Source organism: Ornithorhynchus anatinus, chromosome 3, assembly GCF_004115215.2.
Source record: "Ornithorhynchus anatinus isolate Pmale09 chromosome 3, mOrnAna1.pri.v4, whole genome shotgun sequence".
NCBI lineage: Eukaryota > Metazoa > Chordata > Mammalia > Monotremata > Ornithorhynchidae > Ornithorhynchus > Ornithorhynchus anatinus.
Genome location: NC_041730.1, coordinates 55302790 through 55374878, shown reverse-complemented (window position 1 = coordinate 55374878; position 72089 = coordinate 55302790). Strand labels below are relative to the sequence as shown.

At 39.8% G+C, this 72089-nt stretch overlaps 1 protein-coding gene and 1 non-coding gene across 3 annotated transcripts; both read right to left on the bottom strand.

The window, feature by feature from the left end:
• Window positions 1-21739: 21739 nt before the first annotated feature.
• LOC114810984 lies at window positions 21740-21846 on the bottom strand. Its single transcript, XR_003758670.1, has one exon. It is a non-coding gene; the product is annotated as a U6 spliceosomal RNA (small nuclear RNA).
• A 9693-nt stretch (window positions 21847-31539) lies between these two features.
• SYT4 (synaptotagmin 4) lies at window positions 31540-43330 on the bottom strand. Of its 2 annotated transcripts, none has more exons than XM_029061672.2 (4): window positions 43044-43330; window positions 39300-40114; window positions 37271-37388; window positions 31540-34294 (listed from the first exon to the last, which is right to left on the bottom strand). In XM_029061672.2, exons 1-4 carry the CDS (start codon window positions 43075-43077, stop codon window positions 33987-33989), a joined length of 1275 nt encoding a protein of 424 aa, XP_028917505.1. In that variant the 5' UTR covers window positions 43078-43330; the 3' UTR covers window positions 31540-33986. The 2 variants fall into 2 exon arrangements, with proteins under 2 accessions (XP_028917505.1, XP_028917504.1); XM_029061671.2 differs by having other exon boundaries at window positions 37271-37391; window positions 43044-43329.
• Window positions 43331-72089: the final 28759 nt, after the last annotated feature.

The following is a 72089-nucleotide window of genomic DNA, read 5'->3' as shown; positions in this document are numbered from 1 at the left end:
TGAGGAGTGGTCTACTGGATAAGAAAGGGCCAGAAGAAGGATGAGGACAAGGTTGGTTGGAGATGAAATAGAGAATAGATTGGAGAAGCAACGTGGCTCAGTGGAAAGAGCACGGGCTTTGGAGTCAGGGCTCATGAGTTCGAATCCCAGCTCTGCCACTTGTCGGCTGTGTGACTGTGGGCAAGTCACTTAACTTCTCTGTGCCTCAGTTCCCTCATCTGTAAAATAGGGATGAAGACTGTGAGCCCCACGTGGGACAACCTGATTCCCCTATGTCTACCCCAGCGCTTAGAACAGTGCTCGGCACATAGTAAGCGCTTAACAAATACCAACATTATTATTATTATTATAGATAAGATTAAGGTAAACTCAGTAGATTAGCATTAGAAGAGCTAAGTGTCCAGGCTGGGTTGTATTTTAAGATCTGTGAAGTACGGTAGACTAGAGAAAGCTGAATAAGCACATTAAAGCCAGTGGTAAGGAGTTTCTGTTTAATATAGAGGTGAATGGACAATCACTGGAGGTTTTGGAAGAGTGAGGAGACATGGACTAAACTTATTTTTAGAAATTAATCAGGACAATAAGGTGAAATGTGAGCTGGATAAGGGAGAGACAGGAGACAGGGAGGTCAGCAAGGAGACTGATGCCGTAGTGAAGGTGAGATATGGTAAGTGCTGGGATCAAGACCTGATAACAGAGAAGAAAGGTCTGTTCTAGTATTATTGCTAAGGCAGAACCTGAAGGATTTAGTGACATATTGAATATTGGCAGATTTAATTTTAATTTTTTTGTGATTTTCATTAACCTGTCACTCATCTTTGGAATCTCAATTCTAGGAGTTCCAACCTGTGTCCTGGCTACTTGGGAATTTGTCCAGCCTACAGCATGGAAATATCTTGTCAGTAGTCCAGTGTCTGTGGGAAAAATCACCATCTTGGACCCCTCCTGACAAAGCCCCCTTTGAAGACTCTGCAAGTCCTTATCACTTGAAGAAAGAAGGCCCTACCAGAGAGACCTTCAGGAATCTAAGTACATACAATCAAATAAATGTTTTGGGAAGAGTGAATATAAGTCTGGATGTGAGTTTCTTCAGAAAAAAAAATGTATCCACCCTCTAGAACAAGACATCTGTTAGAAATAGAAGCATACAGCTGAAGAAAAAAGAGGTTTCAGACTAAATGCTCCATAAAAGTTGCCTCTGTGCTGCCTCATGATTTGTAAACAGTGGGTAAAGGGCAAATGATGATTAAAGTGACAAATTGAATGTAAAGGCTGTGGGCCAAGGGCTTCAGCATCTTTTTTACAGTCTATATAGGCCTCCAAAACAGTGAGCAGGAGTGGGGAACACAAGAGGAGAATTAGTACACCATAGGAGGATATGCTTGTAAGGAAATAAACTCTTGTTCCTGAGAGTCCCTCAGATACCCAACCCCTGCACATTTGAACAGTCTTGTTGCCTCACAGTTGCTTTGAGCCTGTGAAGAGGTTCAGGTCAATTCTTATTTTATGTGAATGAGTTTAATTATATCCTATCCAGAAGGCTATCTAATTATCTGCTGAATGACCACAGAGTTCCCTGCTTCAGATGTGATAATTTGGTCCTCATCCCAGCACTGGATAGTGTTGAGTCCTGGGGGCAAAAATGATCCTTTAGTTTTGAGGTGATTTAGTGGTCATTTCAGTGCCATATGTTTCTTTGCTGTGCAAAACAGTAAATTCTTGATAATAAATTCCTAATAATAAATAAAACATGAAGAGTGAAAATATATTCAACTTAAATCTTGCTCTCTTGCACTCATTCTGTCTTGCTTTCTCTGTATCCCTTTAAATACAATTCAATAATTATAATTTGGGGTATGTGGAATCTCACAAGGTATGAACTAAGTGCTGGTAGAGATACAAGATAAACAGGTTGGAGACAGTCCCTGACTCACCTGGGGCTCATGATCTCAGTTTCTTTTAACTGTTTATGCTACATTTATGTTCTATGGCTGTCATAGAAGGTGCAGAATCTTTAGACACTATTCATTCATTTGATAGTATTTATTGAGTGTTTACTATGTGCAGAGCACTGTACTAGACACTTGGAGTACACAATTCGGCAACAGATAGAGACAATCTCTGCCCAATAATGGGCTCACAGTCTAAACAGGGGAAACAGACAGCAAAGCAAAAGAGAACAGAACAAAACAGCATTGTCATCATCACAGGTGGACCATCATGAGTTTGAGGCACTGCACTGAGGTAAGGGGTCAGGGATGGTTGAAGTGTCCACTGCATGTGGATTGAGCGGTGCAGGAGTGGGACAGATAACAAACTCCCGCCCCCACTAGCACACCTTTAGTTAATAGCAAAATGTCTTTGCATCTCATGGATTAGGGAGCTGCCTCAGGTCTCAAAGGAGGCCTTAAAACCAGTCCCAAACTCCTTCTATGTTGTGGACTCCTCGTCAGCCACATGGTATTAGTTGGCCATCACTCCTGGCAGCTACTATAGGAATTTGAATTCTCTAAGAAGTTTAATCAGACTACTCCAGGATGCTATGGCCAGCTGGGTCAGCATAGAAGGTACCTCCTTGGGCTCTTTCTCCATCACTAATCAAGTAAAAAATGGAGTTGGGCAGTAGGTCCAGTCTTATTCATCCTATTATATTCAGTCAAGCCTGGAGAGGCAACAAGGGATCTGCAATATAATGTCAGAACATAATCCAAGTCCTCCGAGAAATTCATCCAACTCAACAAACCATGAGCATTATCAATAGCCCTTGAAACAGCCATATGATGCCTTGGATGGATTAATGATTGGCCTCTAGAAGCACATACACAAAGAAGTATTTACATGATATGACTCATTTTGAAGAACCAAAGTAATTAAATCTGAAGAGGAAAAAAAATGGATACAGACGAGTTGGCAAGTCCTGTCCACGATTAAATAAAAAAGGGCCGATTTTGAACCTTCAGTCTTCCTATAGTTGTCCTACATATCACACTTCTTTGATTCACAGATTTTTCATATTTGCAGATTCTTTGATTTGACTGACAGATTCTGTTGCAGTTTGTAATTTTGCCTCAACACCTTTTACCTCTCAGTAATGTCTCGATCTGCCATTGCTACTGGCCAGGCTGCTTTGCTAGCTGCTGTTTTATTCCAATAGTCTTCTACTGTGGTGTCAGTGGAATGTGTACTTTAGCCTTCAACAGAGATCTGAAACTTAATATATGTGTGTATAATATACTCTGTAGATATCTTGTATACATGCTATAATTTCTTGGTTATATGCATTTTTATGGCCTCCCTATCCCTTCTTTAGTTTGTCAATCTACCAATGGTATTTATTGAATGCTTACTGTGTGCAGAGCACTGAATTATGTGAATATCACTTCCCGTTGAACAGCTTGGATTTCCTATTGTTATTAATTTTCCTCACATGTCCTGCCAAGTGGTAAGCACTGTTTCAGTGTTAGTGAGCCCAGCAGCGTGGCTCAGTGGAAAAAGTCCGGGCTTGGAAGTTAGAGGTCATGGGTTCTAATCCCACCTCCACAACTTGTCAGCTGTGTGACCTTGGGCAAGTCAATTAACTTCTCTGTGCCTCGGTTGCCTCATCTGTAAAATGGGGATGAAGACTGTGAGCCCTACATGGGACAACCTGATTACCTTGTATCTACCCCAGCACTTGGAACAGTGCTTAGCACATAGTAAGGGCTTAATACCAATATTATTATCATTATTGTTATTATTTCATTCCCAGACTTCTTTATTGGTGATCCTGCCTCCTATTTTATACTAAGATTATTTCAACAGGGATTTTGATGAAACTCTGGAGAACAATACTTCCAAATAATTCTTTGGTTCATCTACAAAGATAAATGAGATTATTTTAATTAGAAAAATTTTTTTTTGCAAACATCTATCTGGAGTTTGAGAAAATTCCTGAGTAAGTTTAGTGATAATTAGATTATGTTGACCAAGAGAGAGACAAGGAGTTAGGTAAAACAGCAAGAAATTCCTGTCAATTTGGAAGCTTGGGGGAGTTGATACATTCACCCAGCACTGATATTTCCACAGTTTTGTGGCACAATGAATTACTGCATGTATGACTAAGAAGGAACTTAGGTCCCCTGAGACTATGATGAACACAGACTAGAAATAGAATTTATCTTTGTACAATTTACAACTTCTTCAATAAAAGCCATGCAAAAGGAAGTTTGAAAAATGTTTTCTGTTCATTTCAAGCCAAGCAGTAAGTGTCAATGTACCTTGGACTACCTCAGCACTTATGCATACACATAGAGCACCTATGTACAGCTATATATTTTCAATGTACATTAAATTAATTCTTGTGATTTATTCTCTTACTACTATTACTACTACTCCCCAGCTTCGCACTGATGATCTCACTTTGCTTTCCCTGCCCCCCACATTATTATAGGAGGTATCACTTAGCATAACCTTGCTAACTAAAAGTAACTAAGATCCTGTTGGAGAGCTAATAGATTCAGACTCTGTTGGGTGAAAAAAAAAAGACCGTGAATTTGAAAACTGTCTTTTACCCAGGACTTAAGTTCAATCACACATAATTCTTTGTCATAGGCATCCCAAGTGCCTCCTGAATTCCAACACCCTGAAAAGATCATGACAATATGAAGAAAATTCAGCTAAATGTGTTTCAGCCTAGTAACCAGTCATTTTACCTGTGAAGGCAAAAAAAAGAGACAGTGCCTAGAGGGAAAGAGCAAGTGGGATGGATCTTGAGATTAATAAGAAGGCTTCCAAAGAATACAAGTTCCTGATTTGGGATCTTTGATATTATCTTTTTTCATGACTGATTGAATACATCTACTACTGTCATTGGAAAGCTTCAAGTCTCAGCCCAAAAGGCTGGTGGTGAATCGGTGACTTCATCCCATAGCTGGAAATATTTGGAGGCTAAAAGGGTAGGACTCACAGAGTTGGCACATATAATCTGATTATTTTATATTGAAAAGTCAATATTTCCTATTGACTCCCTTTAGATCTTCAGGACAGAGTTTCAAAATTCTTATTCAGACTTCCATTTCATAGTCACTAGGGTTTCAACATTCTGACAAGTGCCATCGTTCTATAGCTTCTCTTGATGAACACTGTAATTTAACTATCACAAGTGAAATGACATTCCCTCTCACTGTCCTGGGCCATTTCCAGGTTTTGCACTTGCATGTCCTTCCTGTCATTTTAGTGAGACAGAATTCAATATTGATTCACCAAAGAATTCCAGTTGTCTCTTTTCCTGGACTATTAGCCACTTCCATTCTAAAGAGGAAAGACAGAAAAGACTTGCTAACCCAACTATTCCATCTCTTTCCTGGATTGTTTTCCTGAGTCAGTTTTCACGTGTTTCTTTCAGCTCAATTTGAAATGACCCCAGTGATGGAACATTCACTATTTCCATTAGAAGGCTATTTACCACCATACTCTGGCCTCCTTGTCCCAGTCAATTTTTTATCCAATCGAGTATTTCATCAAGAGGCTGTCCTTGCCAGCCTTATATATTAGTCTTTTATGTGCTACTGTATCAAATGCCTTCTTAAAGTCCAAGTAAATTATATCCACTGTTTCACCCTATCCACTTGCATTGTTCCTTCCTCCACGAAATAAATCAACTTTTTAAGGATGACCTCCCTTTTTAGAGGAATTTTTTGCTGGCTGTTTTCGGTTTCATTGGGCTCTCCTTTTTTCTAATAATTATAGCTTGCAATTATAACATATTTCTCACCCCAGAGCATCAGTTCAGCCTCGCAGTACCCCAAAGATTGATTTATCATCTTAATGGAATATGTGATTGAGACCCAAATGAACATAGAATGGAACTTGTATTGTCAAATGAATAGAAATTTATGAAAATCTTCCGGGACTATGGGCGATCTTCATTATCGGTTAACAAGGAAACCAAGTCCTAGGAATTTTCCCAATCTTTTAAGTGTGATGACTTTTAGTGATTTGAAAATTGCTTCCAAAACCAGGAATAGGATTGGAAACTAAGGGATCTTGTAGGAAGCAGTGTAGCCTAGGGGAAAGAGCACAGACCTGGGACTCAGAGGACCTGGGTTCTAATCTGGTTCCACAGTGAACCTGCTTTGTGACCTTGAGCAAATCATTTCACTTCTATAGGCCTCAGTTCCCTCATCTGCAAAATGGGGATTCAATACCTGTTCTCATTCATTCATTCAGTCGTATTTATTGAGCACTTACCAAGTGCACAGCACTGTACTAAGTGTTTGAGAGAGTACAATAAAAAAGAAACAGACACATTCCCTGACCTCATGGAGCTTACAGTCTAGAGGGGTGGGGATAGACATAAATATGAATACATTACAGATATGTATATAAACACTGTGGGGCTAGGAGAGGGAATGAATAAAAGGAGCAAGGCAGGGCAGTGCAAAAGAAAGTGGGAAAAGAAGAAAGGAGGGTGAGTCAGGGAAGGCTTCTTGAAGAAGACATTCATTCATTCATTCAATAGTATTTATTGAGTGCTTACTATGTGCAGAGCACTGTACTAAGTGCTTGAATGTACAATTTGGCAAGAGATAGAGACAATCCCTGCCCATTGACGGGCTTACAGTCTAACTGGGGAAGACAAACAAAAACATTAGCAATAAAAAGAATCAAGAGGATGTACATCTCATTAACAAAAATAAATAGTGTAATAAAAATATATACAAATGAGTGGATGAGCACAGTGCTGAGGGGAGGGAAAGGGAGGGGGGAGGAGCAGAGGGAAAAGGGGGGGAAAGGGGGCTTAGCTGAGGGGAAGTGGGGGTGACATAGAGGCAGCAGAGGGAGCAGAGGGAAAAGGGGAAGCTAAGTCTTGGAAGGTCTCTTGGAGGAGGTGAGCTCTCAGTAGGGCTTTGAAGAGGGGAAGAGAATTAGTTTGGTGGAGGTGAGGAGGGAGGGCATTCCAGGACAGCGGGAGGAAATGGGCCAGGGGTCGACGGCGGGATAGGTGAGAACGGGGGACGGTGAGGAGGTGGGAAGCAGAGGACCAGAGCCTAAGGAGTGGGCAGTAGAACGAGAGAAGGGAGGAGAGGTAGGAGAGGGCAAGGTGATGGAGAGCCTTGAAGCCTAGAGTGAGAAGTTTTTGTTTCATGCGGAGTTTAATAGGCAACCACTGGAGGTTTTTAAGAAGGGGAGTGACATGCCCAGAGCATTTCTGCAGGAAGATGAGCTGGGCAGTGGAATGAAGAATAAACTGGAGCGGGAGAGACAGGAGGAAGGGAGATCAGAGAGAAGGTTGACACAATAATCTAGCCGGGACACCATGAGAGCCTGTACCAGTAAGATAGCCATTTGGATGGAGAGGAAAGGGCGGATCTTGGCGATATTATAAAGGTGAGACTGGCAGGTCTTGGTGACTGATTGGATGTGCAGGGTGAATGAGAGTGCCGAGTCAAGGATGACATCAAGGTTGCGGGCTTGAGAGATGGGAAGGATGTTCGTACCATCCAAGGTGATAGGGAAGTCAGGAAAAGGACAGGGTTTGGGCGGGAAGATAAGGAGCTCAGTTTTGGACATGTTGAGTTTTAGGTGGTGGGCAGACATCCAGGTAGAGACGTCCTGGAGGCAGGAGGAGCTACAAGCCTGAAGGGAGGGGGAGAGGATGGGGCAGAGGTGTAGATTTGTTTGTCATCTGCATAGAGATGATAGTTGAAGCCGTGAGAGCGAATGAGTTCACCAAGGGAGTGATTATAGATGGAGAACAGAAGAGGGCCAAGAACTGACCCTTGAGGAACTCTTACAGTTAGAGGATAGGAGGGGGAGGAGGAGCCTGTGAAGGAGACCGAGAATGAACGGCCAGAAAGATATCAGGAGAACCAGGAGAGGACGGAGTCCATGAAGCAAAGGTGAGATAAGGTGTGGAGGATAAAGGGATGGTCTACAGTGTGAAAGGCAGCTGAGAGGTCAAGGAGGATTAGGATAGAGTAGGAGCCATTGGATTTGGCAAGAAGGAGGTCATTGGTGACCTTTGAGAGAGCAGTCTCGGTAGAGTGGAGGGGATGGAAGCCAGATTGGAGGGGGTCCAGGAGAGAACTGGAGTTAAGGAATTCTAGGCAGCAGGTGTAGACATCTCGTTCTAGGAACTTGGAAAGGAAGGGTAGTAGGGAGATAGGGCAATAACTGGAAGGGGAAGTGGGATTGAGAGAGGGTTTTTTTTTTTAGGATGGGGGAGACATGGGCATGTTTGAAGGCAGAGGGGAAGAAGCCATTGGAAAGTGAGCAGTTAAAGATAGAAGTTAAGGAGGGGAGGAGGAAAGGGGGGATGGTTTTTATAAGGTTCATTCATTCATTCAATAGTATTTATTAAGCACTTACTGTGTGCAGAGCACTGTACTAAGCTCTTGGAATGAACAAGTCGGCAACAGATAGAGACAGTCCCTGCCGTTTGACGGGCTTACAGTCTAATCAGGGGAGACGGACAGACAAGAACAATGGCAATAAATAGAGTCAAGGGGAAGAACATCTCGTAAAAACAATGGCAACTAAATAGAATCAAGGCGATGTACATTTCATTAACAAAATAAATAGGATAATGAAAATATATACAGTTGAGCAGATGAGTACAGTGCTGAGGGGATGGGAAGGGAGAGGGGGAGGAGCAGAGGGAAATGGGGGGAAAAGAGGGTTAAGCTGCGGAGAGGTGAAGGGGGGGTGGTGGAGGGAGTAGAGGGAGAAGAGGAGCTCAGTCTGAGAAGGCCTCTTGGAGGAAGTGAGTTTTAAGTAGGGTTTTGAAGAGGGGAAGAGAATCAGTTTGGCGGAGGTGAGGAGGGAAGGCGTTCCAGGACCGCGGGAGGACGTGGCCCAGGGGTCGACAGAGGGATAGGCGAGACCGAGGGACGGTGAGGAGGTGGGCGGCGGAGGAGCGGAGCGTGCGGGGTGGGCGGTGGAAAGAGAGAAGGGAGGAGAGGTGGGAAGGGGCAAGGTGATGGAGAGCCTTGAAGCCTAGAGTGAGGAGTTTTTGTTTGGAGCGGAGGTTGATAGGCAACCACTGGAGGTGTTTAAGAAGGGGAGTGACATGCCCAGATCATTTCTGCAGGAAGATGAGCTGGGCAGCGGAGTGAAGAATAGACTGGAGCGGGGCGAGAGAGGAGGAAGGGAGATCAGAGAGAAGGCTGACACAGTAGTCTAGCCGGGATATAACGAGAGCCCGTAGCAGTAAGGTAGCCGTTTGGGTGGAGAGGAAAGGGCGGATCTTGGCGATATTGTAAAGGTGAAACCGGCAGGTCTCGGTAACGGATAGGATGTGTGGGGTGAATGAGAGAGACGAGTCAAGGATGACACCGAGATTGCGGTCCTGAGAGACGGGAAGGATGGTCGTGCCATCCACGGTGATAGGGAAGTCTGGGAGAGGACCGGGTTTGGGAGGGAAGATGAGGAGCTCAGTCTTGCTCATGTTGAGTTTTAGGTGGCGGGCCGACATCCAGGGGGAGACATCCTGGAGGCAGGAGGAGATGCGAGCCTGGCACTTGCGAGGAGGGAGGAAATTTCCTCTGAGGATACTGCAGGGAAAGATGGGAAAGTAGGGGAGAGGGTTGGGAGGTGGGGGGAGGCAGAAGGGAGAGGGGTGACTTTGGGGACTTCAGGCCTGATTGTGTTTAGGCTTTGAATGTGTGAAGAACAATTGTCTGTTAGATTTGAGGAGGGAAGGCATTCCAGACCAGAGGTAGGATGGGGATGACAGATTGGCAGCAAGATAGATGAGACTGAGATACAGTGAGAACGTTAGCACTAGAGGAGGGAAGCATGCAGGCTGGGTTGTAACAGGACAGTGCGAAGTGAGGTAGGAGGGAGCAAAGTAATTGAGTGCTTTGAAGTCAGTGGAGAGGAGTTTTTGTTTGAAGTGGAGATGGATAGGCAACTACTGGAGTTATTTGAGGAATGGGGAATGTTCTTAATGTTTTTGAAAAATGATCTGGGCAAGAGAGTGAAATATGCACTGGAGTGTGGAGAGACAGGAGGCTGGGAGGTCAACAAGGAGGCTGATATAGTAATCAAGGTAGGATAAGATAGTGAATAGATTAATGTGGTAGCAGTTTGGATGGGGAGGAAAGGGTAGATTTTAGGGATGTCGTGAAGAAGGGATTGACAGGATTTAGTGAGCAATTAGAAGTGTTTAATGGGGGAGGGGTCTAAATCCACATCTAGGTCTTTAACAGTTCTCTCTCTGAAGTGATTTGGTTGTGGTTCTAGGGGTGAAGAGAGAGAGGAGGACTAGATGGCTTCTCTAAAGCCCTTCTGGTCCTAGATGCTCTCCTTCTGAAGAGATGTAAAGTAGAAAACCCTCAAGCAACAGCTTATTATGATTCAAGTGTCTTTATTCCCACTTCTTCTTTGAGGTTCCAACAAAAGTCCACAGGAGCAGGTACTGAATCTGAGTTGTCTCCACAGCCGGGTTTTTAACCCTCTGTCATTTACATACCTCTACCCCTGAGCATCACCCCTCCCTCCACAGATGTCCCTCCCTCAGATAACCACAGTCTGAATGGACTGAGTCCAACCAGATTATCTTGTATCTACCCTATCGCTTAGTACAGTGTCTGACACATAGTAAGTGCTTAACAAATAAAAACCTCTCACTGATTTCTGCACTGATGGTTCATATCTGGGGCTAGGCAATGCCACTGTCCACATCAGAACCTGTTTTTCTCCATGGGACAAACTAGCATTTACCAAATTGGGCTCACTGTGACCAAGAGCCCAGGGGCCATGGGAGGAGGCAAGGCACCAGGGTCAGATCTGTGGCCAACTCCAGAGTGTAGGGGGAGAGAGCCTGGGTCCTGGATCCTGGGGACTTGAGTCTCAGGGAGAGGGCTAGGGGATTGAGGAAAGGGGAGTAGTGAGGGGGCATTGGTGGCATGGCAGAGGCAAACAAGTTTCCAGATTGACCCAGGAGTCACATTGCTTCACGGCTGAGTATTATGAAGTGGGAGGGCTGAAGGGGACCTGTAACCAGAGGCCTGATCTCTTAGGATATGGAGCAGGGAATGTCAGCCCATGGCAGTGGCAGACAAAGCTCTCTTAACCTCTCTGTGCCTCAGTTACCTCATCTGGAAAATGGGGATTAACTGTGATCTTCACGTGGGAGAAGCAGCGTGGCTCAATGGAAAGAGCACGGGCTTTGGAGTCAGGGCTCATGAGTTCGAATCCCAGCCCTGCCACTTGTCGGCTGTGTGACTGTGGGCAAGTCACTTAACTTCTCTGTGCCTCAGTTCCCTCATCTGTAAAATGGGGATTAAGACTGTGAGCCCCATGTGGGACAACCTGATTCCCCTATGTCTACCCCAGCGCTTAGAACAGTGCTTGGCACATAGTAAGCGCTTAACAAATACCAACATTAACATTAAAGCTCTCTGAATTGTGAGTGTGCCCGCTAATACCCTCATCTGTATCCCAAGCCCAGGGGACCTATGGCCCCATGTTCCCTTCCCTGTCCCCAGACACTGTGGACATAGCTATGGTTGGGATCCCAGGTTTTGCCTGATCATGTAGCCAGCATAGCTTAGGTTCATTCATTCATTCAATCATATTTACTGAATGCTTACTGTGTGTGGAACACTCTACTAAGCACTTGGGAGAGTACAATGCAAGAATAAACAGACACATTTCATGCCCACAGTGAGCTTACAGTCTAAAGAGGCTTACAGTTTAGACGGTAGAGTGGATGAAGAATGGGCCTGTGATCCAGAAGGACCTGAGTTCTAATCCCAGCTCCACCACACATCTGTTGGGTGACCATGCCACATCACTTAACTTCTCTGGGCCTCAGTTACCTCATCTGTAAAATGGGGATTAAGATTGTGAACACCATATGTGACAGGGACTGTGTTCAACCTGATAAACTTGTATTTATTCCAGTGCTTAGAACAGTGCTTAGCACATAGTGAGTGTTTAACAAGTACCATTATTATTACTATTCATTGCTGTCCTGTCCTGGCATACTGATACCCACCTGGGTGACATTCAAATCTTATGATTTTCGTCAGATTGACTGAATGCCTTAAGAATGAGCATGATAAAAGAGCAGGTTAGGTGGTTCCTGTCCTGTCCTAGTGTCTCTCTGAGTAGAGAAAGCTGCCTTCCTGTTCTACCATTCCTGTATAATTTCATCTGTGAGGCCAAGGTAAATCTGAGAAAAGCAATAATTAAGTGATGCAAATAATGGGGAAAACGCTTATCATTTAGTCAATTCCCTCAACTAGTCAAATTAATATTGGATACACAGTTATCTTAAATGATACTCATCTCTACTTATATAGAGTCTGAGGAAATTATGAGCAGGATATTGATAAGCATAGGAAATTATTCATTTTCCCTGCCAGTTGAAATCCCCAGATCAAACTGGGAAGAACATTCTCCAGACCACTAAGCATACATGGGAATTTAGGGAATTTTGAAATGTTTACTGAATCAGTTCAAAACAGTAGCAGTCAAGGAAAAAAAATAAAATATAGAATTTTGGTCCCAGAATATTTAGGAATCATAAATAAAACTCAGGAATTCCATGAAATGTAAATTCAGTGTAAGCAGGTACAAATGCTTACAATAAAGAACCATGAAGGCAGTAAAGAAACATGGACTCTTTCCAGGATCATGGATATGGATAGGTCATATAAGGTCAAGTTACTGAGTTTGAAAAAGCTGTTCATTAAAACAATCTGATTGATTTGAAACTGTAAAATTAGAACAACATGTCTGAGATTATGTTAAATACATATCCTGTTCTCAAATGGAAATCCAATCAGAACCATTTACTCCTCAATTCAGTCCCTCCTTTCTGGCTCAATTCCCAGATGAAAATGCTAAAATAAACTGCATTACCTTATATTTCAGAACAAGAGCTTGGTTCTAAAATTAGGTGACGATTGACAGAAAGATGCTTCTTATTGTACCGTAATCAATTTACCCCTTTCAATTCATAATCTTTAGAAACTTTCAGACAATTGTTTTGACCTCACACCATGAACTTAATTATTTTTTAAATTCTGAGAAAGGACTTGAGAGAACTGACACGAGCACCCCCTGCAGCCCCCCCAATTCATACCAACCAGGACCTTCCTAGACCCAGAGAGCCTCAGTGACAATTGGTAGAGTTCAAACCACACCTGTGATCACCAAGGTTACTGTGGAAAGTTTTTACTTAGTTTGCCAACATGCAAGGGACTGATGCATACATACAATCACTCACTCCACCACCCAAGAGTTCAATACCAGTCTGTAGTCAAAGGAGCCCATTCTGCCAAAGCTTCTTCTTTCTGCTTCTAAGTGTTGGTCTTCTCCTGCCCTTTGCATACCTGCATACTTACCTACTGCAAGTTTTGGTCTCCATAATTTCTATCTGCCTTAGGTGTCACAGCTGTGGCTCTTTGTGGCATTCACTGATTGATCCAGGCCCAATACTGGGTAGAACAGGGAGAGAAGGCCAGGCCTCTCTCCATGCTCTGCCCCCACAGTCCTGCAATCACCTGCCTCAGGTAGAGCTCATCATTGCCTTCTCAAAGTCTCCTTCTTGTTGTTTGTGAGATCACAAACAGTTATTAATAAGATAGCTAGTTGTGGGCTCACCACAAGCACCAGGAGATGTAGACAGCAAATGATAAAAGGAAATGGCCCCCAGTACCACAACCACCCTAAAAAAAAGGCTAATGGGTATAAGGTGAAAATGGAGCTCAGAAAACAGAAGTACTTAAATAAAATGATGAGAACACGCAGAGGAATTAGACAGAGAGAAAAAGCACAGGCAGGCCCAAATGCTGGAGAGCTTAGAAAGCCATGGCAAGAAACTAAATTTTGAGCAGGAGTAATGTGAAATGTTGGCTTGAAATAGTGAAAAGCAAAATCTTTTCAACAAATAAACCACAATCACATGTCGTAATTCTTTAAGAACTACAATATGTATTTGTTGTCTTTCTCCCCTTCTCTCTCCCTGCAATTTAATGGTTGAGCTCATTCATTATTGTCAAGCATCTTTCTTAGAGAATTATGTTATGGAATTCAATGTCCATGCCATTTTCATTCACTGAAATAAATTTCAGTGATATATGCATAATCTAAATTGGTTGTTGCTATCTGATCTGAAAACAGATGTATTTGCTGGAATAACCTTTGAGCTGTTTTATCTAGTTGCATTTTCAGTTCATGATTCCAGAAGTTTGAAATAGACATTTTCTGTCAGTCCTGCTCAAGCAAAATAATTGGGTTTTATTTCTACCAGATCATTGTATATTATTTAAGAAATGATTTAAGAAAAAGTACAATTTCCATTATTTTCAGTCCTGGGAGTCTTTTGCTCACAGCAAAGGTTTGCCATTTTTTTATTTTTTTACTGTTCATCTGAATCCAAAACAGTAATATCATCTCAAATTTTGGAAATCATTTAAGGTGTGATTTCATATGAGGGAAATTGGGAGATAATTTCTTAAGAAAAGGAACATTTTTTTTTCTGTCAGCCATTCTTATGGATTTTGCAGTCATAAAGTAATAAAAGGAAGGATTATAATATATGTTGAACTATTTACCCTTGAGATATTGAAATAAACTGAGGTTCCATCAGGCTTGATTTTTATGTCTCCTCTCCGATGTTCCAACCCCAATCAAGTATCGCACATACAGCAAGCACTATTCATAGTCATCCAACAAACATACACATAGATGTTCACCTCATTCACAAATGCTTCTCTTATATTCTTTTCTCAATCATTATCTTTATTGTCATAGTCACTGTCATAATTTTCATTATTAACATAATTCATTTATTGAACATTTACAGGGTACATATATTGCACCTAGAGCTTGGGATCTTTTACAGAATATCTATAAGGCCTTACCTATTAGCAGAGATGATATGTGTGAGCATACTACCCTATTTTTGTGCACTACCATATATACATGTATGAAAAAATGGGGATTAGTGCCCGTTCTTCTTCCTGCTTAGGCCGTGAACCCTATGTGGGACAGGAATTGTGTCCGACCTGATGATTTTTACTTACCTCAGTTCTTAGTATGGTTCTTATCAATTGCTTAAAATATTATTAGAAATATTAAGTATAGGCAGGTATATACTGAAAAATCCCCTTATGGGCTGACAGAATTAATGCTATTCCCAAAGAAGTTAAATTACTTCCAGAGGGTAAGATTATTCCCTGAAATAATTGTTCAGATCTCTCTCTGTCTCTCTCTCTCTGTCTCTCTCTCTCTCTCTGTGTCTCTCTCTCTCTCTCTCTCTCTCACACACATACACACACACACATTTTTGTTTGGTTGTGGATGTGGCTGTGGGTCTGGGTGTGGGTGTGATGCCAGTTTATTAGAAGAAAAAATAGAAGGGATGGAAGATTTATCATGGATAACAACAATAACAACAATTTAATAAAAATGATAATAAATATAAGTGCTTATTATGTGTGAAGCACTGTACTAAAAGATGGAGTAGATGCAAGACACAGAGACATAGGGATCATAGTCTAAGAACTCCTTTAAGGGGTGGGGAAAAAGAATGGGGTTAATCAGTGAATGCTTCCCACAGTAATGCAATGTAAATGATGTTCCTCAGAATGTCCCCTGTCTATACTGACATAGCTAAGCAATTCACATCTATGTACACAATTTCACACTCCATTCCTCTTCGTACAACATCATTCTCTCTCTGTTGGAGAGAAAACAAAGAACTAGGATAGTGTATTGGGAAAACTGAGGAACATTTTTTCAATTTAATCAAATATTAATGCTTCATTAAAAATACCAGTTTTCCTATAGTGGAAGATTTATGTCCATTGTTCCACTCCAAAATTATCACAGAACCATGATAAATGGTCATTTGCATGGCTTTCTCTATTATGCATTTAAAAGAGAAATACAATATTTGACTAGTTTTCAAACAAATTTACATTTTTACGGTGAAATATACTCCAATTTCTTATATTCCCATATCTATTTCCTTATTAAAGAAACTCAGCATGGAGAGAAGATGCTACAACAGTTTTATGGTCAACCAATTTCTTTTTACTCCAAAATTAAAATTCTGAGCAGTTAACATCTTCTTCTGTTAATAGCTATTTATCCAGGACCCATAACTTGTCTGCTGTGTGAATTTGGACAAGTCACTTAACTTCTCTATGTTTCAGTTATCTCATCTGTAAAATGGGGGTTAAGACTATGAGCCCTATGTGTGACATGGACTTGTGCCAGACCTGATTATCTTGTATTTACTCCAGTGCTAAGTATAGTGCTTAGTAAGTAAGTACTTAATGATTGCCATAAAAAGCAAAAAACAAAACAAAACACTGCATAGCACTGTCCTTCACTTTAGACATAATCACTGACTCTTTTTTCCCAACCACCATGATCTTCATCACTTCTTCAACAGCTACCATTTGTTACATGACTACTGTGAGTAGTCAGAAATAAAGGACTGCAAAGTGCATTCCAAACATAAATAACGCACTTGATGCCTCAAAAAAAAAAAAATGCAGAGAGACTAGTAAAATGGTCCATCTTGGAAATGACTAAAGAAAGGTAAGGTCCAAATGTTAAAAGGAGCAACCCCTTCCATTCCATGGGGAAATTGAATTGTGCTGGAATTCTGCTGAAAACAAGTTGGAGCTACACTTAGCCTCTTCACCTTCATTTTGAGGGAGGAAGTGGCCAATTTCAAGTACAAGTCAGTCATGTTGAAAAGGTCAGGGGCAATTTCAGGAGGTGTTTGCACTTAAAATTCAGGACAACTGGCACTCTACTTTCCTTCAACTATTTATGCTGCTGATATCACTTCATGCTTTCCAACTTCTCTCACTACTTCCCTTGTCTTTTATTCCCTCTAGGCTGCTAAAAATTTTCATGTGTCAAAATGCCACAATACCAAATTGATGAATGTACTTGGAAGCTGAGCAGAGAGACTCTAGATTTATTTCAAAGAAATGGGATAGCTTTGGCACCTAGTAAGCATTTTACTAGAAGCTTTGGGGTAGATATAAGATTATCAATTGTATTTATTGAGCATTTAATGTGTGCAGAGCACTATACTAAGCACTTGGGAGAGTAAAATATAACAGAGCTGGGAAACATGTTGCCTGACCATAAGGATACAGCCTAGATGGAGGGACGGACATCAATATAAATAAACTGAATTATGGATACGCACATGGGTGCTGGGAAGTCGAGAGGGCGCTGAATAAAAGGAGTGGAGGGGAATCAAAAGACAAGGGTGGCACAGAAAGGAGTGGGAAAATAGGAAATGAGGGCTAGGTCAAATATCCGTTACCAAGACCTGCCGGTCTCACCTTTATAATATTGCCAAGATCCGCCCTTTCCTCTCCACCCAAACAGCTACCTTACTACTACAGGCTCTCGTTATATCCCGGCTAGACTACAGTGTCAGCCTTCTCTCTGATCTCGCTTCCTCCTCTCTCTCCCCGCTCCAGTCTATTCTTCACTCCGCTGCCCGGCTCGTCTTCCTGCAGAAACGCTCTGGGCATGTCACTCCCCTTCTTAAAAACCTTCAGTGGTTGCCTATCAACCTCCGCACGAAACTAAAACTCCTTACTCTAGGCTGCAAAGCTCTCCATCATCTTGCCCCTTTCTACCTCTCCTCCCTTCTCTCTTTCTACTGCCCACCCCACACGCTCCGCTCCTCTGCCGCCCACCTCCTCACTGTACCTCAGTCTCGCCTATCCTGCTGTCGACCCCTGGGCCACGTCTTTCCGCGGTCCTGGAATGCCCTCCCTTCTCACCTCCGACAATCTAATTCTCTTCCCCTCTTCAAATCCCTACTTAAAGCTCATCTCCTCCAAGAGGCCTTCCCAGACTGAGCTCCCCCCTTTTCCCTCTGCTCCCTCTATCCGCCCCCGCTTTACCTCTCCGCAGCTAAACCCTCTTCTCCCCCCTTTCCCTCTGCTCCTCCCCACTCCCGTCCCATCCCCTCAGCACTGTACTCGTCTGCTCAACTGTATATATCTTCATCACCCTATTTATTTTGTTTAATGAGATGTACTTCACCCTGATTTTATTTGCCATTGTTTTAATGAGATGTTCTTCCCCTTGACTCTATTTATTGCCATTTTTCTTGTCTGCCTGTCTCCCCCGATTAGACTGTAAGCCCGTCAAAGGGCAGGGACTGTCTCTATCTGTTGACGATTTGTACATTCCAAGGGCTTAGTACAGTGCTCTGCATATAGTAGGCGCTCAATAAATACTATTGAATGAATGAATAAAGAATGAAGATTATTGAAGTCAAAAAGAAGATTATTGACATCCAAGAGTAGCTTTTTAAATTGTCAAAGGTATTGAGCAATGGTGCCCCAATTAACCAAATAATCATTTAATCCTTCATTTCTGGTAGCCATGGCAGGTAACTGAAAGGGGTAAAGGAATGGATGTGCATGTGCCCTCATGTATTTACATGATTACATGCACTTCACAAAGTGAATAAGACTTGTTCATGGGTCATATAGGGCACTGTATCTAAGTAGTTCTTTTCCATCTTTATGTGTGGGAAACATGCTCTCCATACTGCTACTAATTATGAAGCTTACCAAATTAATTACATATTTTCTTGCTAGTGAAAAATGAAGGTAGAAAAGAAGCTAGAAAAATAAGCTAGCAGATATGAAAGGCCTAGAGATTTAACAAGTTGTGCTGAATTACAAGTATACTGAAATAAAGAAAAGAAGAGAATTTTGAGAACAGAGGCGAACCAGAGTCATGTGGGATTAAGAGTCTGAGCCCAGATGAAGAGAAGGCATTTGGCAGAGAAAGTCTAATTAATGGAAGTGATCTTCAAGAGCAGATTGTGGGGGCCACCTATCTATGACCTACACTGTGGAATATTAATATATTCAGAAAATGAAGTATATAAAACAAAGATAAATTAATGGATAGGCTGTTAAATAAAACTAGGTCAAGCAAACCAATGGGCACAGACTTTCTAAACTTGTCCCCCTAAAATAGACAAGGTTCCATGTGTTCCTTTCAGACTCAGAAAAAAAGAAGCAATGGCATCTTGGGTCAGAGGAATGCTCCATCCTTCCTGGAATTCTGTTTTAAACAGGGACAACAGAGGCTGTTTAGAGAATCAAACAATTAATAAATCAAAAGGAACAGAGGGATGGTTACCTCTCTTTTATCCATCTACATGTTTTATTATTTTTTTTGTGGTATTTGTTAAGCACTTACTATAGAAGATCATCAGGCTGGACACAGTCCATGTCCCAGATGGAGCTCAAAGATTTAATCCCAATTTTGCAGATGAGGTTACTGAAGCACAGAGAGGTGATTTGTCCAGAGGAAATCCAGAAGACAATTCTTATGACTCCCAGACCCATACTTTTATCCACTAGGCCACACTGCTTCTCCAGGGTAGATCTAGGTTGTTCCTCTTGCTTAACTTTCTCTTGAATAAACACTTTGTAGGCAGGTATCATATCTACTGACTCTTCCAAGTGCTTAGTACTGCTCTCTGCATACAGTAAGCACTCAAAGAATACCAATTAATCACTCAATTAATAGTATTTACTAAGCACTTACTATGTGCAGAGCACCACTTACTATGTGCAGAGCACAAAGTACTAAGCATTTGGGAGAGTACAAAACAAGAGGATTAGCAGACATGTTTCCTGCCCGTAATTAATTGGTTGATCAATAACCTAGCATATATCCAAAATGCACATATCTCCTTTGAGCATCCTTAATCTTCCCTTGAATAAAGTCCATAAAGTCACACATACTCCTTGAGATTCCTTTGCATTTTCTGCTTGCCTCACTGCCTCTGGTCACAAAATTTATGATCGGTCATGGGAACAAAGTTTTTGTTTCTGCTTCTTTTGAATCTGACTACTTTCAAGCTTCAATCAACTCTCCTTAATCCTAGTATTGTATTGGTAACAAGAATTTGGTTTTCCCTGACACCTTCTTCATGATTTTGTATGCTTTGATCATCTCCTTCTTCAACTCTTGCCTGTGCAGATTATGTCACCCACAATGGTTTTCATCTATACTCATATGGAAGTTACTCCAGACCCCTGATCACTGGATAAACTAAACAATTTTGTAAATTAGTTCTCCCAAGTATATGTGAAATTACTGAAAGACTCATTAATTAATGAGGCTCAGTTTTATTAATGCTGTGTCTGAAAAAGTTAAATGTTGAGTAATTATCAAAATAGTCTTTCACCTTATATAGTTAATCTGGATTTTTCTATTATAAAAAATCATTGCTGTTTCTTTTCATCAGTAGAAATGCTTTATCTGAAATATCATGAGGAGCAGCATGACCTAATGGAAGAGCCCAAGCATGGGAGTCAGAGGACCTGGGTTCTAATCCTTGCTCTGCTACTTTATTATGGTATTTGTCAAGTGCTTTCTTTGTGCCACTGTACTAAGCACTGCAATAGATACAAGATAATCGGGTTCAACATAGTTCATGTCCCGTGTAGGGCTCATAGTCTAAATTGGAGGAAGGAGGAATTAATCTCCATTTTACAATTAGGAAACCTGAGGGACAGAGAAGTTAAGTGACTTATCCAAGGACACAAAGCAGAAAGTGGCAGAGCCAGGATTAAAACCTAGGTCCTCTGACTTCCAGGCCAGTGCTCCTGTTGTTTGATCTTGAACAATTCACTTAGCTTCTCTGTGCTTCAATTTCCTCATTTGTTAAATGGAGATTCAATGTTTAATAATAATAATGACAATTGTGGTATTTGTTAAGTACTTGCTAGAGTAATCATGATAATAATGGTATTTTTTAAGCACTTATTATGTGCCAAGCACTGTTCTAAGCATTGGGTTAGATACAAGGTAATCAGGTTGTCCCACATGGGGCTCACAGTCTTAATCCCCACTTTACAGATGAAGTAACTGAGGCACAAAGAAGTTAAGTGGCTTGCTCAAGGTCATACAGTAGACAGGTGGTGGAGCTGGGATTTGAACCCATGCCTTCTGATTCCCAATCTTGTGTTCTTTCCACTAAGCCATGCTGCTATGTTCCAGGCACTGTACTAAGTCAAGAGATGGGTACAGCAAAGTGGGTTTAACACAGTCCCTGTACCACATGGGGCTCACAGTATTAATCCCTATTTTACAGATGAGGTAACTGAGGCCCAGAGAAGTGCCTTGCCCAAGGCACACAGCAGACAAGTGGTGAAAACTGGTACTAGAACTCAGGTCCTTCTGACCACTAGGAGTGTGCTCTATCACTAGACCACACTGCTTCTGTCCTCCCTCTGCTTATACTGTGAGACCCTTGAGGTTTAGGGACTCTGTCCAACTTGTATCTACCCCAGTCCCTAGTACAGAGCTTGACATGTAGTAAACGCTTACCTAATATCATTATTATTACTCTAATGACATGCACTTCATTTCATTGGGCAAATCTAATGAATATCTTCTAAATAACAACAAGTCTGGAGATTAGGTTAGAATTAGAGAAAAAGTTCTAATTTAAACCAACATGCCATGCTGCAACTTATTTTTTTTACCATATAATCTACTGGGCTCTACAACCAACTTTAACCATGCCTAAATTGATATTGGCTAGTCATATCTGGGAAATGCAGGTTTATTCATTCATTCATTCAAATGTATTTATTGAGCGCTTTAAAGATCACTGTACTAAGTGCTTGGAAATTATACTTCAGCAACAAATAAAGACAATCTCTGCCCATAATGGGTTCACAGTCTAGAAAGGGGGGGACAGGCATCAAAACAAGTAAACAGGAAAAATATGAAATGCTTCAAGAATTTGCATATCATCCTTGCAGAGGGGCCATAGTAACCTTTTCTGTGTCATTCCAATTTTAGGTTATGTGCTGCCAAAGTGAGAACGTCGATATCTGACTTGGTAGAGGGTACAGTCAGCCCCTACCTCTGGCTATATTCAGGCTGGCCAATGGTAATCATTTGGATTACCATCGTTCCTACTAATTTATGTAGAATTTCCAGTTTAGTATACCGCATATTTAGCAGTCAAGTTCCTAGAGGATATGGTAGCATCTCTGTGGTTCAATATGTGATCACTGATATTTCATTGGTAGAATTTCTGCCTCCTATATGGGAAATCTGGGTTGGGATTCTGGCTAATCCCTGATTAGGAAAACAACATGGTCTAGTGGAAAGAGCATGGGTCTAAGAGTCACCACTTTTCTGCTTTTTGCTCTTGAGCAAGTCACTTAATGTGTCTGTGCCTTAGTTTCCTCATCTGTAAAATGAGGATTCAATAGATATTCTCCCTCCCTCTTAGATTGTGAGCCCCATCTCTCCTGAGTAGTTTATATCTACCCCAGAGCTTAGTATGGTGCTTAGAGTAGTAAGCACTTAATAAATATGCAAATTATTATTATTAAACTGAGGGCAGGAAGGGTAGTATCTAATACTATTGCACATCTCTAAGCTCTTAGTACAGTGCTCTGTACATTGTAGGTACTCATTAAATGCTAATGATTGACTAATAATAATGATAATTGTGGTATTTGTTAAGCCCTTACTATGTCCCAGGCACTGTACCAAGCACTGGGGTAGATACAAGATAATAGGGTTGGACACAGTCCCTGTCCCACATGAAACTCATAGTCTTATCCCCATTTTAGAGATGAGGAACTGAGGCACAGAGAAGTGAAATGACTTGCCCAAGGACACACAGCAGACTATTGGTAGAGCAGGGATTAGAACCCAGGTCCTCTGACTCTGAGGCCCAGGATCGTTCCACTAGGCCATAATCTTCTGCCAGTTGACATTCTCTTATATACCACAAGAACACAATTATTACCAATATGGGGGCTAACATACTTGCAATTTGTAGTGCTAGATCCTTTTTTTCTCTTCTGCCTACTGCTATCACAATTTTCTCCAATCATCTGTCCTGAAATAGCTACCTTACAATTGACTTCAAAATGTTACACAGTTTTTTTCAATCTGGGAGATGTTAATCTTAAGAACATCTAGTTTTACTCAGTATCCCTTTAGACCATAAACTCTTTTGAGACTGCAAACTCGTTGTAGGATGTTGTATTGTACTCTCCCAAAAGCTTAGTACAGTGTTCAAAACCCAGTAAATGCTCAATAAGTACCACTGATGGATTGATTGATTGACTGAATATTGAATGTAGGGAAAACATTATTAGTTGTTCACTCCTCCTTCTGGGCAAATGTAAAAGATCAAAATCAGACCTTGAACAAGGTTCTATACATGATGACACTCAAAAATCACAGTCTCTCAATGCAGGGTTGCGTTCTAACCTAATCTCACATTAAGAAAACCTCATGTTATAGAACTCCCAGTGTCTAATCCCATATGAAAGTGTATAAAGCCTCTTCTGACACTGTGGAACCCTGAATGCAAAACAGGCTCACATTGTCAGAAGAATGTTCCCTGATTCTATGTCATAGTCTAGCTAAAACATACAGCGAAAGAACATGCTCCTGAAGAATTGAGGGTGTAATTTTCTGATTGGATTCATTTGGTCTTTTCCATACAGAGCTATTGATTTATATGTATATAAACAAAGTGAGACCAGGTGGTTGAGTGATAGAAATATTAGCAGTTAAGTAATAACAGTTAAATAGTAGCAGTGAAAAAGCATTGCATTTAACACTGGGGAAGAATAGAAGGATCTAGATCAAGACAAGGTCTTTGAGTCACAGGTCACTTACTAATGAAAGCTAGTGGAAAGTTGTGAGAGGGAAATACAGACACAGGGGAAGAAAAAGAGTAAATTCAGCCCAAAACACAATTTAACAACAATAAGAATAGGAGAACATTACTACCGGGAAGAAATAGTGCTTAGGCTCTTTCCAACTCTAGGCAAGGTTAACCTTGGCTACAATTTCACAACCTCCTGGCATTTTTACTGTGGGCACCAAATGATTGCAGAATGGTCTGATGATCAGGCCATTTAACTTGAATTCTCTTTTTGCCCTTTTCAGACATGCTGGATGAGTTCCCACAGTCATTTTGCCTCTTCATCCCTCCACTGTTCCATTATCAACGTGTAATTCATAGTCCTGGTCAACCACATGGAGTGCCAAAAAGCTACATAATGGAAGAAGATCTCTGGGCTGAAAGAAAGTGTGCTACAGAATCTGATAGAATAATGTGATCCACAGGAAGCTTGTTAGCTCTCGTAGCTTTGAAACCCTGGACTTTATAGTAAGTAGGATTTTATCCAAGTTCTATGGATACCTCCCAGCTTCAGAGGAGGAGCAGAAAAGTATTCAAGGTCATACTCAATATTATTTCTCTGAAGTACTCTTGCAGGTATTATACTGAATAAGGAGAATGTTACTAATTTTTTAGGGTTCCAGTTCTTAAGACAGTGCTCTGCAAACAGTAAAAGTTCAATAATATGATCATTTAATCTCAGACCGCATTCTTGAAATATAATCACTCAGTAGAATTTACTAAGTGCTTACTGTGTTCAAACCACTGTTACTAAGCACTTAGGAGGGTACAATACAAGAGAGTTAGCAAACACGATCCTTGCCCAGGAGCATAGAATCTACAGGGAGAATCAATACTTGTTGGTATAGTACTTTCCCAAGGTGATTAATACAGTGTTTTGCATATAGTTAGTGCTCACCAAATGCCGCTGATTCTATCAATATTAGTGATCCCTTCTTTTCAGTTTCCTTACAACAAAACTCTGTTATGAGAAACATTCAAATATTAATGGTGCTTGTCTCAGAAAGCTCATGATTATGTCCATTATTGTGTCTGAGGAAAATAGTATCTGGAAGTCCATTTCACAAATGCTGTGTTGATGAGCATAAAGGAGTACTACAAAAGCTTTGCTATTGATGTGGTTTTACAGAGGTCTCTTCTCTGTAGTGAATACACAACGGTAGTTTCAGTAGGCTTTTGTTGAAATACATTTTTCTTTTTGGCTATCTTTTCTCCCGTCTTCTTGAAGGATGTGTGTATATTTATCTTCAGTATTATCACTGTATAATCGCTTTTGCTGTATATTAAGTATCTTGATGGTAATTTTTTGAATAAAATTATTTTATTATGCTCCAATAAGGATCCTAAATGATTTTCAATTCTAATACACTCTTCAGATATTTGGTAATTTTTCTTTGCAACATTCTGCCTGAGTGAGATCATTATTACAAGTTTACAAATAGCAAAAATGAGGACGAGAGCTCAGAATAATGCCCATTTCTGTTACCATCATTCATTATAGTAGAACTAGACATTTTGGTTTATAGCTGGGGCAGATCAAGATTTGGCAGAAGGATGCTGGCAATTTCAGAAATAAAACTACAAATATCCCCAAACTGAGAAGGTACTGCTAAAGAGTTCTGTTAAGTGTGTCACACCCAACCCCCAGCAGCTTGTTGCCATGAAATGCTTGGACTTCCATATCTGGGTTAGCTCAAACACAGGTGGTTTACTGAAGGCACACCTCCTCCAAGAGACCTTCCTTAACTAAGCTCTCATTTCCTTTTCTTCCATTCCCTTCTACATTGTCCTTGCCATTAGATTTGCTTCCTTTATTCACTCCTCCCTCAGTCCCACAGCTCTTACATACATACCTGTAATTTATTTATTTATTTATCTTAATGTATGTCTCCTCCTCTAGACTGTAAACTCGTTGTGGGCAACCAACTCTGTTGAAGAGAGAAGCATCTTCACCTAGTGGATAGAGCAGGGACCAGGTTGTCAGAAAGACCTGGGTTCGAATACCTGTTCTGCCACTTGTTTGCTGTGTGACTTTGGGCAAGTCATTTAAGTTCTCTGTGCCTCAGTTACGTCATCTGTAAAATGGGGATTAAAACTGAGCCTCATCTGGGATATGGACTATGTCCAACCAGATTAGTTTGTACTCACCTTAGAGTTTAGCACCATATCTGGCACATAGTAAGCACTTAACAAATGCCACTATTATCATTATTAGTATTATATTGTACTCTCCCAACTGCTTAGTATAGTGCCCTGCACACAGTAAGCACTCAATAAATGCAACCAATTGATTGACTGGGGTACATGATTGGTTTATGGTCCTTTATATTCTGGAACCTGTAGTGTACACCCAGAACATTCTGCAGGGGGACTTTGACACTTATGGCCTAGTATATAGAACATGGGCCTGGGAGTCAGAGGACCTGGGTTCTAATTCTGACCCCTCTACTTGTCTGCTGTGCAATCTTGGGCAAGTCAGTTCAGTTCTCTGGGCCTCAGTTACCTTATCTGTTAAATGGAGATTGAGACTGTGAGCCCCATTTGGGACAGGGACAATGTCCAACCTGATGGGCTTGTATCCTCCTCCGTGCCTAGAGGGGCTATGTGCTTGGCACATAGCAAGGCTTTAACATGTACCATAATTATTATTATTATTCCCCTCCTTCTACTCTCAAAGTTAAATAGAGAAAAATAAAAAAGAAACAATCTCTTTAAGTTGTCCAGATGCTCCAAATTCCAACGAAAACTGGATATGTCACTAAATAATGAGGTCCAGAAAAAAGTAATCTAAAATGAACTGTGCATTTACTATTATCAGACAAGAGATAAATCAATCAAGCAACAATATTTATGGAGCTCTTACCATGGACAGAATACTGTACTAAGTGCTTGGGATAATGCAAAGGAATAAAGCCAATAAATGTGATTCCTTCCCTCAAGGAGCTTACAAGGATTATTAATATATAAATTAAAATTTATCTTTACTGAGAAAATCTGCCAAATGGAAATGAACATCTGCACTTGTGCCTCAAACTAAATTGTCCCTATTGCTTGATTACCCCTGGAAGGCTGTTATAGGATTTTAGTTGCAATACATTGACCACACCCACTTGCCCCCACCAGTCTTCCAGCCCAATTAATATTAATTAGCAGAAATTACTAATAAGAAATCTAAAGATCTCTGTAGTGTATCAGCCTGAATGAAAGAATCCATGGACACAACCAAAAGTCTATATTAGAAATACAGGGTTAGACACTACTGCAGAATTATGATATTTAGGCAACACACTGGCGAGCAATGCAAAAATAGATAAGGAAGTAGAAAATCACATCTAGCAATCCAACACATCCTTTGGGACAGAATAGTGGCTGAGGGACATTTAGCTCGAGACAAAAGTAAAGGCTTACAGAACTGCAATGCTGTGCAAGTGGCTGTGAAAGTCAGACTCTCCACAGATACTACAAAAGACCTCCTTCAATTATTCCCTCATATGAGCTATCCTCTAGATGAAGGTAATGAAGCCAAAATTACTTCCAAATGTCAGTTCCCTAGCACTGAAACTATGCTCATCTCAACCAATTGCACTGGGTGGATCTTGTGATAACAATAGATGACAGATGGTTTCTCAAACAGCTGCTGGGTTTGAGAAACCAAAAACAAGGAAAATCAGTGAAACCCTTTAAGGATACAGTTGAGTAAAGTCTTAGTGCTGCAACTCATCTGGAAACTGGGAGTGAATTGTGTGGGTGGTGCATTGAAATCAAGATAGGCGAGGCTCATTTTGAACAGAATCTTTTTGAGGATCATGGGACAAGGAAGCATTACAGTCCTCTACACTGTAAACTCATTGTGGGCAGGGAATGTGTCTGCTTATTGAGTATTGTACTCTCCCAAGTGCTTAGTACAGTGCTCTGCACACAGTAAGCTCTCAAAAAATACGATTTAATTACTTTCCCTTTCAGTCAAACAATACGACACATTGGCATAATTCCTCATACAAACCTGTATTCTGCAGTTAAACACAAATTCAAACATACCTATTATCTTATGCATATGATACCACATGCTCACAGAGTTCCAAACAACATTGCATGTAAAATCTCTCATACCACATATTTAGTCTCTCAGGTCACAAAGGCGGATAGTAGAATATAAATATACAGCTCCCCGCCCCCATGTTGTTCATTCATAGAGCAGTATAAGAAATGCCATGACTGAATCAGTCTAAATGGCCCATCCAGACCATCGTTTTGTTTCCAACAGTGACCACAAGGTGCTTGGAGTAACAACTTGAGGACACCCTCCTAGACATCAATCCTATCAACTATGAAAATGCCATCATCTCTCATTCCTATCATCTCCCCGGACATCCTAACTTGCCCTTCAATAACACCCATTTTAAACACCTCTTCCATGAATATATCCAAACTTCTTGTGGACCTCTTGGCATTTTTGGTTCATCCAATTTTCTGGAGTCCTTAGACATTCATAAACAATTACTCATAAAATAACAGGCAATCCTATGGCATCCTGGGAAGCAGCATTGCCTAGTGGAAAGAGCACGAGCCTGGGAGTTAGAGGATTCTGGGTTCTAATCCAGGTTCTTCTTCAGGTATGATGTGTGACCTTAGGCAATTCACTTCACTTCTCTGTGTTGGTTACCCCACCTGCAGAAATGGGGATCAAATCGTTCTCCCTCCTACATAGATTGTGATCCCCATGTAGGACAGGGACTGTGTCCAACCTGATTAACTTGTATCTACTCCAGTATTTAGAACAGTGCTTGGCATGTACTAACTGCTTAACAAATATTATAATTGTTAATACATCTTCACCCAAATTGAGTCAAGGAGTTGGAAGAATTATCCAGAAAATTCAACCCCTAGAATATTACACAGTGATTGACATTCTATTTTTGGTCGTGTTGGAAAATGATGCCCTATTTGTTCCTCAAAACCCAAATTTATTATAACATATATTCCTGATACAACAGGTTAAGGCATATTTGCAACCAGATTAAACCTGCCGTTCCACAAGGAGACAAATACATATCCTGTTTTAAAAGAATTGCAGAAAAGAATAATAATAATTGTGGTATTTGTTAAGTACTTATTATATTCCAAGCACCATTTTAAGCACTGGGGTTGATACAAGAAAATCAGGTCCCAAATGAAGTTTACGGATTAAAGTTAGAAAAAGAACAGGAATTGAATTCCAGTTTACAGATGAGGGAATTGTCTGAAGCCACACAGCAGGTAAGTGGCAGATCTGAGATTAGAAACCAGGGCCTCAGACTCGAAGGCTGTTGCTCATTCCACGAGGTTATGCTGTTTCTTTTTGAAAGAAGATTTCACAAACATTCCAGGCAATCCATCTGAATGTTTACAAACTACCCAAGGGGGAAAAAAGTTTTAACTTAAAGCCCTCTTACTGCAGGCTGAACATGCCTACTTGTATATTCCAATTGAATTACATCTAGACAAGATACTTTAAAACCTCTCTTCTTGAAGATGACTGTTAATTTGCCCCCATAGCCTTCTTTTCACTGAATTGAGCTATCCAAATTCCTTAATTTTAAATCAGAGGTTCTATCTTCCAACCATTTAATTATTTTTATGGTCTTTTTAACCCACAAGTCTTCTTCCTTCTTGTTTCAAAGTATGGAAACAGAGACGCCTTCTTAGAAAAGATATGATGAGAAAGTTGAAAATTAGGGAGGCTCCCATCATCATCATTATCACCATTAATGGTGCTTATTAAGCACTTACTGCATGTGGAGCACTATATTGAGCAACTGGGTGAGTACAATACAACAGAGTTGGTAGACACGTTCCCTGTCCACAATGAGTTTACAGTTTAGAGGGATAACAATATCAACATTATTTAAATATTTTTCCTGGAATGAAATCACTACTTTATGAAAGAGTTAAATGATTAAAGAGTTAAACCAGCAAAGTCTGTTTTTACGTCTTACTTTGCCTAGCCAAAGCAGTGTCTTCTCGTTTTGAAATGAAGTCATGGCACTCACAACAGTGGCATCATTAAGTCAAAATTCCTCACGGAACAATTGCAGCAGAGACACTATATGTTTTAATATTCCTGAGGCTAGCATTGGAACTAATAAGAGGATTGTGTTTTAAAGTGCCAACAAAATAGAATTTAAGAACATATTTGAAACAACTGCTACACTGTGATTGATCAGGTAGGGTGTGTGACTTCTCAAATGGCTACTGGTGGCAGATAATAATAATAATAGTAGTATTTGTTAAGCGCTTACTATGTGCAAAGCACTGTTCTAAGCGCTGGGGGGATACAAGGTGATCAGGTTGTTCCACTTGGGGCTCACAGTTTTAATCCCCATTTTACAGATGAGGGAACTGAGGCACTGAGAAGAGAAGTGACTTGCCCAAAGTCACATAGCTGGCAAGCGGCAGAGCTGGGATTAGAACCTATGACCTCTGACTTCCAAGCCCATGCTCTTTCCACTGAGCCACGTTGCTTCTCCGCAGGGAGGAGAGCCCCAGAAAGGCTTGGGTAAATCTGTGACAATGTATGTCATGGCTGTAGTGTGTGGGGAAAGAAAAAACTGAAGGGAGATGGCTTGGAGTATCTTGGAGAAGAGGATTTAGGAGGACTGCAAGTCTAGTTCTATCAACTTTCTACAGCCCTGAATATGCAGGACCCTGGTTTCCATGATCTCAGTGGTCCCCTTAGCTCTTCCTTCAAGCAAACCCATCTGGATTCCCTCTCTTCCCCCCACCACTCCCCCATCTAACCATTTACAGGTCAGTCACCACCTCACCTCTTAGGCAGAATGAGTTTTGATCGCAAAACCTGCCCAGGAATTTCTGCTCACCAGATGCTACTACCTTTGTTGTATTAACGTAGTTGTTCTCTGTTTGCTTATTTTATATATCAACTTCTCTTCTCTCTACATGGAATGGGAAGTGAATACGTGGAGAATGATGATTAGCAGTTACAACTACTATTTTCTGCAGAGCTGCGAAAAGGTGAGGAACAGTAGTGTCAATGCTGCACAAGAGTTCACTTTCTTCAGATAATAACCAAAGGCCTTTTTAGACTGGAAAATCCTCCAGTGGTTTTTGGTTCCAACTGTCATACTGGGGATCTGAGACAATATCTTTGTGTCCAAGTAGAAACACTGTGTTAGTGTGTATTTTCACACAATATGAAACGACACACCACTATGCCTTGGTGAGGCAGCTTATGTGTATCCACTGTTACAGTCTTTTAAGGAAGCCAAATCAAAGGTGAAAGCCAATTAACTATTATCTGTTGTGGGACACTGGGCAAGTCACTTAACTTCTTTCTCTGTGCCTCACTTACCTCTTCTCTAAAATGGGGATTAACACTGAGTGGGACAGGAACTGTGTCCAACCCAGTTATCTTGTATCTACCCCCAGTGCTTAGTACAATGCCTGGCACATAGTGAGCACTTAACATATACCATTAAAAAAAGCCCAGGAGTCTACATTAGTCTCTGTCGTCCAACCCACCAAAGAGGTGTGATTCTTGAATGTCTTGGAGAAACAAAGTTCGTTTCCAGAGATGTTGGTATATTCCCAATTGAGTTTCATGATACTAAATAATATTAAAGAGAGGAAAAGAAGTGAAATAAGAAGAAATATGAGAACAACAACAAAAGAAAAACTATTATAGGCTTAATAGAAAAATCAAAATTTTATCCAATAAAATATGTCAGTTGTTTAGAGGGGTTGATCTTGAGGAATAAATCAAGTGATTCATTTTAAGGGGTTTCTCAGAACACATCATAGCCCCCAAATGAAGACTCAGTATTCAAACACCTTTTAAAAGGAAGTTTGCGTTGGAATGAGATGAATGAAAGCAGCAGTTTATTCTTGTCTTACATACATGGCACAACATACAGAGCTGGTACAGAAAACTTACAAAAACCTCACACACCATGTTTCCTTCCAATTAACTTCTATGTAGTTACAACATCATAACAAATCAGTTATTTAGTTACAACAGTTCTTCAAACATGGATACCTCCCAAGTAGGGTGTTTTGGTAAGCTACTGAGACAAACAATTATTTTACAGGTTTAATACAGTGCAGTATCCTTAACAGAATTCAAGATATTCACATTGATTCAAACACTTTATAAAACAGTAAAAGTTCTCCTAGGAAGACAGGATCTCATGTATCCCTACCTAGTTGGGTTTCTTTTTTTTATTCCTTTTCTTTTTTTAGAATGGGTTGAAAGTTATTTTTCACTCAACTTTTCACACTCGACAAAGCCTTAAATTAAAAAAAAACCTCCTATTTACAAATTCCCAGTATAATTAAAAGAAATTATTTTCACTTTTTCTTTTAAATTCCAACAACCATCCATTACCTAGAGTAATATTAACCACGAGGTTGCCTGGGATACTTAAAACCATCTTCGATCTTCTTAACACATCCAAACAAAAGTAGTCACAGACCAAGATTCTAAAAAATAAATGAAAATAAAGAAAAAGCCATTTGACTTTCCAAAAGCAGAAATCATGAATCACATCTCATTGGATGCTATTTTCAGGGATGCTGTACTGAACATGACACTCTGATATACATTTGTTGTGGAGAGGAGACACTGGAAGGGAAATACAATCAAACAAAATCAGTCTAAAACAAACATAAAAGTAGATTTCAGTTCTTTTATACATAGAGAAGGGACCACATTTCTTTACATTGAGCACTGTCATAAAAAGCATGTAGAAGTTGTTTTGAAAATGCATTTTCATAGAATTTTATAAACACTGTGATATCAAACACATTCTCAAAAACTGGTAAAGTACAGACACAAAATCTGAAAGATTCAAAATGCAATTCTTTCAGTGGAATTTATTTCTTACTTGCATATTTCATATTCCAAATGTAAAGGAGTTTCACACTTCTCCCTCTATCGAACCCCAAATACAGTTACTGCTGATCAAAAATGTGTTCAAGTCCTAAAACATTTTTAAAATATCCTGAACGACCCCTGCCATTTAAAAGTGATATAGGCCAGAGCCTTATAACATTTTTCCAGATAGCTCTGCATCACAAATTGAAGTTGAAAGGCTAGGAATCTCTCTACTTAGATATGTGTTAGTTTGACAGCCTAAAAAAGTATATTGTATAAGCATTAATATACTTTGTTGGTCCTGTTCATTTCTCTTTATTTCACTCAATTTAACATTTACTTAATTGGTTTTAGGTAACACTTTCACTTGCATCTGGCACTGTAATGGCAATCCCTTTGTCTAGTCATTTTATTCCACAAACAGAAACTGACATCTGTTTTACCCTCCCTCCATTAAATATCATTGACACCTATGAAGATGCCATGAATGAAGAACTAGTTAGGTGTGTCATCTATGCATTCAGTGTGCATTTATGAATATTTCTAAACATGTTGCTAACTGAACGTGGATCTGCACAATGCTGCATTCTAATCCACTAATTTAGTCAACAGTGTAAACAAAAGAGTCTCTTAAGCAATATCCAGGGTTAGAAATGGTGCAGGGTCAATAATTCTGTTTGAGAATTCTTTGTGATATCAAATGAACATATTTGTGATGCTATAATTTTGGAGGGGGGATAGCATTGGCTTCTTGTTGACAAAACTGAAATTTTACTTGTTCATTTGTTTTACGAAATTATTTTTTACTCAACTAAATTCAATCATCTAGTATTCACCCCCGACCCTTACACACACAAAAAAAGAAAAATGACTAATGCAACATTTCACAAAGAGAATGATTCTCTGCACATGATGTGATGGATAGATCAAACTGGTAAACACTTTTTCAGTCTTTGGGTTCATCAAAATCTACTTAACCCTATCTTGACAAAAATGGTTGAATTTTCATAAGAGAACATTTTTGAAATAACAGTAACCAATAGCAATATTAACCTCCAGTGTGATCTACCTTGCCACATAGAACATCTCTTAATGTCATTAGAACCATAGGGAAGCAATGATGTATTTATTTAAAAAAACCCAGACCACTTTTACTTTAATTTGTAGCTCTCTACTGTCTTATGTTTATGCATACTCCAGTAGAATTGATATTTATTATGAAATTCCACCAGGTTTCTCTATTTTAAGAAGGAAAATGTTGATGATTCAAATTTAGAGTTATCTCCTGGTCTGATAATTCCATCCAGTCTTAACAAAAGGATGACTTGTTGTTACAAGCCTATAATTACAAATTGCAAAAAAAGAAAATTGCTCATTGCCTATGGACAAAGCATTAAGTTCCAACTCTCTTCCAAGCCACTAACCATCACAAAGCATATGCCATTTGGCAATTTGTCTCCTAGGAAATTCACAAATTTCCTTCCAGTGCTCTCCACCTGTTCCTTCAGCTGAAGCTCCCAAGATTAACCGACCGATGACCTCATTCCTCGAACCCCTATCAGAATCCAAGACCAGAAACTCAACACTGATATCTTCAAGACCTTCACATGGAATGTCAAAAACAAACAATTCATTGAACACTGCATTGGGGGTGCATTTCTTCACATGTGTCTTCTTCTTGGAGATCCTCTTTTTGGCATGGTACAGGTTCACTTTGACATAAGGATCTGAAATGGCAAGTAAAAATACATTAAGCCTGAGTTCCAATCACCTCCCATTGACCAGTTACTAAAGGAATGTGTTTCAAAGTGAATGATCTGAAGCATATCACAAGACCACAGGAATTCAACAAGATCCCACTGACGGGACCTTGTCTGGAAGAGAGCTAGCACTAATTTAGAAGCAGCGTGGCTCATTGGAAAGAGCCCAGGCTTGGGAGTCATAGGTCATGGGTTTGAATCCCGGCTCTGCCACTTGTCAGTTGTGGGACTTTGGGCAAGTCACTTAACTTCTCTGTGCCTCAGTTCCCTCATCTGTAAAATGGGAATTTAGACTGTGAGCCTCACGTGGGACAACCTCATTACCTTGTATCTACCCCAGCGTTTAGAACAGTGCTCTGCACATAGTAAGCACTTAACAACTACCAACATTATTAATTTAGGACTCTGATGGGTTGGTTATCCAGGACATGGTGCACTTAGACATCTTTGGGATCACTTTAATCTGAGCTGATGCCCTGATATTAGTAAGACCAGGGCGAAAATGATATTCAAGGAGTCTCCCTGAGAGTGTGGGAGTCCCTGTTATTGCTAGGCCCTGGAGAAATGTACTATCAACCCATTTTGCTGTATTGTACTCCCCCAAGAACTTAGTACAGTCCTCTACACACAGTAAGCACTCAATAAATAAAATTGACTTACTGACTGATAAAGGGTAAAACAAGTATTCTAGATTTCAAGTCATCAGTGTATTCCAAAGAACCAATGATTACAAGAAGATAAAGCCGATATCACAAGGAGAGTGAATCAGAAAATTAACCATCCATAAAGTCATCAGTTCCTTCCCTGTGATTTGAGATCCGGGGTAGCTCTCCCTGAGCATCTTGGGAAGTAGAATGGGAGAGTGTAAAGAGCACAGATCTGGGAATCAGAGGACCTGTTTTCTAATCCTGGCTCCACCACCTGTCTGCTGTTTGACCTTGGGCAAGTCACTTAACTTCTCTGGGCCTCAGTTACCTTATTTGTAAAATGGGGGTCCAATACTCATCCTCCCTCCTACTTAGACTGTGTGCCTCATGTGGGGCAGGGTCTGTGTTCAATTTGAATAAGGGTTATTGATGTATTTGGGACTATGGCAACTCCTTGGTTGTATTTAGCACAAATAAACGAGCCACCAAGAAAGCATCCTTTCCAAACGTTTCTAATTAGTCATACCAAAGGCCCTTACTCTACTGTTGAAAATTGACAATCTTCATTGATCAGAGGATGTTTAAAGTAGCAGTTATACATTACAAAGAATTACCTATAACAAACTGACAGTGACTTACCTTGAAATTACATGATTACCTTAATGCAGTGTTCAAACTTTAGCAGTAGACCTTGCCCCCAATTGCTCGATTTGAAGCAATGGGCAGCAAGTTCTAGGCCAGTGTATTTGGAAAAGGAGCAGATTTAGGTCTGTCTCAGTAATCCTGAAAAATCTGGGAAACAGTTTATTGCTGCGGGTGTGGAGTCTTTATATTTGAGAGTGTTCCATCAGCTCACTTTCTCCACCTCATAAGGTTCTTTGCCTTTTCTTGGTCCCAGTGATGCTTCTTCATTTGAGCTCTCTTGGGTACCTAAGAATTCTAAATCCTTATCTCTCAGGCTGGATCATTTATCCACAAAAATGTTCAGTTCATGTCTCCCTACTCTTCAAGAACCTCCAATGGCTGCCCAACCCCCTCTGCAACAAAAAGAAACTATTTACCCAATGGCTTTGAAGTATTCAATCATCTTGCACCATCCTATCTCGCTTCACTACTCTTCTACTACAGTCCAGCCCACATACTCCACTCCTCTAGTGGCAGCTTACTCACTGTGCCCAATTTCATCTATCTTGCCACTGAACCCTTTCCCACATCCTCCCCTAGCCAGGAACTCCTTTTCCCTCCAAATATGCCAGAGCACCATTCTCTCCAACTTAAAAGCATTACTAAGGTCACCAAGGTCTTCTCCAAGAGGCCTTCCCAGTAAAAGTCCTCTTTTTCCCAGCTCACTCTCCCTTCTGTATCATCTATGCACTTCGATCTGTGACCTTAGGACATTTGATATTCGCTCCAACTCTAATCCCACAGCACTTATGTACATAATTGTACATAGCTTTGAATTACATATTATAAATTACTAATTCATACTGATGTCTGTCTCTACCTCTAGACAGTAAACTCATTATGGGCAGGGAACATGTCTGCTAATTCTATTGTACTGTACTCTCCCAAGCACTCACTGCAATGCTCTGCACATAGTAAGTGCTCAATAAATACCTTTCATTGATCAGGCCCTGTTCCCCTGGGAATTACTCCAGTTGATAGCAGTGGGGCTAGGAGACTCCAAATGGGGTGCAGCTGTTTGGAGCAGAACCACAAAGAGGATGAAAAGAGAAGCTCTATCATTTGGTCACTAAGAAAATTGAGGAGCAAAACCCCATGGAACATTTAGTTAGAAATCACCAAGAATGGAAAATGGTTCTTATGTGGATGGGGTCAATGGGGTCTGGGATTCTGGAGAAGAGAAGGCTAAGAGTTGATTAGATAAGTATTTAAATAAATGGAGGGCTTTTAAGGGAAGGGTTTTGACTGGATAGTCAATATGCTAACAAAGTTTAAATGAGAGGAAGAGATCTTAAATGAAAGCAGATTAGATATAGCGAATAAATTTTTGACTGTAAAGTTTTTAACCCTGGAATAGACTACAGAGGGCACTGGAGTCTCCAGTCCTGTAGATATGAAAGAGTAGACTAGATTACAATCTGTGCAGGGATGGATTAATTATTCACCTGCCTGGATCTTTGAACACCAAGGTGCCTCTTTAAGTTGCTTTCAGCTCTTGGGATTCAATAACTTCATTAGATTTGTGTGTACGTGTTTGTGTGCGTCAGTGTGTGTGTATATGTTTTCACCATTCGAATAATAACAGTAAATCAGAGTTCAGAAACACGTTTACCTGATAATCCTGAAACATCAGCTTTAGGCAGGTGACGCGCTTTTAAAACAACCACAGTGAGTGTGTTGGTGGTGGACTGGTAGCAAAGAGAGATGAGCAGTTCTCCACGTCCTGAGGACTTCTAAAAACAATGAAGAGGGGTTATTTATGAAAAGCCTAAAGTGATTAATTTTTCAATTGTGCAGATTGAGTTTATATCGATCTTAATTTAGTTCATTTATTTTATTTAGCTTTAGGTTGAGTTGTTGATGTTAATTATACTCATATTCTAATTGGATATTATCACTGACCTAAGTTAATATCTTAACTGGAACATTATCTAACAATGATAGCCTTTATCTTCAGAGATTGTGTCGCCCTTATATAAAAGCTCTTCCCAAAATTGATGTCCGCCATCTAGTGGCAACATCAGTTATTGCTGTATTGTCCAAACTCTTTAAGTGACCACACCCAATACTAGCACTTAAAAACTTGATATATAACGAGCAGCTAGTGCGTGACTCATTTAAAAACACTGTGTTATAAGTCAACTACTCAAACCTCACAGTGTATCCCTGTAAAACAATTGAAAATATTATCCTTCCCCAATTTTCAGGGGAACTCTGATCAAGCATGGCGAAATAACTTTCTCCAAATCCCCTGGGAATGCATGGATGAAGTTGGAATGAAAGCATAACTTGTCCTGTTCTCGTTCCCCAAAAAATACCCTAGACGGTCGGCATAAGAAGTTTATGGATTCTGTCCGGCAACTAGTGGAAAATATGACTAATAGGCTTGTCAATAGCCTGAAAGGGTTAAAACACTTCCCTGAAAAACACCTTGTGCTATAGAGGAAGGGATTCGGGCATAGTGGAAAATCTGGATCACTGTTTCTAGTTCTGCTTTAGACATTTCAGGAATAAAGGCACATTAAATGATTAACCAAAGAAGTTGTACATAAACAGATAGAACAAGAGGGCTTGCCCTTTATAATACAACGAACAAGATTAACATACAAACCTCAAATGGAGAGACTATTGAGTATTACATTTTGCAGGTCATTCCATCTGAATTATTCATCCTCTCTTATCCTGGTTCTCTCATCTATGAAATTGGTATAACAACAAATCGGGAGCCCAGAATTCTGCCGTACACTTCTAACAGAAATCTCAGAGTATCAACAAGAACAGAGGTAATATTTTATGGGCGTGGCCCATTAAATCCTAGACCTTGCACTCACCGCCCCGTACCCTTTAGCCCTGAAAGCAAAAGTACATATTAAACTACTCCTATAAACTCGATTTATTATGGAGATGCTGGAACAGTCTGTACTCTCTCAGTGGTCATTTGATTGCTGAACTATGGAAGTAAAGTTCATCTTGGCTCATGGTATACCACTCACACTTTAAATAATGTCATAGTAACCCCAAAATAAAGACTGAAAGTAACTAACTTCCAGTTCATCTATTATAAATGATATGTACTTTTGTTGGTTGTGATCCAAGCTGGAACAATAATTGCTAAATAATGACACTGTTGATATGCATATTTGGAAAAGATATTAATTCAATAGAATGTGCAGTTTGCTCTTTTGAATGTAATTCTGTTAAAAGTCAATACAAACATCAATTCCTCAGGAAGAGGTGATTGTTGAAATTCAATTAGGCTGCATCAGAACATCTTTTGTAAATTTGAATTGTGATAAGTACTCTTCCCTTATTATTGTTCATTTGTGGCGTTTATCCTAATACTAGAACTGAACAAAGGAGTCTTTTGACTACTTTGTAAAATACTTAGGACTGTAACTATTTGTAACATTATGTAAAAAAAGGATTGTGGTAGACTTTAAAATTCATCTAAATATATTTCTACAGTGCTTTAACAAAAAGAAAAGTTATTGGTGCTAATTTAAAAAATTAAGTGCTATATTATCATACAATCTTAGACAATTTGGAAGTGAAACCTTCAGTGATAGTGAATTAGCTCCTAATAACATAATAATAAATCAAGCCTGATTGCAAGTACTTTCAAAATACTTAAAATCAATTACCCTAACATTTCTTTTGATGATTTCTCTGTTCATTAGCATTTTTCCATTAGACAATTCAATTCCTGAGAGGGGAATAAGGACTTCTCCAATGATATCATCTCTCGAAAACCTGTCAAAACTCAAGATCATGAAGTGAAGTACTAAGTCTTGGATCTGGCTGTAGGGGATTCCATAGAAAGTGAAGGTCTCATCGAAAGCCGGATCCAAGGTTTTTCTCAGAACTCTGGTTTTCACTTTATGCTTCTTCTCAGGCAGGATGGTCATTTTGATATAAGGGTCAGAGGTCATTGATTGTTCATCCATAGCCGGCAGGCCCCGGGCCTCTTTGATGTTCACCACAAATGCCTTCTTCTCAAAGTTGTATTCTAATGATAGGAAGAGAGTCCCTAGCTTTTCTTGTTTCTCCTCCAAAGACAGTGAGGTGTTGGATTTTAAGCTATCAAGGGAAATGGAATCTTTCTCTGATTCAGAAAAGTGCTTTGGAGTCAAGTTCTCAAGATCTGAGGGGCTCATAACTTTGGCATTTGTTTTAGGGAAATTACCATTCAGGTCTCTCTTCTCCAAGTCAAGGTGCAGTGAGTTCTTTGGCAGTGCTGATTTACTGTTTGCTTCATTTTTGTCATCTGCGCCAAACTTCTTCTTGCTGTTTAGATTTTCTGGATAAATGTCAACTCCCTTTAGCACGTGTACAAATTTATAAGGGGGAGTCTTGTTGGATTTGGAAGATTTTCTCTGACAGCAGATCCAAGCGAAGAGGGACACTGTGAAGACCAAACCAAATGCACTGAAGATCCCAACCACTGTCGGAATTTCATCTGAAAAATCAAATGATCAATAACGTCCATTAAAACAGTAAAGCTCGCGATGCAAAGTGATTTAAACAGCAGAAGAGAGATAGCAATAGCTGTAAGTTGGGTGACTGAATTACTCTTGGGCTGCTCAGAAGAGTTATGTACATATTTCATGCCACCTAAACCTATCTTCTCTGTGACACTCCATAAGAAATACAGAATGATACAAACTCCCTCATTTTAGTAAGTTTCTATATAAAAAAAAATGACTCAGGGAAACTGGATGGGGAACTAAAAAGCAGACACCTTTAAACATCAAACCAGTCTATCTTTATTTTTCCAGGTTGTATACTGCAAAATCAGCAGTAAAAGATTCCCTCTGCTGCTCTCATTGCTTTTGCATTGAAATAGATGAGTTATTCCTTACAGAGGAGTCATAGCCTATTGGAATTCCATATCTATGTTTTGTTCATATTAGGATACTCCTTGTGATATCATTTCCAACGCTTAACACAGTGCTCTGCACATTCAATAAATACGACTTAATGAATGAATGAATGTTTCTACCTGTCATATACTACAGGAACCAAGCAGCAAAGATGTACAGATCCAACTTGGGCAGCATATTAAATTATTTAGAAAATGCAGAACACTATTGATAATTGTTATACAAATGATGCAAACCTTCTCTACAGATTTCTGGACCAAGACTAAGGTCAATTCATTAAAAAAAAACCAAAAGAAAAATAGGCAAGGATTAATTAACTAGAATCATACAAAAAACAAGATGAATTGGGATCCCACACTAAAATGATCAAATTTAGAGTCAGGTTTAAAGTACAAATTGGGAAAAATATGTGATTTGTTACTAATGACAAAGAGTTTGACAACAGAGTGGAGGTATAAAGTAAATAACTTTTCTTCAGCCTATTAGAAAAGAGTACTAATTGAGAAGTCAATTTACCTTTAGTGATTTCCCCCCTTGTAAACTTCAACACAGCAATATAGTAATCAGTATTAAATTCACATTCTTATAAAGCATGAGAAGAGGTTCCTACATTATTGATGTTAGGTGACATTGCTTATACATAAGGGTATTCATGTTCCATATGTAAGCATATTTCTCCAACAATCATTAGCAACAGTCTCCATGGGTGAAGAATCAGCATTAGTCCATCTGTATCCTCTGGTTAAGTGAATCTATTGTGGTGAGGAACAGCAAAGCAAGTACAGCTATTTCTGAATGTGATTTGCAGTTGGCATTTCACCTTTTTTTAAAATTTAACATCTATAATAAGGTAGAAAGCTCAGGTGGTGAAAGAGTTGATGCCTGTGCACAAATTTCTTGTATGGAGAATCTTTTGACTCTCCTCTGTTCTTAACTTCCTCTCATCCGTATTTTCTGGAACTCATCATAAATACAAATCCAAACTCAATGAAAAGGAATTGATTTAGAAATGACATATGTAAATCAAAGTGTCCGACAAGGCAGAATTGTGATGTGAGGGAACACAAAAAAGCCAAATTGTGAAGAGATGGGAAATAGATCTGTTTAGTTCCCAACCTAAAAAATGTATCAGACTCCATGAAAGAGGATGAGGCAGGAGCTGAGGAAATCCACCGCCCCCCAACCCAAACTTTGCATTAGTCTTAAATTGCTCCTTTCTATTCAAATCCCTGTCACATCTCAGCAAGAGAAAACGGCTTCTGGTTGACTCTGAGCTAGGTCGATTCTTATAAATTAAAAGGAAAAAAAATAGGCAACTTTCCAGATAAAACAAGGGAGAAAAACCTATTTCCACCCCCAGTTACCTGGTTATTTCAGGGGTAAAAAGGAATCTTTGGCTTGTCACAGAGAAAATCCATTATGTGTGGTGCCATCACTGATAATCACAGAAATAACACTGATATGGAATGAAGCCTATGAATTATTCAGCATTCTTAAATCAAGAATCAGCGATGAACATGTTACCAGTCAAAGTAGAAGCGTCAAAAATAGGAACTGAAAAAGAACCTGGTTACAATCAATTTTCAGTTGATACTATACATCAAATGACCCAGCGTTAAGATTCAACACCAAAGGGCATGACAACTGAAAATCTAGAAAAAGAAAACAGATCCGAGTGACCGAGTGCAAAGACAATCCTTCCAGTGAAGAAATCAAATATCCCTGTTTCTCTCTTTTTGCCCCACCCTCCCACCTTCATGATCATGTGAACGTCTGAGTCTTAGGGTTGCAATACTGTAAAAAAAAAAAGTAAGCCTATTCAGTCATTTTTCTACATTTTTGATAAAAAGAGAGGGGAAAACTTTTCCTCTCTTTCCCTCCCTCTCCCTCTCCCCCACCACCCTCCCCGCCCCGCTCTTTTACAAAGCATTTCAACAGCGAATACTGCACATCTACTGCAACAGAGAAGCATACGCAATAAGGAAAGACTCCCGAGTGTACGTTTCTGCTTGCCCCAGACTATCTTTCCAAGCAATGAAAACATAACCAGCAGGTTGAAATGGAGGTGAGATTTTGCTCTTTTTCTTTTCAATTCTGGAATGAAACACCTTTCCTAAAATCCCCCAGAGTTCAGCCACCTAATCTTTTACGCTGATGGGCACAAGACGTCTCCCGGGGGGGAAGCAAAACGCTACCAACTTATAAACAACCAGCACCTCTATATCCACCCTACTACTTACAGGCTAGGAAACTTGGGGGGGTGTGTGGGGGGGGAATAAAATTATGTGAGTAAAATGTGGTTTTCCAGGAAGCAAGAAGGAACTCACCAGGGGTTAGACCGGACTCTTAGCATCCCTCCCTCCTTCTCTCCTTTCCTAGAGAGCCCCCAGTCCCCAGATCAGTGCTCATCCGTCGGTGGGGGTGGGGTGGTCCAAAGGCCAAGGAAATATCTTAAATGAGTGGGAGGGAGAATAAGTTGCATGCTGACCTCCCCAAGTGGCTCACCTAATTCCTCGCGGCTGGCTGTGATCGGAGCCATGTTGGCGGAGCGCGCTGTCCGAGGTGCTGAAAGGCGATTTTTCCTGGCTGGGAAGAGAGAGGTCCGCTTGATCCCTCGCTCCAAGGAGAGGAGGTTGGCTAGACGCCGCGCGATGGGGAATTCCAAAGTGGAGAGCAGGGAGCGGTGGGTGGGTGGGTGGAGAGGGAGGGACGGGAGTTTAGCCCTTCCCGGAACGGAGTGGTACCACCCCCTTTCCTCTTTTGGCTCATCTGAGTAGCTCGGCTCTGAGACTGTAGACGTGGTTGAAACCCAAATTGACGCAATCCTGACGCTACAGGGCTGAAATCAGCACTCTCCCCCTTCCCCCTCCTCCCCCTGCTCCTCCCCTCCTCACCCTCTCCTCTCTCCCGGGATCCAGTCTCCTCCTCCCTCTCTCCTCCAGCCTCCCAATTTCCCCGAGGATTCAGCAGACGGGCCTCAATTATTTGGATGCCCTCCACCTCCCCTCCCCTTATGGGTCCCGCAGAAGGCCACAGGAGATCCCAGACTCAAAGGGTCCTGTGAAATCTGATAGTCAGGAGGACAGGCGGGGGCAGAGGTCAAAGGGCGAGGTGATGCAAAGCCTGGATTGAGGAGAGAGGAAGAGGGGGAGACGGAAAATTTAAGGAACACCATGACCCATTTCAAAATGCAAGCACACGTTTTCTGTCTTGAGCTATTCTGGGAGGGTGGGGAACGGGAAAACGTGATACATTAGAGTGTCTGGAAATCTCCAGTGCCGACTGACCCACTTAAAAGGGAAAGAAAGGAGTGGTAGTGGTGTGTGTCGTTTCTCTTCTTAATCTGACCTTCCCTTCGCCGTTGTGATCGCTCCTGTCTTGCCTCGGGTTTCACTCCCTCATGCCTGAAATTCGACCTATTAAAGAGTTTAGAAACAGATGGGCTATATTCCCTTTTGTATCTGGACTTCTACCCAATTGGACTTCCATCTGTGTTGAAACTTCTTTGTATGCCTGCCTATGAACCTCGGCCACTAGTGGATGTAAACAGAATCACGATAAAAAAAACAAAATCCTAAAATATTATAATCCATTTGAAAATGAAAAGAAATGAAATCAACACAAAAAACCCTGATTTTCTGGTTTGACTGAGCTATGGAGGTAAATATTTGGCATCCATTTCTGACGGGAGTCTCATTTGAATAAGTATTTAGAAGATATGATGCCTGTCAGTATACAAGGGGACAGAGGAGTGACTCAAACTACCAGCACAGCTTTCAACGCACGGCCTTCCCCGCTAAGCTTATTGAGAATACTGTCTGGGGACTTTCTTCTCGGAGACTTACTGTACAACAGACGTGAATCACGTTGGCTTTTGGCCCAGCAAAAGATCAGGCTGTGCCTAGGGAGGACTTGGATTCGTTACTTTCCATCATGGAATTTTTTTTTATATAGATACAAGTAAAGTGCTTGGATGGTTGGCTCTTTAGCGATCTCTTTAATATGTTCTACTAGGAAAGAATGTATAAAAATGAAAGAGTGTGTGCATGTGTGTGCTTTGTTTGCTAATGAAAACAGAAAACCTATCACTGACTGGATCATTCCTCAGTCTCAGATATCTCCTAATAGAATTAATGAAAATGTATCTTATCTCATATCTAACCCAGTGCTTGTCACAGGGCTTGGCTCATAGCAAGTGCTTAATAAATACTGCAATTTAATTCAGTCGAATTAACAGTCTTGAACCATAAAACATGGACAAAGACTTCATGAATACAGACTGTGGGGTTAGCCAGTAGATCGTATCACATCTTTGTTATATGTGGTATATACTTAAAAATGCAAGTCACATGAATAGGATACGTGTTTGATGTGACCAGAAACATCCTTGAAGAGATTCTTGCATTAAAGTAATAAAAACAATTGTGTTTTCTAAATAATCCACCAAGTGATAAATGACATTGCCTCTGACTCTTCTAGATTTCTCAGACGTTCTTTCCACAAAGCTACCCACACACTCTGAGCTGCCTGACTCCTTAGGGAAACAAAATGATAGAATTACCTGCCTATCCGTAGCTCATGTTTCTGTCAGTGCCATAACAGTTTAACTGCTTGTCTTAAAATTAAACTGAGAAAAAAACATATTCATAAACATATTCTACTGGTGACTTTTCTTGTATAGACTATCCCCCATCCAGTTAGTAACCTGGTGTTTAACCCCCAGATTTTTTTTTTTAAATTTAGACCCAGCCTGCACTAGATTTAGCATTAGACAGACTGATGGGATGGACACATAGAGAAAACAGCAGCTTTTTATGAAAACCACCCTCCCATGTAACTGTAATCCACTTTTGCAGTCTGGTAAACAAATGATCAATGAATCGACATGCGCAGTGCTCCCTCCCACAGCAGGGGCTGGAAGAGGAAGGTTGCTAGGCGACCAGTTCCTCAACACCCAAAACAAACAGGCCTCAAATGAGTATAGCACACTATATAGGCAGGGACGATGGGCTGTTCTGTGCAGTTTGTAGTATGTCTGTGAAAAGTACTTGGTATGCTGTTGTCTTTGGTCTGTTGCTGCCTTGCATCTGCCAGAACATCCTTTAACCACTGAACCCACCTCCTTCCAGGCACCTAACTTATCCTAAAAAGAATGATATATAAGTGGCTCAAGTACGTAAGGGTGGTCCACTACAAAATTGGATAGGTTTTTAGATCTTCCCCTCCATCCGATGAAAGTTATGACTCCAAACATTCTGTAAAAGAAGCAGTGCTTAGGGCATGTTTAGTTTATTTGGTTGTAGGCTAGGTTTTGCATTACCATGGGCAAACTCTCTGCAAATCAATTCTTATTCTTATTACTGACTCAGTTATTATTATTCATATTACTGACTCAATTATATGTTCTTTGCTCAAGTTTCCTATTTCCAGACATACTGTGGTATTCCCACTTGCAAAACTCTTTTCAGGAGACTTAGATGAGCATATCTTAGATGGGCATATCTTAGATGGGCATATTATATGGGTTATAGCAAAGCAGCTTGGCTCAGTGGAAAGAGCCCGGGCTTGGGAGTCAAAAGTCATGGGTTCGAATCCCCGCTCTGCCACTTTTCAGCTGTGTGACTGTGCAAGTCACTTCACTTCTCTGTGCTTCAGTTACCTCATCTGTAAAATGGGGATGAAGACTGTGAGCCTCACGTGGGACAATCTGATTACCCTGTATCTACTCCAGTGCTTAGAACAGTGCTCTGCACATAGTAAGCGCTTAACAAATAACAACATTATTATTATTATATCATGATAAATCAGACATGCCACAGGAGAAAGTTTTGTATTCAACCCATTTGAGGGGCAAGTGATAATCAAATCATTATTATTATAAGGAAAATTGTTCTCTAAGATGCAAGTTATATATCATGATCATTTCTAATCAATTATCTCATTTTAGCTTCATAGCAAGTTTAAACAGGCAAAGGAACTGCAGCACAGAGCAATTAAGTGCCTTCCCCAGTGTCACACAGTATAGACTAACAGCAACATTGAAGCTAGGAAATAGATCTCCTAGGACCTGGGAGTCAGAGGATGTGGTTTCTAATACCAGTTCCACCACATGTCTACTGTGTGACCTTGGGAAAGTCACTTAACCTCTCTGTGCCTCAGTTATCTCATCTGTAAAATGGGGGTTAAGACTGTGAGCCCCACCTGGGACATGAACTGTGTATGACCTGACTAATCTTATCTACCCTAGTGCTAGAGCAGTGCCTGGCACATAGTAAGTGCTTAACAAATGCCATTACACACATACAAAAAATCTAGATCTGCTTTCTATGAACTAGGGAGGAGTAGTGGATTTAAATGAACTCAGCCTGGATACATAAATATAGTACCTTCTAAATGTTTAAAAGAGAAGTTGATTTGAGAAAAATAAAAAGTCAGGTCTTTCCGAGGGTATGCTATCTTTCTTTTTAAAAAAATATTATGTTTCTCAACGTTTTTATGATCTTTGCTAAGTGCTTACTATGTGTCAAGCTCTGTTCTGAGCACTGGGATAGATACAAGTTAAATAAGGTCAAATTCAGTCCCTGTGCCACATGGGGCTCACAGTCTAAGTAGGAGAGAGAACAGGTATTGAATTTCTATTTTGCATTTGAGGAAACTGAGGCACAGAGAAACCAAAGGACTTGCTGAAGGTGACATAGCAGCCAAGTAGTGGAGCTGTGGTAGAACTCTCATCCTCTGTCTACCAGGCCCATTCTTTATCCACCAGGCCCCACTGCCTCTTAATGAATAGATGGAAAAAATTGATGGATACTTGTTTTTTATACTGGGAAAGTTACTGCTTCTGTTTCTTCTTTCCATGAGGCTCTTTGTGTGTGTATATATATATATTCTTTCTCATGGAAAGAAAAAACAGAAGCAGTAATATATATATATATATGTTACAGTATTTAGCCCACTGTCTTTCACTGTCTTCCATGGTCTTTCCTACCTGATTTCAACAGGAAACAATAGTTACAAATCTAAGAAAAATAATCTGGAAAGAAAATTTAAGATGCTTGGGAAATTGAAAAAATAAATTTTAGAGATGGTATGGAAGCAGGCAGAGAGAATTAGTCAGGCATGAAGATCCACAAAGATACCCAGAGCTGTTACTCTCAAAGGAGAAGCAGCTGGTCTGCTATGTTACCTTGGGCAAGTCACTTAATTTATCTGTGTCTCAGTTACTTCATCTTTAAAGTGGGGATTAGGACTGTGATCCCTATGTGGGGCAGGAACTGTGCCCAACCTGATTAATTTGATCTACCCCAGGACTTACTGGGGTGCCTGGCACATAGTAGACACTTCTGTTGTACTGTGCTTTCCCAAGTACTTTGTACTGTCCTCTGCATATAGTGAATGCTCAAGAAACACAATTGGTCAATTATCAAATATAATAAAAAGGCTTTTACAAGACTCAATGTCCCTTTCTAGCTGTTCCTTCACCTGGTATTCCACATTGCCTAATGAAATGATATAAAATGTCAAGAATTGCATTACCAATTTTAATCTGATAGAATGATCTTTAGAGCAGATACGATGTCTAAATTTTAAAATGCACTGGAAAAAAAACTTGTAAAATAAGACTGTTCTATGTTTAGAATATGCTACCAAATTTATAGTAGAAAGGAAAAGCAGGTAGAAGATGGAACACCTGGGGTTCTAATCCCAGCTCCACCACTTGCCTGCTGTGTGACCTTGGGCAAATCCGTTAGTTTCTCTGTGCCTCAGTTTCCTCAGTTGCAAATGGGGATTCAATACCTGATCTCCCTTCTACTTAGACTGTGAGCCACATGTGGGACAGAGACTCTGTCTGATCTGATAAACTTATAGCTACTGCAGCACTTAGAACAGTGCTTGACACAGTAAGTGCTTAACAAATACCATACAAAAGGAAAAAAATTGAATAAATAATTAGAAAAGAGAAAATAATAAATTTTAGGAATTGTTGGAAAATATGAATTGTTCCAAGTAGAGAGTTAAGAGAAAATAACTCTATATGACTCAAATCTTTCAGAGGACCATAAAATAATTTTTGGATTCGAGTTTAGGAATACTATGGAAAATACAGAATAAATATGAAGAATATAAACTGCTGGCTGGAATTCAGTGGCACTTTGAATGAAATAATTGTATTTTGGTGCTCTGACATTATTCAATATTTTTGCTATTTTCAACACCTATTTCATTACATTATAATTCAAATTAATTTAACTTCTGGCCTTCTCATCACATTCCACCTGGTCTTCCTGCAATCAGGGCTTTCTGGAAATAACAATTTGTATGCCACTATTTCCATATCATACTTTAGATAGGTATATCTGCATTTTGGGAAAATACTAGAGCATCTACATTTTTAGCAGGTAAGTAAGGAGATGGGAAAGGAGAATAAAGCCAAAAGAAGGAGAGAGAAAGAGAGACAAGAGACAAGAAAGAGGTGCTCACTATGTAACTCAGCAAAGAAATAAATTATTTAAAGTGGAATAACATGCCAACAGTGTCTGACAAGAAAATGTAGAAATCAACCACTTCGTCGTTGCTCTTTTACTTCTTCCTAGGATTACATGCTTCTAAGTAAGGGTTTTTGTTGAAGATTCCCTTTCATCACCTTAAGAACTATTCCAGGGCACCCTCTCTTTTTATCAGGAGGGGCTTATTCCAATTACAGAAAAATCTTGTAGCCTAAAAGGTCAGAATGTTCCATTAAATATTGGACAGTGTGTAGATAAAAAGGTTGCACTAAACCCTGGTGGGTTTCAGATGAGGTTAGTAAGGAAGAGATTTTGGATTCACAAACAGGCCCAATCTAAGAACTCTCAAACTCACATGCCCTGTATATACCAACTACCTATTGGCTAGGTTATTGCCTGATAGTGGTCTGATTGTTTCATAGATGGAACCAGATGAATACAGAGCTGGGTCACGTGAATAATGAGTCTTCCTCATGTTTGTGATTCCACCTGCTACAACTTTGTCTCCTCAAACTAGTCATTCTTTCATTCATTGATATTTTTTGAGTGCTTACTGTGTGCAGATCACTGTACTAAGCACTTAGGAGAGTATGACATAACAATTAACATACATATTCCCTGCCCACAGAAAGTTTACAGTCTAGAGGGGGAGACAGTCATTAATATAAATAAATTACAGTTATGTACATAGGTGCTGTGGGGCTGGTGCCGGGGAATGAATAAAGGGAGCAAGTCAGGGCAATGCAGAAGAGAGTGGGAGGACAGGAAAGGAGGGCTTAGTTAGGGAAAGCCTCTTGAAGGAGATGTGCCTTCAATAAGGCTTTGAAGTGGGGGAGAGTAATTTGTCAGATTTGAGGAGAGAGGACATTCCAGGATAGAGACAGGACATTCCAGACCAGAGATGGAACATGGAGGAGAGGTTGGTGTCAAGATAGTTGGGATTCAAGTACAATGAAGAAGTTACAATAGACGAGCCATGTGTGTGGGCTGAGTTGTAGTAGGAGAGTAGTGAGATGAGGTAAGAAGGGGCAAGATAATTGAGTGCTTTAAAGCAAACAGGAGTTTCTGTTTGATGCTTTGGTGGATAGACAACCACTGGGGTTTGTTGAAGAGTGGGGGAACAGGGACTGAACATTTCGGTAGAAAAATGATTCAGGCTGCAGAATGAAGAATGAACTCAAGTGAGGAGAGGCAGAAGCTTAGGAGGGCAGAAAGAGGCTGATTCAGTAATCAAGGTAGAATAGGATAAGTGATTGGATTAATGTGGTAACAGTTTGGATGGAGAGGAGAGGGTGGATTTTAGCAATGTTGTGAAGGTGGAACTGAAAGGATTTAGTGATGGGTTGAATGAGAGATAGGAGTCAAGGATAACACCAAGGTTATGAGCCTGTGAGACAGAAAGGATGGTCGTGCTGTCAAAGACATGGGGAGGACAGAATTTGGATGCGAAGATGAGGAGTTCTGTGTTAAGCTTGAGGTGATGGGAGGGCATCCAAGTAGAGATGTCTTGAAGGCAGGAGGAAATGTGAGACTGCAGAGAATGAGAAAGATCAGTATTGGAGATGTAGATTTGGGTAACCTAATTTACTCATTTAAGTTCCTAAAATAAAAATTATTTTTCCCTTGGACTTGGGGAAATGCTATCCATCATTATTCTTCCATTTTTTCTTCACGCACTTCAAGGTCCAGATGTTAAGCAAGTTGGGTAATGCATCTGGTCTAGATCTTCAATGGTCTGAAGATTGATGTCACTTGGACATATGATTCTTACAGTCAACCTCTCTCTCTCTCTCTCCTTCTTAATCTGTCAGCACATCATGTTCCCTTTGTATCAAAATTCAGAGACCACATTTGACCCTATACCACTGTGGAAAATTCTTGGGTTTTAGTAAGGATTTTTACAGGTTCTGTCTTCTTCTAATTGTTCAACTAGCAGAACTATAAGAACAACTCATATATATTTCATAATCCATATTATACAAATCCACGTTTTCTGGGATATGTTTTTCAAATCCATTCCCTTACCTTAGCATTCGTGCAGTTCTTTGTTTCTTTCTAAAGTGAATTACCTGCTTCCTAATCCTTTTAAAATTTACATCTATCTTAGATCCCTCATGTTGCAATTTACTTGGATTTCTACTTGTTCTGACTTTGATAGAGATGGCATGAACTGGTGTCATCATCTTCTGCATTTCAATTTTCTGAGATTACTAGTAAATATTTTTTGGCCTCCTATTATAGGTGAAATTATTACAGTTATAAAGGATTTCCTTTGTGTTTTACTTCCAACCTTTTAACATTGTGACTTTATATTAACTCTTTCCAAGTTCTATTCATTTCTTCTTTATTACTAAACCCTATATTGTCATCTTCAAATATATAGAAGAATGGAATGCAGAGGTAAGTGGCTCCCACTTGACCTTGAACAAGTCACTTAACTTTCCTTTGCCTCAGTCCCCACATCTTTAAAAGGGGGATTCAATATCTGTTCTCCCTTTCTTAATCAATCAATTACAATCAATTGTATTTATTGAACATTTACTGTGTGAAGAGCATTGTACTAGGCACTTGGAAGAATATGATACAACATAGTTAGTAGACACATTACAGAATGGTGTAGTAGATACTCCATGGGCCTGGGAGGTAGAAGGACCTGGGTTCTAATCATGACTCTGCCACTTGTTTGTCATGTGACTTTGGGAAAGTCACTCAATTTACCTGTGCCTCGGTTACCTCATCTGTAAAATGGGGATTGAGATTATGAGCCCCACGTGGGACAGGGACTGTGTCCAACCTCATTTGCTTGTATCTACCCCAGCACTTAGACTAGTGCCTGGACATAGTAAGCACTTAACCAATACAGTAATTATTATTATTCCCTGCACAGAAACCTAAACTGTAAATTCCATATGGGACAGCAAACTGTGTGTGTGACTTGATTAATTTACACCTACCCCGATGTTTAGTATAATGTCATATAGTAAGAATTTAACAATTCAATTAACAATATTTGAACAATAACAATTATTATTAACAGCAGTAAGACCCAAACCTTCCCCTTAACTCTGCCTCCGACACTGTCCCTGCCCTTCAAACACTGCTTCTCCTTATGATCTTGTTCTCAATGAAATTCTTGCCCCTGTTATTGCCGCTCCTCTCCCTGAAGCCAAGTGATCTTCCTAGGTTCTGGACCCACTGTTCTTCTCTTCCCTACCTGCCACAAACAATTCAGGATCTCAGGCTCTGGCCCTCCTTTATCTTCAGCTCTCCCCTATTTGTTCAACTGAACGTTCTCCTCCTTTCCACTCTCCTTTATATTACCAAGATAGATTGTGTTTCAATCCATGAACAGGTCAGAAATGTTTCTTGCCTTTACAAATTGATAATGCTGTTCTAATATTTTCAGCAGGGAATCTGCAGTTCTCTGGTCTGACTGAGCAAATGTCACCCAGATTGGAGCCTGCTGGTTAATAAAATGAAGGAACTGCTTGAATGACTTTCTTTCGGCATGGGGTTGTAGAGTTATTGGGACATATCAGAGTTGGATTATTAAAGGATTGAAAAGATGTTCTCCAATTCTCCAGAGCATCATTTCTTCTTGATTTCTTTTTGAATTTCTCTGGTTGTATATCAAAATTATTTTCTGGATCTGAAACGCTCATCAATTGGTATTTGTGCTCTCATTTGCCAGAAATGGCCACATGTTTGTAATTATCCTGCCGCACATGGGCTCAGAACATGTTAAAACACCACGACGTTTGAACTAGAAAATTAAATTAAGAAAAATTTTATAGACATTTTAGGCATCTCAGAATCCTGGTGTGAGCAAGGTTGCACTGAAGCTCCCTCATGGTGATATAAAGCAGAACATATAACTAAGACTAAATTATGATATCTGTTTAGAATTCACCCTATCTCTCTTCTCTTCTGTTTGCCTGTGCACTTGGTTTGTACTCCTTAAACACTTTGATACTCACCCCAACCCCAGGCTCACAGCAGTCGGGCACATAATTTATATTCCATCATTTCTCCCTGAGAGTAAGGATCAACTCTAATATAATGCTAGTTATATTTATTAATGCTTACTATGTGTCAAATAAGCATTGGGTTAGACACAAGATAATCAGGTCATACACAGTCTCTGTTCCACATGGGACTCACTGACTAAGAGGGATGGAGATCAGACATTTAATCCTTATTTTACAGATGAGAAAACTAGGCATAGAGAAGCTCAGTGACTTGCTCAAGCTCACACAGCAGGCAAGTGGTGGATTAAAGATGAGACTCCAGATGCAAGATCTAAGCTCTTTCCACTATTCCATGCTGCTTTTTGATCAGCAGACCCCTGGTTTATAAAAATGCAACCATGGAAAAGTACAACTGGGAAATAAATTCTCAAAAGGGTCATACTTAGCAAATTTCCTATTGTATATACTTTTGGTCTTTAGGTACAATTTAGGGTCTTTAAAATCATTATTATGATATTTGTTAAGCACGTATTATATGTCAAGCACTATACTAAGCATTGGAGTAGATACAAGATGAATGCATTGAACACAGAACATGTTCCATGTCGGGTTCCTAGTCTCAATCCCCATTCTACAGATGACATAACTGAGGCACAGAGAAGTTAAGTGGCTTGCCCAAGGTCACATGGTAGAAAGGTGGTGTCTTCAGGATTAGAACTCAGGTCCTTCTGATTCCCAGGCCACTGCTCTGCCCCTTAGGCCATGTTACTTCTCAAATTCAAGGACTTCAAGTTCAATAAGTTTGTGTATACATTCAGGGAAAATTTATGTTTCAAGCTAAGAATAAGGAACACACACTTGATATGTATTGAATATATTTAAGATTCTTAACATGATTTCATTTGTAAAAGTTATTCAAGGAATGATCTCATGATTGATAAATATATATATATATATATACTAATGCACTAAGAAAAAAAGCATGAGTATTCCTTGTCATTTGTTACTGAATGAATAGCAGGCTGTAAGGAATGGTCTCCCACCATGTATTCTGGCTCCAGAGGAAGCACCATGGCCTAATGGAAGGACCTCAGGTCTGGGAATCAGAAGATCTGTCTTTGAATCCTGGTTCTAACTCCTGTCACATAATGTGTGACTTAAGCCTCTCTGTGCCCCAGTTTCCTCATCCGCGAAATTGGGATTCACTTCCAATTCTCCCCCTTCCTTGGACAACGTTGGACAGGGCTTTGTCTGATCTGATTATCTGGTATCCTATCCAGGACTCAGTACAGTGCTTGGCACATGGTAAGTGCCTAACAAATGTCACAATTATTTTTATTATTATTAAGGAACCCCATGGGTGAGGTGGACTCCAACTGTTCACTTCCTCTTCCCTGAAAGGGAGAAACTGGTTGTGGCAGTAAAGTTCCTGCTTGGACTTTAAAAGTCCTCTGCAGTCAGTCAGAGGAGGAAGGGCTGTTGGTTTGTTTGTTTTTTCCCAAGAATTTGGGGAGCAAGAGTAAACTAAGTCAAAGATTTTCTGAGTAGTATTTGAAGGTTTCGAGAAAGTTTATGGTCTCTGTAGACAAATTAATCATCAATCAACAGTATTTATTAAGCATTCACTTTATACATAACACTATAATAAGTGTTTGAGAGAATATGATACAGTAGAGTTAGTAAATATGATCCCTACCCTAAAGGAGATTGAAGCAGCATGGCCTAGTGGCAAGAGCAAGGGCTTTGGAGTCAGAGGTCATGGGTTCTAATCTTGATTCCGCCACTAGTCTGCCATGTGACCTTAGGCAAGTCACTTAACTTCTCTGTGCCTCAGTTCCCTCATCTGTAAAATGGGGATTGAGACTGTGAACCCTATGTGGGACAGGGACTGTATCCAACCTGATTGTCTTGTATCTACCCCAGTGCTTAGAACCGTGTTTGGCACAGAGTAAGTGCTTAACATATACCATAACTAGAGTATCAGTGTGGTCTAGTGGATAGAGCATGGGCCTGGGAGTCAGAAAATCATGAGTTCTAATCCAGCTTCCACCACTTGTGCTATGTGAACTTGAGCAAGGTACTTACCTTCTCTGTACCTCTGTTCCCTCATCTGTAAAATGGGGATTAAGATTGTAAACCCAATGTAGGACAGGGGCTGTATCCAACCCGAATATCTAATATCTACCCCAGCACTTAGAATAGTGCCTGGCACATAGTAAGCGCTTAACAAATACCATAATAATTATTATTAGAGTGGGAGACAGACATTAAAAGTAAATACAGATAGGGAGAGTATGGGAGAGAGAAATGGGAGAGTATAAGCACATGTACCTAAATTCCATGTGGGGGGTGGGGTGAATATTAAAGTGTTTAAGGGGTAGTCACCTGGAAAGACAGCCTCCCCCTCTAGAATATATGTTTCCTGTGGGCAGATAATATATCTACTAATTCTGTTGTATTATGCTCTCCCAAGTGTTTAGAACAGTGATCTGCATACAATAAGCACTCATTGAATATGATTGATTAATTAATTGTAACATCTGCCTCTGATCATTCTCTACTAGCACCAAACAAGTCACTTCGCGAGATCTTGAATACAGATTTTTCTTTTACTTACCCCATAGTTGGAGATTTTTAATAGTCCTCCGTGACCTATTTTTATAGAGCTATTACATATCTAATATAGTTCTGTTTTTCTCAGGACTGGTACTGTGCTGCATTTCATCTTCTCCAGTCTCTGTAGATTTAACTCCAATCATCCAACTCTTGCATTGTTTTTATTACTTCTCTTTGGAATTTCTTTAGTTAGTTTGTGTCAGTATCCAACTGGGGGTTGTTCCTTAGGTATCTAGGGTTGAAAGAGATAACTAGCTTTGAAGGAAACCCAGGAAACTAGTGAAGGGAGAAAACAGTGTGCATGTCTTATTTTTCTAGATCAATAAACTTTATGTGAATGGAAATTGTATTCTTTCCTTGGCCTCTCCTCCAGCAGTCTACCACCTTTGTCCTTCTTTTTGCCCTTGTTCCTCCTTTTTTTAATGGATTTTATTAACTGTGGTCTTAGAATATTTTTTCCTATCCCCTATGAAATACCCTTTCACCTAGTGGCAATATATGAAAATTCTGTGGAAATGTCTTGGCCTTCATTATTCCAGGTTTTCTGAATGAAAGTAGGGCATGACCTTTCAGACCCACTCATCTCTTAAAATGCATCTATGAGATTTAGATCAAGCTAAGGTTACATAACAAATGCACTAGTTGTGATTGTAAATATATATATATGTGTATATATATGTATGTATATGTGTATATATATATTAATGGAAACATCATAAAATTGCAAAATATTGCTATTGTTATTACTAATGGGCAGGAAGAATTTTTAGATGCTTTGAATCCAATGAATCTTGTCCTTAAATAGAGTAGAAAATGAAGTTGGGAGAGAATATACTTCAAAACAGACAATAAACCATATCATTTATCTTACTTCTTCCCAACTCACCATCCTGACTTTCTACAATATGAGAGACTTCACCGTGAATATTAAAGGTAATATTTTTCACTCTTCTTGTATTTTTCATCCATAAATCTAAATGCATTTCACAAACTTGAAATGACTGGAGCCTCAGGAAGCTAAGCCCCGCAGAGGTCAATTTGCTTTCCTTGATCTGCACATCAAGCAAATGGCAGGACTGGGAATAAAACAGGCCTGGGAGGACCGACTACTTAGACCTCTTCTTTCCTCTGACTGACTCACTGAGCTTTGATTTTCTAATCTCTAAAATGGGTCCAACCATTCTTTTCCCTCTCAAATTTTAATGAACATGATCAATTCTCCTTCCTCAGTGTAGGGAGAGTGATGCTGCTGCTGCTGAGAAAATTTGTTAAGTGCTTAGTATGTGCTGAGCGCTGTACTAGGCACTAAGGTAGACCCAAGATATCTAGGTTGGACACTCCCCTTCTAGACTGTCAGCCCTTTATTGGGTAGGGATTGTCTCTATTGTCAAAATGCATTTTCCAAGTGCTTAGCACAGTGCTCTGCACACAGTAAGTGCTCAATAAATACAACTAAATGACTGAATGAACAGTCCCTATTCCACATGATGCTCACGGTTTAAGTGGGTGGGAGAATTGGCATTGACTTCCTATTTCACAAATGAGGAAACAGGCACAGAGAAGTCCAGTAGCATACCTAAGGTCACAGCAACTTAGTGACAGATGCAGATTAGAACCCAGGTCCTTTGACTCCCAGGCTTGCTGGTGACCCTCCTTGACTTCAGTCAGAATGGTGATAGATGTTTCCCCATCCTTCAGGTATGGACCCTGTACCACTCTGCTGGAGCAGACTCCTCTTGAGTTCATTTCAAGCTGCAGGGCACAGAAGAGAGAGATCACTGGTAACAGGTATAGACTTGGAGAGTTTGAAGAGTTGGGAACTTGTAGGACACACTCTCTTGCCAACCTGGGCCAGTTGGGGGCTTAAACCATTCTTACAAAACGCTGGTCACTTTGCCAGCTACAGTCCCTAGATGGAACACTGCTTCATGCAGCCTTTGGCTAATTCCCTAGCTTCCACTGTGTGTACACCCAGCTGTTCAAGAGAAATAGGGAGGGAGAGGGTGGCAGGAGATTCATATTCCCTCTTATAAGTCTTGCTCATATCCTCCCATATGTAGAAAGGAGAATCAAGTCCATTCCAAGGAGACATCTAAAAATAGAAAGGTTTTTTTTTTGAGTTCTGTGAAGACAGGTGTTATAAACAAAATATGATTACGATGATTATCATGTCATTCATATGTTATGGCTCTCTGCTGATTTCTAAACATCAGACTAACATAGAACAACAATATATTTTAAGGCATATAGAAATAGTATTAAGAAACACTGATTCATCCGTATTTTGAAAGAGAAAAGATCTTGTGCCCTTCAGTGTCTGATATAAAAGCTTTTCATTATTTATAGTATCCTCAAAGATAATAAATGGCATGACTCATAACTAAAAAGGTGTGGCACAATACCTCATACTTATTGCATCAGCAAATGTTGTTGGTAAAGGAGGATGATGCAGAAGGTGCTTAATGTCTGCATCAGTCAATGAATCCTAAAACAAAATGATGTGGAAATCAGTGAGTCATCGACGGTAGCTTCAGCATCTGTGAGCAATATCTTTTCCCACTCAAATTCACCCTACTTCTTCTTAAACCCTACAGATTAAAATATCTGAACATTTAAAAAAAAAAACTTCTTGATTTATAATTTAACAAATGAACTTGTCTCTGTGTTGGAGAAAATGTGAAGTGCTATAAGGATCTTCTTTCCAGACCAAAGAATCTTAAAGCATAGACTGCCAAATTGTATTGTTCCACTGTACCCAAGCTCATTTGAACTCTAATCTGGTGTTGAACAGTCTGCTTTACAAATTCAGATTCCCTCAGCTATTGTTGATGTTTGAGGTTAAACACGTACTGTAGAATGAAATTATTTCTGATTTGCTGAAAGTCAACAGGGAGAGACTAGGTCGTCGCCTAACCTGCCAGTAAAATGCATTCAGTTCATCATCTAAAATTAAAATGCTCCTTCTAGTTACAAGGATTCGTTTTATTACTTCTGTGCTTGCATTGATATTTATGGAATCAATATGTAATTTAGTATCAGTATGTTTAATCATAATCAGCCAGACTGCAGTGTTTAGCTGAACCTATAAAATGTACTATAATGATTCTAAAATGTTTAATTTAAGAATCTCTGCCTCTATGCATATGAATCAGAGACCTGTGTTTAATTATTGATAGCAATTAGTGCATAGAAGCAGACAAACACCATCTGGTGGTAGAAAGTGTTCTTCAATCCAGCCCTTACTTGGTCTCCTCTGGATCTAAAGCAATTCATCAATGTTTGGTTCCTGAGAATGGGAGAATTTGTATTCTCTCTCCATCCTAGGTTTTGAGATTCCAATCCTACTAAATCCACCTCCCAAATAATAATAGGATATAGGCCTATAGGCTGAGGAGAATCACTCAGAAAAATGGGTTGATTAGAGATGCTCTTTTAGAATCATCAGAAATAAAATAATATGTTTCATTCTCTGTCTTTGTTTTCATGTACCCTTCCATCTTATGAATAGTAATTCCAGCAGTGCTACAATATTCAAACCCCAAGGTCAGAAAATGAAAACAAAAGACATCCCTTGAAGTGTTTGAGGAGCTAACTTCCTTATTACACACAGTTCTCTTTGCCCCTACCACCAGACAACCTCTTAGAGACCTTTTGGCCTTCTGTGCCAAACATCACTGAGGAGTCAAATCCCCTTCCCAATACGTTGCCATCCATTCAGATTCAAACTTAGAGGTTGACAATGCCCCCAGTTATTTTTTTTTACATATGTGGAAAATGAAAATAAAATAAATAATATACAGGAATGAATACTCCCTTGTTGGTCTCAAATGATTAACAGTTTTACATGCTGAGCTCCTATTCAATGTAGATTAAAATGAAGTGACTTTTTTTTTAACAAGGGGACACTGATCTGCTATTCTTTGCACCTAATGGAGGCTGAAGTAAAATAAATTGGACTAAATTGCAGCAAAAGAGAGACTTCCTGAATGCTCAGGTATATAACAGGCTACTGAAGAAGTTGTGGATTCTCCAGCCCTGGAGAACTGTAAAAGAAGCCAAGATACCCATCTGCCCTGGGTGGCAAGCAACATGTCTGCTACTTCTGTTGTGTTGTACTCTCTCAAGCACTTAGTGCTCTGAGCATAGAAAGTGCTCAATTAACACCATTGAACGATTGATTCATTGGTTTAGCTCTTCCCCAACATGAATGAAGGAAACTGGACCCACAGACCTATTGTGATTTTTTCTAGGTCTAAGATTCTGTGATAAATATTCAGCATCCAAGAGACACCGGCAGTAAAATAAGAACTGAACGCAATATATCTAATCAGTGGTTAAACTACTGAAACCAATAATTTAAAAACAGAGGAGCATAAACTGGTTTTTGCTTTCTTCTTATAAATGAGAATTGATTTCACTTATTGGGATTTGATAGACAACCTACTCATTTGATCAGACTTCATAGTCAGAAAAAATTATAGAGGAAATGTAGGTTTTTGCCTTCTATGCAAAATAGTTTAACTACAGTTTTTCATTAAATATTCACTTAGTCATACATACTTTAAAGAAATAAGGCAAACACATGAGAGTTTCAAATTGGGAGAAATTGCAGTTAAGGTCAATCATATACCTCTACCATTTTAATAAAGAATACTCTTGAAGAAAACAAGAGTATTAGGGGATTTTATCACTTCCACAATAATTGCACAGTGCACTTCCTGTGTTCATGTGCTTGAGCTGCCGAGTGCTGTTGGCAGATATCCAGACATCAGGCTAACATCATCCATCGTGAATTCATACTCTACAGCTATAATTCTCCCTCTCTTCTGCCCAGCAACTCTATTTCTCCACCTTACGGACTCTCATGCCCACTGTCTTCACATATTCCTGACTTTCAACTCCCTCCTTAACTCCCCAGTGCCCCTCTCTCCCTTTTCTCAGGTGCCTAATGACCTCACAATCTCCTTCATTGACAAAATTGAAACCATCATATGGGGTCTCTTTCAAATCTTCCCATCACCTCCTAAGCCCCAGCCCCCTCAAGCCCCCTCATTCTCTCTTTAATCTTTCCCAGACATATTTTTGAGATGATCTCTCTCCTCTTTTCAAAATATATTCCTATCTATATCTCCTACCCCATCCCCTCACATTTCATTAAAATATTTGCATCCACCTTTCTTCCTTTCCTGACGGCCATCTACAACTGCTTATACTTCAGTGGCTCTTGTCTCACCACTTTATAGTACATCCACATATTTCCTCTCTTAAAAGAACTCTTCCTTGACCCCAATGAACCCTGCAGCTTTGGCCTCATCTCCCTCCTGACACTCCTATTCAAACTCCTTAAACAAGTTGTTTACATCTACTAATTCCACTTCCTCTCCTCCAGTTCCATCACCTACCCTCTGCAATCCAGTTTTCACCCCTTCCAAAGTCCACTGTAACCTCTCTCTTCAAGCTCACCAATGACCTCTTTCTTGTAAAATTTGATGGAATCCACTTCTTCCTAATTTATTTTGATTTCTCAGGAGTCTTTGACACTTTAGACCACCCTGTCTCCTGGAAACAGTAATTAATTTTGGTTTTTCTGACATTGTCCTCTCTGGGTTCCCCTCTACCTCTCTTGGCAATCCTTCATAGTCTCTTTCTCCAGTTCCTCTTCCTCTGTTTTCCATTTCCTAACCATAGGATCCATTAAGACTCAGGGCTCGATCCTCCCTGAGTTTCTGTAAGCCCCTGATGGGACAGGAAATAAGTCTGATCTCACAACCTTGTATCTATCTCAGTGATTTACACAATAAATACTTAGTAAATGTCATTATTATTATTACTATTATCATTATGAATGTGAGACATTCTCAGTTAGGGGATGACAAGTGGATAAGCCACTGAGTAAAATTATATTGAAAAGGAGCAGTATGAGAGGCAGGAGAACAATGGGAGTGCCAGTTCATCAAAGTAAAGCTCAGAGAGCACTTGCAGGAGAAGGGAATGGTCAATGGTACTGAAGGCAGTAGAGTGATCAGTGAGAATTAGGATAGAGTAGGGTCCGTGGTACATGACTATCAGGAGGGCAGGGGAATGAAGGGGGAGAAAATGAGATTGTAGCTGGTCAATTTATTGAGTACTTACTATGTGCAGCTCATTGTCCTAAGCACCTGGGAGAGGACAATACATCAGAATTAGCAGACACAGTCCCTGCCCATAATGAGCCTACAGACTAGGAGTGGAGCCAGACACTAATATGAATAAATAAATCATTTATAATATATAATTTAAAGATATATGCATAATTGCTGTGATGCTGGGGGTGGGATAAATATCAAATGCCCAGAGGTCAAGAAGAGAATTGATGGAAAGGAAGTATAGGCAAAAAATATGCACAGTCCATTCAAGGATTAGAGAATTAGAGATTTAAGATGGTGATAAGAGAAGGAAGAGGAAAAGCGGCAAGTAGGGAGAGATGGAGTAGTATAGTTGTGAGGATACCATGGAAGGACTTTGGGAAAGTCATGCCTGATGTTTTCTATTTTACCCTAAAGTAGGTCAGTGAGTTTTAACTGGTACTCCCAGGATACTGGAGTTCGAAAGCAACATGAGGTAGTTCCACTGCTTGTTGGAGGCCCTTGGAAAATTTAGGTTACTTGAATCATATAATGAGGGAAAAGCCTGATCTAATTACACAGATTTGCCTGGAATAAGGGGAGGATACTTCTTTATGGGAAGAAATATGCATCTGAATTTTATGGTTTTACTAAAACCAATACACATTTTGAAGTAAAACCTGTTTTAAAAAAAAGAACAAAGAACAGGTCCAGGTTTGAAAGATCAGGGTCAATCCAATACTTGACCAAAGGTCAGTTTCATACAGCATTTATAATTCCTGACCATGTTAGTGGGAAGGACACATTAAGGGTCACAATGGGAGTGTGCTGTGAATAAGAAAGGAAAACAATTGTCTTCACAAAAATTGGCAGGATTATTAATAAAGAGAAAGGGAAAGACATTTCTAAAAAAGGCAGTTAGTTACGGTGAGAAGTTGGATGAATAGGAAGAAGTAGAGAAAGGCAAATTTAACCAATGTTTTTATTTATTAAAGGCTGAGAAATAGTTAACAGTGAAAACTGTCTTCTGAGTAAAGTGGGTCCACTGTGGAGAAAGTTCCCTTTAATTTGAAGGTTTCAGATAGCTCAAGAATATCAGGAGCATCAAGAAAATGCTAGGATTTCACTAGAGGTCTTCTTAGTTCATAAATATCTCACAACATAAACAAAATCATACTGGCTGACATTAGCGGTCAATTTAGCCTAATAGTCTGTCTCCTTCAGTACAACTAATGGCGCTTGCAGGAAGTGTGTATTAGTTGTCCTCCATGACATCCAGGGGAACCAGTAAAAGCATATTCTCTGACAACCCTGCCTTTTTCTCTATTTTATGGCCCTAAGATCCATTAATTTATCCAATGCTTTCCTGAATCTTTTCATATTTTCTGACAACTCAACTTCATTTCATTGTTTGATAAAAAATGTTATATCCTTCTTAATCATTCAATCATATTCATTCAGTTGTATTTATTGAGCGCTTACTGTGTGCAAAGCACTGTACTAAATGCTTCTTACCTGTTCTGTTAAAAGTTTTCTACCTTCTTTTAACCTATTACCCACCACCATCAAACTTAAGTAGGTGCCCCTAATTCTGTTGTTTTGGACTTTGGTGAAAATTAATTCCGCTTTTTTCTTGCCCATGTTTTTCACCATTTTATGAACTTCAATCATCACTAGTTTCAGTCTCCATCTTTAAAGACTGAGGAGTCCTAAGGTATCTTTGCCTCTCCTTCTAATAATGCTGGGAGCTTTCAAGGTAAAAATGATGAGCTGGTGTGGTCAGACTCGATTTTTAGCATTTTGTGAGAACAGGATATTTCATGACAACTTATTTGCCTTCTTTCATTACTGAAAGAATGTGGCCAGGTTAAGGTGGCCAGAAGGTCACACAGAAAAATATTACAGGCTGCAAATTGATGCATCAGTCTTGGCTATAATAGATTTTACTATTAAAAAAAAAAGCAAAAATGCTTCAAAGTCAGTTGCTGAACACTAATTAGTATAGATAGTGGTTCCCAATACTCCCGCAAGACATCATTAGCAAATGATCTCATATTGCTTTGGATTGTCTTCCATTTCAAATCACAGTTTGAACAAACTCCCTTATGCATGTTTCTTCCAGTAAAATCTTGTTGTTTTTTTTAAAAATCAATCATAATTTAATCTATAACCCTATTGTATCCAAAATCTGATTAATCACATTCTGTAGTAGACATATTGTGCCTGATTACAACAAAGTACTTTAATTTTGAATGTGCATTTAGGATTATCCCTTTGTGGCATGGTACTGAATACTCCAAGAATAGCATGTATCTGGCTTTAGAAATCAATTTACCTAATTTTACAATTTCCTTGTTTAGAAATGATTTCTCATGGTGTGAAAGAAATGTTGAGCATGGAATGCTTACTTTGTGTCAAGCACTGTTCTACAGGCTGGGGAAGATGCAAGTTAATCAGGCTGGACACAGTCCAACACAGTTTTGATAAATTCAGGAAAGGTAGGAAAGGTCAGCATTTTCAGAGTTGACTGTCACAATAGTTCAACCTTGGACTAAGGTATCCACTGAGCGATCATACTATTTCTTCCTATTCCTATTCAATATTTTGATTCTCTATAAATTAAGCACAAGGGAAATTTACAAACCCTTACTGCTCTTGCAGGAAATAACCTCTCTACCTGAAACAAACTCTTTTGTGAATCCTAAAATACACAGCTTTGGAGGAGAAATACCTTGTCCTTTCAGCTGGTAAACACTGTATAGAGACAATTATTTTGTTATTTAAAATTTAAAGTATCCAAATCCCGGGTTATATTACCATCCCTTCTCTTTTTGGCAATAAACTAAGACTGATTCAGACTACAGCATTTACATGCTAAAGATTCAAAGTACACTAATTATTTTTATTGAGAAAATTGTATCTTTCTTTTCTGTATTGTAGAAGTTGGGAATCAGAATCGGGAATTAGAAAAAGTAGTGTGGCACAGTGGAAAAAACATGGTTCTGGGAGTCAGGGAACCTGAGTTCTTGGCTCTGGTCACTTGTTTACTGTGTGGTTTTGGGCAAGTCAGTTAACCTTTCTGTGCCTCAGTTACCTCATCTGTCTGCTTACTGTGTGTAAAGCATTGTACTAAACACTTGGGAGAAAACAATATAATAAAGTTGGTACATATGTACTCTGTGCCCAGTGAGGTTACAGTTTAGAGGGAGAAACAGAAATTAATATAAATGAATTACAGATATGTACATATTTTCTGTGGGGCAGGGGGGAGGGTGTGAATAAAGGGAACAAGTCAAAGTGATGTAGGAGGAAGTGGGAGGAGAGGAAAGGCGAGCTTAGTGAGGGAAGGCCTCTTGGAGGAGATGTGCCTTCAATAAGGCTTTGAAGGGGGAGAGAGTAATTTTCTGTCACTTGTAAAGAGGGAGGGTGTTCCAGGCCAGAAGCAGGACATGGGTGAGAAGTTGGTCACAAGATAAATGAGAATGAGGTACAGGTTCCCATGGATTCAACTATCACTACTCTGCAGTTGGTATCCAAATCTACATCTCCAGCCCTGATCTCTCTATGCAGTCTCACATTTCCTCCTGCCTTCAAGACACCTTTACTTGGATATCCTCCTGTCACCTCAAGCTTAACATTTCCAAATTCAATTTCATTCAATTCAATCATATTTATTAAGTGCTTATTGTGTGCAGAGTACTGTACTAAGCACGTGGGAAAGTTCATTAGAACAATTAGAGAAGCAGCATGGCTCAGTGGAAAGAGCACAGGCTTGTTAGAGATCATGGGTTCTAATCCCCACTCTGCCACTTAGCTATGTGATCTTGGGCAAGTCACTTAATTTATCTATGCCTCAGTAACCTTATCTATAAAATGGGGATTAAGACTGTGAGCCCCATGTGGTACAACCTGATTACCTTGTATCCCTCCCAGCGCTTAGAACAGTGCTTGGCACATAGTAGGCACTTAACAAATGCCATTATTATTTTGTTTAGACTGTGAGCCTGTCATTGGGCAGGCATTGTCTCTAACTGTTGCCAAATTGTACATTCCAAGCACTTAGTACAGTGCTCTGCACATAGTAGGTGCTCAATAAATTCTATTGAATGAATGAATAATAATGTTGGTATTTGTTAAGCGCTTACTATGTGCAGACCACTGTTCTAAGTGCTGCGGTAGATGCAGGGTAATCAGGTTTTCCCAGGTGAGGCTCACAGTTAATCTCCATTTTACAGATGAGGTAACTGAGGCACAGAGAAGTTAAGTGACTTGCCCACAGTCACACAGCTGATAAGTGGTAGAGCAGGGATAAAGAGTGACAATCCCTGACCACAATGTGCTCACAGTCTAGAGGCAGGGAGACAGACAAGAATACAAATAAACAGACATTAATACAAATAAATAAAATTACAGATATAAATTTAAGTGTTTTGGACCTGGGGGTGGGGGGAGGAAGGGAGGGAAGAACAAAGGGAGAAAGTCAGGGCAATGGATTGAAAAAAAATTACTATATACTACCATGTTAATCCAAGTACTTATCCTATTTCACCTTGATTACTATATCAGCCTCCTTGCTGTCCTCCCTGCATCTTGTCTCTCTCACTTACATCTTGCCTCCGGACTGGGAAGCCCTCCCTCTTCAAATGCTATAGGCAATTGCTCTCCCATCTTTAAAGCCTTACTGAAGGCACATCTCCTTCAAGAGGCCTTTCCTAACTAAACCCTCCTTTCCTATTCTCCCACTCCCTTGTGTATCAGCTTGTCTTGCTCTTTCCATTCATCCTGGCTCCCGCACCACAGCACTTATGCACATATTCATAATTCATTTATTTAGAATAATGTCTGTCTCCCCCTCTAGACTGTAAGCTTGTTGTGGGCAGGGAATGTGACTGTGGTATTATGTTATATTGTACTCTTCCAAGCCCTTAGTACAGTGCTCTGCACACAGTAATTGCTTGATAAATTTGATTGACTGGCTGACAAGTCATTTAAGCATTCCAGGGTGCCAGTGTCTTCCTCTGTGAAATACCTGCTTTTCCTTACTGTACAATGTTTGATTAGTTCATCAGACAATTGTACTTATTAAGTGCTTATTTAATTAGTGAAGTGTATTTATTGAATGCCTATCCTACGTAGAGCTCAGTACTAAGCACTTGATATGAACCCTGTCCTCAAGGAGCTTCTGGTCCAGCAGGGGAGACAGACAGTTTACAGACAATAGGAAGAAGTAGAAAAGGGATATGACCCAAGATGACAGAATGAAATCATTGACATGGAATGTGCTTTGGAAAATTAAAGGATGAATCAATCAATCAATAATATTGCTATTGGAATTGCAGTAATTGCAGTTAGAATTATAATAACTGCAATAATGATGCAGTTTAAGTTGTCGTCTATTTTACATTTTTATTTTCTCAAATACCTTTCACATCATTAATTTCAATCAATCAATCAATAAGTAGCAGTGTGGCCTAATGGATACAGCACAGGAGTGGGAGTCAGAAGGAGCTGGGTTCTAATCCTGGCCTCTGCCACTTTTCTGCAGTGTGACCTTGGGCAAGTCAATTAATTTCTCTGTGTCTCAGTTACCTCTCCTCTCTGTAAAATGGGGAATAAGACTGGGAGTCCCAAGTGGGACACGGACTGTGTCCCATCTGATTAGCTAGTGTCTTCCTCAGTGCTTAGTACAGTACGTGGCACATAGTAAGCACAAATACCACAAGAAAATGATATTTATGAGTGCTTGCTCTGTGTAGATGACTGTACTAAACTCTCTGGAGAACACAGTAGAACAGAGTTGTTAGACATGATCCCTGCCCACAGTGAGTTTACAGTCTATACTATCTGATATATAGTATAGATATATCCTATAGTCTTCTGATAGGAGAAGTGATAGAATATAAGGATAAGCACAGAAGTGCCGTGAAGCTGGGGGAAAGGTGAGTATCAAAGTGCTTAAGGGGTGTAGACCCAAGTGCATAGGTGACCCAGAAAGGAGGGTGAATAGGGTGAGGAAATAAAAGCTTTGTCAGGGCAGGCCTCTTAGAGGAGATATGATTTCATCAGGGTTTTAAAGAAGGGGAGAATGGTGGTCTGTCAGATATGAAAGGGAGAGAGTTCCAGGCTAGAGGGCAGATGTGGGCAAGGCTTGAATACTGGCATAAGTTTCAACCAAAACATTTATCAGTCAGTCGTATTTACTGAGCATTTACATTATGCAAAGCACTGTACTAAGCACATGGGACAGAACAACACAAGAATATGACAGACATATTCCCTGCCCACAACATGCTTACAGTCTAGAGGATGAGCTTACATTTTAAAGGATCAAGAAATTTCAGTGAAAATTATTTTTTGGAATTGTTTTAATTATTTGGGATGCCAAGAAGTAGAGAATACCTATTAATGAAACATGGCATATAATAAGAAGAGTCATCTTAAGTGTACAAAAAACAGTACACACTTTTGAGCATACCTACACACAAAACATTAACAAGCTGTGAGAACAATGGAGGAGCAAAATGAGTGAAGGAATAACACCACATAATCAACTATGTTAAACTGGACCTGAGCTCTATTACACTTAGTTGGGTAGCTAGGTATACCAAGATTATAATTGGAGATGATTTTAGGCAAATTACAACTAGAGAACATCTAAAATAAAATTTCCCCCACCAGCCAAATATTACTTAGCATTTTGCAATGAATAAACCTTATTCAGTATTTAAATCTAATGTTATTTAACTTTATGTTGATTCTTTAACATAGGTCTATGCTTCTGGATGAGCTCCGATAAGGACGTACCTTTTTGTGGGACCAAATATATTTCAGTGTGCTTTTTGCAACATGAGACTTCCACACTGAAGAGAGACTGTCCCAGTGATCTGGGCCTCAGCTAAAATCCCTGGGCAAAAATCCAACTTATTGCTTTAGAGTATTAGTCACCCAATAAAAGTGGTTTTCTTTTCAGAGTCTCTGGTTGCATTTACTGTGGATGGTCCTTTATCTGGCTTCCAGCTAATTAAAGAGAGTACAGAAAAGTACTGAGTGTACCCACAAGAAAACCTCAAGCAGAACTGACTTCCCCACCCCTGCACTCAGCTGCAAGTAAGTACTCCTGAGAAACAGCTGTGAGGTGGAAATCTGTGTGACTGTTCTGCCTTATGGCATGCAAATGAGAAGACAGCGCTCAATTTCTCTCTGGAATTTTTCAAGCAATTATTGCCATAAAAAAGCTGCTTTTCAGCTGCAAATTCAGAAATATTAAAAATATTCTTTCCAAGGCAATTTGTACAGGAAAAAAGGCAATTGGGGTGCTTATTGAAATGGGGTGCCTGTCACTCACTACCAAGAATGCTTTGGATGCCATAGCTTCCCCATGTACTTTACTGTTGGAAAAAAATTCTGAAAGGTGTTGTGATTTTCACCACACCAGATCTCTTCACCCCATTACTGTTCTCCTCCAATAACCCCATTTGGTCTTCTTGGTAGAAGTAGAACTGGAGCTCTCATTGACTGAATTCTGAATTTTTTTGGTTTTATGGTGTTTATTAATCACTTACTATGTGCTAGGCACTGTACTAAACTCTGGGGTAGTTATGAGCTAATCAGATTGGACACAGTCCTTGTTCAACATAAGGCTCACAGTCTTAATACCCATTTTACAGATGAGATAACTGAGGCAGAGAGAAGTTAAATGATTTGTTCAAGGTCACACAGCAGACAAGGGGCAGAGTTGGGATTAGAACCCAGGTCCTACTGACTCCCAGACCCAGGTTCTACCTGTTAAGCCACACTACTTCTCAAATGTTACTTGAAAACATACCCATTTCACACACACACACACACACACACAGAGGCACACAAGGCAAATCCAAGAAAAAACCTTGAGTTGGAGTCTCTCTATGAATAAGTTATTTTTTAGTAGTAACTTCTAGAAATTTCTGTAACTCATACAGCTCTGGTTGTATTAAACAGCAGTTTTGTGGGCTCTAGTTTATTCACTCTGGGCCCATCTCTCCAGCACAGTGACCAGCACAGTTTTCAGGAGTGCCTATCTCCTTTCTGGTCTCTGAGCCCCATGTGGTAGAGAAACAGTATGGCTCAGTGGAAAGAGCCTGGGCTTCGGAGTCAGAGGTCATGGGTTTGACTCCCAGCTCTGCCACTTGTCAGCTGTGTGACTGTGGGCAAGTCACTTAACTTCTCTGTGCCTCAGTGACCTCATCTGTAAAATGGGGATTAACTGTGAGCCTCACGTGGGACAACCTGATTACCCTGTATCTACCCCAGCGCTTAGAACAGTGCTCTGCACATAGTAAGTGCTTAACAAATACCAACATTATTATTATTGTGTCTGATCTGATTGTACCAATCCAAGCATTTTGCATAGGACTCACCTTATAATAAGCACTTAATAAGTATTAGTATTATTATTATATGTTATATATATTTATATATAATATATTATTATAATTATTGTTATTACTATCCTCCCTGTGAAATGTCATCCAATGCTTTTTTAAAATCAGCATGATTTGCCTCTCTGAGAAGTTCCAATCAAAATGTTCAATTGATAGCTAAAATAAAGCTCAAGCCTGAGAAGAAAAGCAGTGAGAAGAAAGGTGCTGCCTAATAGATAGCAAGTAGGCATGGATTTCAAAAGGACCTGGTTTCTAATCCCAGGGCTGCCACTTGTCTGCTGTGTGACCTTGGGTATGTCACTTAACTTCTCTGTGCCTCAGTTACCTCAACTGTAAAACGGAGATCAAGACTGTGAGCCTCATGTGGGACAGGAAATGAGTCCATCCTTGTCTCTATCCCAGAGCTTAGAACATAGCACATAGCAAGGGCTTAACAAATATCATTAAGAAAAAAAAAGTTTGCTTAGGTCTTCATGATTGGCTGGATGAGAGGCATAATTTTGCATGAAGTTATAGATTAAAGATGACTATCTCTGACCATTACACAAGATCATTACTTCTTCACATATGGTATTAAAGAAACTATAGGCTATTAAAGGTAAACCAACATATTAATTATAATAATAAGAGTCATGGTATTTGTTTTGTAAATTTAGTGTCAAGCACCATATTAAGCAATGGAGTAGGTACAAGATAATCAAGTTAGACACTGTCTCTGTCCCACTTGAGGCTCACAGTCTAAAAGGGAGGAAAACATTTTACAGATGAAAGACTGCGGCATGGAAGAGTTTATTAACTTGCCAAAGGGCACACAGCAGGCAAAGTGACAGAGCTGGGATTAGAACACAGATCCTGTGACTCCTAGTCCCGTTCTCTCTCTGCTAGACCTCTTTGCTTCTCCATAGAAGTAAAATAAGCTGTGAAAGGTAAATCCATTACATTCCCACCTCTACCCAGTGCCACCTTCAGACAGCATCTAAGCAGGCTGCTGCCTCTGGCCACAGTGTCAGAGGGGGTCACAGTCTGGTACAGTAGAAATGGCAGCTTGAGATCAGAGGGGCGGGGCAGTAACTCAGGTACAATTTTCAACAGGGAAAAGGCCCTAATAATAATTGTGGTTTTTGTTAAACCCTTACCACATGCCAAGCACTGGAGTAGATACAAGATAATCAGGTCCCACACATGGCTAAAAGTCTAAATAGGAAGGAGAACGGGTATCAAATCTCAGTTGCATGAATGAGGGAACTGAGACCCAGAGAAGGGAAGAGGACCAGGGTCACACAGCAAGTAAGTGGAGGAGATGGGATTTGAATGCGGGTCCTCTGTCTCCCAGGCCCAAGCTCTTTCAACTAGACCATGCTGCTTCCACATGAGAGCATTAAAGAACAAGAGAAAGGGACTAATGTTCCCATCTTGGGCAGTCATATGTGAGAAGCTGGTTGCCAGAGCCAGTGCAAAGTATCAGACTCACATTTGTCTGATTTAAAATGCCCTATAACTTTCTTCTGTCTTTCTATACTCCAAATTAAAGGAAAATAATTGGGCAAAACAACCCAAGACTGTTGGAAATGCTTGTCTCATGTAGGCATAGCCTGAATGTTCTCTGGGTAATAAATAATTAAGAAACTATTTGCAGTTAAGTGTGCTCTTTTTTTTGTATTATGCATCTGTATGAATCCATATCTACAGGAAAACTATCTTCTGCTGACAGAGTATATTACATTTCATTAGATGCCAACAATCTAGTTACAGTGTTTATCTATCACTATAATAAGAAACCTGCAGCAGCTTTTTTCTAATTACAATTATGGGCTTTTTATTCAATAACCAACAACATTTTGGTTTTTAAAATGTCCTTTTTTAATGCTTAAATTTAAGGATAAATTAAAATTCAATTTAAGGTGCCAAGATCCAGGGCAACAATATAATCAGAATT

Excerpts from the sequence above, each read along its gene's own strand:
- SYT4 (XM_029061671.2), bottom strand. The coding sequence starts at position 43,077 with ATGGCTCCGATCACAGCCAGCCGCGAGGAATTAG. Across the intron at positions 40,115-43,043 it reads AGCCAGCCGCGAGGAATTAG|ATGAAATTCCGACAGTGGTT; the intron begins GTGAGCCACTTG and ends TTGATTTTTCAG. Across the intron at positions 37,392-39,299 it reads TCATCAAAAGAAATGTTAGG|AAGTCCTCAGGACGTGGAGA; the intron begins GTAATTGATTTT and ends CATTGTTTTTAG.